At 50.8% G+C, this 59824-nt stretch overlaps 3 protein-coding genes across 6 annotated transcripts; all 3 read right to left on the bottom strand.

Annotated features, from left to right (window-relative positions):
• Positions 1–2066: 2066 nt before the first annotated feature.
• Positions 2067–15659, bottom strand: FECH (ferrochelatase). 2 transcript variants are annotated; one of them, XM_058823377.1, is made up of 11 exons: positions 15490–15659; positions 11607–11712; positions 10428–10547; positions 9964–10112; positions 7680–7814; positions 7351–7457; positions 6510–6608; positions 6295–6402; positions 5808–5972; positions 5346–5405; positions 2067–5087 (listed from the first exon to the last, which is right to left on the bottom strand). In XM_058823377.1, the coding sequence occupies exons 3-11, from the start codon at positions 10523–10525 to the stop codon at positions 4953–4955; spliced, it is 1056 nt and encodes a 351-aa protein (XP_058679360.1). In that variant the 5' UTR covers positions 10526–10547; positions 11607–11712; positions 15490–15659; the 3' UTR covers positions 2067–4952. The 2 variants fall into 2 exon arrangements, with proteins under 2 accessions (XP_058679360.1, XP_058679359.1); XM_058823376.1 differs by lacking the exon at positions 15490–15659 and adding an exon at positions 14052–14132.
• Positions 15660–16508: 849 nt separating this feature from the next.
• On the bottom strand, positions 16509–23080 carry NARS1 (asparaginyl-tRNA synthetase 1). 3 transcript variants are annotated; one of them, XM_058823490.1, is made up of 15 exons: positions 22999–23080; positions 22325–22407; positions 22077–22142; positions 21878–21970; positions 21615–21704; positions 21388–21466; positions 20980–21050; positions 20646–20732; positions 19556–19777; positions 19254–19453; positions 18961–19096; positions 18242–18355; positions 17696–17827; positions 17286–17417; positions 16509–17143 (listed from the first exon to the last, which is right to left on the bottom strand). In XM_058823490.1, the coding sequence occupies exons 1-15, from the start codon at positions 23039–23041 to the stop codon at positions 17012–17014; spliced, it is 1680 nt and encodes a 559-aa protein (XP_058679473.1). In that variant the 5' UTR covers positions 23042–23080; the 3' UTR covers positions 16509–17011. The 3 variants fall into 3 exon arrangements, with proteins under 3 accessions (XP_058679473.1, XP_058679474.1, XP_058679475.1); XM_058823491.1 differs by having other exon boundaries at positions 22325–22404; positions 22999–23052; XM_058823492.1 differs by lacking the exon at positions 20646–20732.
• Positions 23081–23343: 263 nt separating this feature from the next.
• On the bottom strand, positions 23344–45216 carry ATP8B1 (ATPase phospholipid transporting 8B1). The gene is made up of 30 exons (XM_058824018.1): positions 45137–45216; positions 44692–44864; positions 42856–42959; positions 36695–36887; positions 34256–34353; positions 33843–33956; positions 33259–33357; positions 33102–33163; positions 32612–32684; positions 32434–32504; positions 32006–32088; positions 31688–31846; positions 31433–31521; positions 30970–31160; positions 30675–30883; positions 30203–30246; positions 29923–30079; positions 29176–29364; positions 28842–28954; positions 28448–28612; positions 28241–28352; positions 27967–28042; positions 27727–27859; positions 27218–27503; positions 26413–26636; positions 25918–26001; positions 25402–25647; positions 25111–25249; positions 24899–25029; positions 23344–24382 (listed from the first exon to the last, which is right to left on the bottom strand). The coding sequence occupies exons 4-30, from the start codon at positions 36873–36875 to the stop codon at positions 24149–24151; spliced, it is 3762 nt and encodes a 1253-aa protein (XP_058680001.1). The 5' UTR covers positions 36876–36887; positions 42856–42959; positions 44692–44864; positions 45137–45216; the 3' UTR covers positions 23344–24148.
• Positions 45217–59824: the final 14608 nt, after the last annotated feature.

Here is a 59824-nt window from a genome sequence, read left to right on the forward strand (position 1 = left end):
GACAAAGAAACCACCTTGGAATAGGCAGCGTGGCAGGACAGCACAGCGGGATCATCAGGTGGGAACATCTGTCACCAGTGCCCACACACGGCGAGAGCAAGCCAAGGCCCGCTCTGCCTGCCAGAAAGTGCAGAAACCCACTGAAGGCTGCCTGCAGCCTCTGCACACAGCAAACCTCCAGGAGCGACTCCAGGGTCCGGCTCAGAAAGGGATAATGGCAGGAAGCCATAAGATATGAAACCAGCAGATTAAAACATACAAGACCACTTTGGGTCGTGTTACACCTCCCTCCCCTCCCGCCTGACAGCACGAGAACTCCAGGGCAGTAAAAGAGAACCCTAATGGCCCGATAACTCTGGGATAAAAGCGCTGGGGGAGCTGGCTGTGAGGAGCCCAATGACTCTGCTGGGGGAGCTGGCTGTGAGGAGCCCAATGAGTGCGGATAAAAGCGCTGGGGGAGCTGGCTGTGAGGAGCCCAATGAGTGCGGATAAAATCGCTGGGGGAGCTGGCTGTGAGGAGCCCAATGAGTGCGGATAAAAGCGCTGGGGGAGCTGGCTGTGAGGAGCCCAATGAGTGCGGATAAAAGCGCTGGGGGAGCTGGCTGTGAGGAGCCCAATGAGTGCGGATAAAAGCACTGGGGGAGCTGGCTGTGAGGAGCCCAATGAGTGCGGATAAAAGCGCTGGGGGAGCTGGCTGTGAGGAGCCCAGCCTGGGCACGGAGCCCCCCCAGAGTGCTCCCAGCATTATCCCTTAAGTGCTCGTTTAAGCTGCCTTGGAAATGCACCTGCTCGCTGGAGAAACGCAATTAGGCCTCAAGAGCGGGTGATGTTCACACGTTAGGGATCATCCTTAAAGATGACAGGAGACTGCAGCGCTCTGGATTCCCTCTGCGTCATTCCAGGAACTGCCAGGCCCCAGATCTGCATGCCTTTCCCTGCCAGTGAGCCATGGCAGCACAGCAGCACCTCCAGTGACTCACAGAACCCCAGGCTGGCTGGAACAGAGCCTACAGACATCCAGGGGCAGGGACAGCTCCCACCTGGGGAATGCTCCAAGCCTGCTCTGCACAGCTCTGGGGTGGGAAGGAGCAAATCCCTCCCTCCCCACGTGGTGGCCTGGTGGGGCCTTTGGGGCTCAGGTGTCACAGGAGCAACCTCTGAGCCCGGGGATCAAAGGCTGTGTGTGTGGAGATGATCCCTCTCTGGACAGACAATCCATCTCCAGAGTCATGGCAAGGATGCTCATCAGCCAGGCCAATGGACTCAGATTAAATAACCTCTTCCTGGCACTTAGTGCTGAGCACAAATTTAGCAGGAAGACAAAAGGCAGGTTTTAGACCTGGTCCAAATTTCCAAATTTCTGCCTGTAGAGCAAATCCCTGTGCTCTACAGGCAGAAGTAGGGCATGAAATGCTGAGTGACAGCCAAATCCCTCACCCAGGTTGTGCTGCTGGAGACAAGTACTTCCACAGTGCACGAGAGACACAGCACGGCCCATACATCCTCAGAAATTTGCTCCTGGAAACACAAAAAACCCATGGCCAAGCAGGAAAGCAGGTGGAGAGTGAGCCCTGCAGAAAGAGAGAGGGAAGGAAAAGTGCTTCCACAATGTCAGAGACTGTTGTGGATTCAAATATGACATTGCCCAAGTTCTGCCAGGCTCACACAGCCAATCCCCACTCAAAGGTAACCCAGCAAAGCCTGCACTGAGGTTCCAGAAGGGCAGAAGCACCATCACTGCTCTGCTCCACACTGCCCACCTTCCATTGGGCTGGGCTTGCATCCTGCTCTCCCCCATCACTAATGGATCAGCTCAAGTATCCAACATCTCCAATCCCTGCTCTAGAAGATAATCAATCCAGCACTTAATTAGCAACATCAGCAAGGAGCTGCCCAGAGACCGCTAACAGGGAACAGAATAAATTATCCATCAGGTGGGATCCCACACCAGGGCAAACCCCTCATTCAGTCCTTTCAGAGGGTGTCACTCACCCCAACCTGACACCAGAGGGGCAGAGACCTTCACACACCAGCATGAAGAGCTCTTACAAGGACACACAGCTCAGTTATTTCCTTAAAAGAACTTTAATTGGAATTCCATCCTTATGGCAAACGACACACAGAAGGAGTATCCAAATTTGCTGTGTTACATCAAATGGAAGTCCTTGGTCAATGTGAAATGCATATGTTGGGCCAAAAGCAAGGATCTGTACACGTGTGGCATTAACAGAACCAAAGGAGCTGCTCTGGCCTGCAGCTTGCACTCCAAGGTGATGGTGGTGGGAAGGGAGAACTCACTGAGCTTCCAGCTTCCACTGAGCTCAGCTGTGCCATCCTCCTCCCAGGGGACAGCAGGAGGCCAGCTCGGACACCACCCACACCCCTCTGGTGCCACAGCACCTTCTCTGAAATGCAGCGAGGACCCAGGGACAGGTTAAAAACAGACTCAAAAAGAAAAATTCACTCAACAATGAAAAAATAAGCTGAACTGCAGAGTGTTAAAGCAGGAAAACAAGCTCACCCCTTTCCCTCCCATTTCTTCCCTCAGGACACCATGGGCTGTTCCTAACTCCAATTTCCAGTTGACATCCTGAGGCCAGAGCTCCACAGTGCTGGGTGAGCTGCAAACTCAGAGGGACACAGCACTGACAGGGCTCAGGAAGGCACCTGCACCATGGATCCATCTCTCCTCAGGGCACACACTCACCCAACCTGCTGGCCATCGGCCTGGGAGATGAGGAACCCCTCAGAAACCTTGAGAAAACCACCCTCTGACAGCAAACAGCACCACCAGCTCTGTGAGACTGGCTCCATCTGATAAGAGCTGGAAAATTAAGTGATTTCCACATGATGCTGTAATAGCAGCAACAGAGTAATTATCCCGCTTGTGGTTAGAACACTCAAAAGTGAATTTTAAGTACCTTTTATTACAGGGGACAAATGTAATGCCTCAGAATCAGTGCCAGCTAGTACTGACAGGACTCTCCAGTATGAAAATGAAAAGCCAGCTGTATTTATAATACCACAAGGTTCATATGATGTTAACCTCTGCTTTCCACACTTGTAAATGTGGTGGTCACAGCCCAGACCACCTGAAGGTCCACGTTCCCCCCAGCTGTGAGGAAACAGGAGTGGGCAGGAAGATTTGACAGACCAGACTGCTTTGCACTGATCCCAAAGTCACACAGAGGAGTGAAACAGAGGAAGTTCTTTATCAAGGAGAGGTGTAAGGCCAGTGTTCCCAGACATCCTGGACATTTGTGCTCCTTTTCCCTGCCCAGGCAGCGAGCAGAGCCCAGGGGCAGGGAGAGGAGGGAGAAGAGAAGCTCCTGGCTCCCTGCCACTGAAACAGGCACAGGCATGAGGGGTCAAGGAAGACTTTCTGTGGGGAACAGGGTGCTGCAGGAGGTTCTGGCATTAGAGGAATCTCAGTCTGTCTCACCCTGGGAAGCAGGTATGGCAGTGGAGCAAGCAGCTCTTCAGAGGTATTTGGGATTTACAGCACTCCATGGGTGCTCAACACGGGATCCATCCGTTCCTTTGGTACCCCATCCTTGATTCCAACAATAAACCAGAAGGGGACAGACCCCTGATACACCACAGGAGGCCTCTTCTCTCTTTAAACACCCTGTGCCCAAAGGACCTGAGGTGCAAACTGCTGAGCAGATCAGCCGGGCTGAGCAGCACAGCATCTGCTTTCCCAGCCACCAGCAGTTCCAGGAACCAGCCTGCAGTGCCCAGGTCCTGGCATTTCAGTGCTAAGGACATCAAGTAAACGGGTGCCCAAGGAGGTGCCAGCAGGCTGCCCCACGAAGGGCTCAGTGCCACGGTCACAGCTTTGCTCCTGCCCCGCAGGCAGGCAGGCAGGCAGGCAGGCAGGAGGGGACCCTGTGCCCCGGGGGGCACACCCGGTGCCAGGGCCCTGCCAGCACGGCCCTGCTGGGGGCTGGCAGCCTCTGTGCTCAGGCATCTGCAGCGTGAAAGCCAAACCACTCCTGACCGATCGTCTCCGTCTGAACAACAGCAATCAAGCCAGGTCGATCCTACCTACGGCACTCCATAGGTACCCCACAAAACCACAGCACTGTGGCACAGTAGAAAGCACAGAGTGGATCTATACACCTCCTGGAGAACAAGCCTGACTTCCTACATTTACTTCACCAAACAGAAAAAAGCCCTTTTTAAATAAAAATAAAAAGAATTTAAAACCCCATTCTGCTTAACAGATAAGCCAACATGTTTCCACACATGCTCCTGCTAGACTTGAAACACGCAGTTTCGATGGAGCAAATTCTCCAGTATCACCCAAGCAGGCTAATTCCTTTCAATTTATCCTCTTCAAATACTTTTCTGCAGATAATGAAAATGTTTTTCCAGAAAATGTAAACAAGTTTTGTGTGTTCTACTATCCCAGCTAAGCTTTCACAGGAAGTTTCCGGCAGGAGAAAACCAAAACAAAACAAAGCCTTATCTTTATGCTCTAAAAAAAAAATTAAAAATTATAAATATACACATACACAGCTTATTAAAAAGCACTAGAAGTAACCTGATCTCCAAAGTCTCCAAAGCCAGCTGCAAAGTCCCTCTCAGAACAGACAACAGACTGTGCTGGTCACACTGCACCTCAAGCAAAACCAAAATCAGTGCACCTTCAACCTGGCCAAGTTAATGAGCTCCTGACCACCCTGCACACAATAAATCCCTGCATAGAAATAGAAGCTAACTGTAAAAAAGCTGTGTAGGATTTTCAGTGTGTCCTACTGGGCTCACAATAAGTCCCATCGGGGTCGGATGACAGGAGATCTCCTCACACCTGACAGGATAAATGCCCTGATCTCCCTACTTCCTACAACTCTCCTCAACCAAAGGAAACTCCAGAAGGTGCCCCCAGCCAGGCTGTGCGTGCTGCAGGGCCACAGCAGCCCTGGGCTGTCCCGAGGGCCGCTGGCTGCTCACAGGGGCTGGCTGCTGAAGAACGCCTTGGTCTCCCGGCACACGGGGTTGACGCACAGCGGGCAGCACAGCGTCAGCTGCCGGGAGCACACCTCGTTGGACTGCAGGTGGGAGCACACCAGGTCTGCCAGGGCCTGTGGGGAGGGGGGAGAGGTCAGAGGGAGCAAATCCAGCTGTGCAATCCCCCCAGCCCAACCCGGGCACCCCGCGTCCCCTCCTGACCAAACCGCACAAACTGCGGCACAAGGAACCCCTCCGTGCTGGGCACATCAGCTACACGGGGTTCCATTGCTGCTCTGAAACTCAAAATGCCTTAAAACCACCTGAAAACATCCACACCCAGCAGAAAACACAACTGCAAACCTGTACAGCCACTGCAACATAGCACATACCTTGGAGAACAGTGGATTTCCATTGAGAGACTCCGCTCTTCTGATGTTTTCAACTCCACACTGAATCAAAAACAAGAAGGAAAAAGTTAAACCTGTTCTGATCCTTCACTGAGTAGCCTCCAAAATCTTCCCACATCATTCAGAAGTCACCCCAAAATGAGTGGATTAAATGCAGCATCACAGCAAAAATTACTATGGGGCAACATTACATTGTGTTGTCATTCATTCACTGAATGAATGAAAATGACTCATTGTTTTTGAGCAATATTTGTAATGGTTTAAACACCTAAATCTAGAAAGACAAACTCCCACCTGTTTTGTGGTTAAGCCAGTTCTGGTTAATTTTTGATTTATGGGAAAATAAAGCTAACCCCAAATAATATTGCAAGAAGCAACTACAAAGCAAATTGGAACGCAGGAGTAATAATTTCAGAGCAGGGACCAAGCGCACAGAGCACTGACCTCATTGGCCAAAACCTGGGCATACTCGATGTCCAGCTCATACAGAGTCTCAATGTGGTCACTGGTAAATGCTATTGGGACCAGCAGCATGTTCTTCTTTCCTCTCTGGCACAGGCCCTTAATGGTCTCGTCTGTCTGGGGACCAAGCCAGGGCATTGGTCCAACCTGGAACAAAAAGGCAGAAATAAAGGGAAAACGCTCATTAAATCATTCTTACAAAGAGCACCCACATTTCCTCAGGCAGCATGACAGAGCAGGTTATGGATGGGATACAAACAGTTATTTTTTATTTCCCTGCTTCTGGTTGTACTTCTCACTCTCTCCATGGAATGTTTAATGAAGACACACTTCCCACCATTACATCTCAAAGGAACAGAACCTGGGCTGGCCTGAACAAGACTGAAGAAAATAATAAATAAGGTGTATTTTTTCCAGTCCAGTGAGACTCTGCACAGGCTTTACCTGCTCAGCTCCCCCGAGCACTTACCTTGGACTGCCACACCAGCCTGTAAGGGTTGGAGTAGTTGAGCTTCTCCATGACCCTCTGGACAGTAGCTCCCACTTCCTGAGGGTAGGGATCACCACGGTTCACCACCTGCACCCGAGCACAGCACACCTTTGGCACGGTGAACACCCTGGGAAGGACCAGGCCTGCCTGGCACTCCCACACTGTGTGCCCACACCCTGCCCTGGGTAACTCACAGACATGGGCAGCGAGTGGGCTGAGAAGAGGATGACCACCTCTTTCCTTTTGTCTGGTGGGAACAGGTTCAGCTCCTTCTGGATGTGATCGGCAAAGCACTGCTCAGGGAAACACAAACAAACCCTGAGTGGGGAACACTGCAGGCAGCTCCCATGTCCCTGCTGCCTCGAGCACTCCCAAATTCCCCCAGTGTGCACCACACTCAGTGTGTCAGGAAAGTCACCAGCACTCCCATGTCCCTGCAGCCTCGAGCACTCCCAAATTCCCCCAGTGTGCACCACACTCAGGCAGTGTGTCAGCAGAGTCACCAGCACAGGCAGCTCCCAGGTCCCTGCCTGCCCTCGGTGCTTTCTCACCTGCTTAGCACACCACAGAAACTGCAAACCCCCACGAAAGCTCCCTCATGAAGACCAAAGAGCCATTTTCTCTGGAAAGAGAGCAGCACGAAGGCTTCCCTTCACTGCTCCTGCCACAGCTAGGAATTACCCTGTGCTGCCAGAGGGGAATCTGACAAACCAACACAATCTCTGTGTGTGCTGGCCACAGAGGTGCTCTGAGCAGGAATTTGGACTAATGGCCTGCAGAGGTTCCTTCCAGCCACCACCATTAGGGTAACATCCCCAGCTTTTAAATCAGGAGGTGCACAGTGGTTGCTTTCACACATTATCCTGCCAAAGCATGGGGCATGAAATAACTCTCCTCCTGTAATTTCAGACATGGTAGACAAGACCCATTTCATCACACAGCTAAAATGTACCCTCAGATTGAAGCCTTCCTGTTATCCTCCCTCAGTATTTGTTTCTGTATTTCAAAGGAAAATGTATAACTTCAGATCCACACCTGAATGAGAAGGGGATGTGTGGGCCATCGGTCAATTATGCTCCACTTCATCTTGGGCTTCTCCCCTCTCTGGTTATAGTAGCGATAAATGGCATTTAAACTGCTTCCTGAAACAGAGGATTCGCAACACACGTTCAGCCAGGCCACCAGCAAGCTGTCAGACTGGAACAGCTCGGCAGCAAGCTATAATCATATTTTAAAATGCTGCCTAATTAAAACCCAGCCGTAAATCAGAGCTGAGTGTCTCCAGTGGGAACAATTACACCCCAGCTCACACAGCACTGCAGCCTGGCCAGAGCTCCCATGGCTCCCACAGGCCCAGGGCTCACCTGTGGTGGAGCAGCTGTACTGGGGGTACTGGGTGAAGGCGATGGCCCTCTGGATGCCGTCCCTCTCCATCTGCTCCACGGCCTCCTCGGTCAGCGGGTGCACGTAGCGGAACCCGATGTAGTACTTGTGAGGGGCTGCACACACACGGCAGGACAGGGACAGGGAGAAACACAGAAACACATTGTTACACGTCACACACACAGGAACAGCGGGCTGGACTGCTGAAATTAACCTGCTGGTATTTCCTGACATTAACCTGCTGGTATTTTCTGGCTGCTTTGGTAAAGCTCTGTCATGTAAGCACATTTCTGGTACCTCACTGGGCTGTGATTAGAATTTAAAAGTGATTTATAGTATGGTTTGCTTCTGCAGGAACATCACTAGCCTGCTTCTCCTGCACTTAGCAGAGGCACAGTTCCCAGCCTGGACAGAGCGCCGGTGTCTCACAGGGCAACTCCTGATTTTAAGGACATAAAGGTAAAACAGTGTCACTAGCAGAAGCTAAATGAAGACCCCGATGCCCTCACAGCTCCAGCTGCCCTCCCTGCCCTGCACGCCTGCTCTGATGGCACCCAAGCAGCAGAGCAGTGAATCAGGTACACGCACTCTCCCATCCTGAATTTGGAGGGCTTTCATAAAAAGCTGCATGGCTTTAACACCTAATTCTGGCAGCAATGTGATTCCCCCTGAGGAGATCTCAGGTTCCTCCATTTTTTATCTCCAATCTTTTGGGTGCCAGCTTTGGGAGCATGGCTTGGTTAGGGACGGGAAGCAGGCAGGGAAGGTTTGCTGGTTTGTTTTTTTAAGTGGAGGACAGAGGTTCTTATGAGAACAAAAGCAAAGTTTCTTTGTCAGGGTTTCCGGGTCAGTGGCTCTGAACTAACATTTATCAGGTTTCTGAAGGAAGCAGATGTCCCGTGCTTGGGCTCCACTCCGTACACTTGTGCAGGATTCAGAAACAGGTTTATTCAGCCCCAGCTCTCTGCAGGAGGCAGGGGAGCTCCCAGCTGGGAGCAGCAGCAAATAAAGACCCAACTTCAGGAGCCCTTGAGCCAGTAACCCCATTAACATCTCTCAGTGGCACTAAAGACAGCAGTTTGACCGACCACAGCAGGGACTGGAGGAGTTTAACCTGGCAAAGGACATTTTGGGAAGAACGCGGCCAGCCTGAAAGCAATGCCCTCCCAGTGCCAGGTTTTGTCCAGGGCATGGGCAGCAAAGAGAGGTGTTGGTGTCTGTGCACAGGCTGTTTAAATAATAGTGCTCTGCACATTCTATTGTTAAAGTGCAGCTGCTGTCAAGTCAAAAAGGAGCCTCCAGAGGACTTATCAGGTGGGAGAGGTGCCCAGAGAAGGGTGTGACTGCACAGAGAGTGGTCACCAAACAAAAGCAAGTGGGAGCGGGACACTGGGAAAAGCAGATAAACCTTCCAAGCCTTATCTGCAGAACCTGCTGCAAGGCTGACCCTTCAGGGCTCCTGCTCCAAGAGCACTCCTGCCTCGGATAACACAGCAGGCCTCAGGCTCTGACTGCACCTGCAGGGACCCCAGCTCAAACTGATGCTATCAGGCACAGTGGCACAGGCTATCCCATACCAGCCATCCCTGCTGGGAGGGATTCTGTGACACAGAGACAGGGAAAGGAGGCTGTACTCATCTTTGAAGGTTTTCCATCACGAAGGACTGGCAAAGAGAGCCTCTCCTTCCCTGCCAGCCAAGCTGCCCAGCCTTATCTCCTGCTGTGTCCCCGGGTGGGGCTCACTGCTATCGCTCAGCCTGCCCTCCAGTGCCCATCTACAAAGCCTTGTCTTTGCTCCAGCTGTGCTCCTCTCAGCCCTGCAGCAGCTGCTGGGAACCCCCTCCCACGCCCACCTTGGTGCTCACATGAAATACATTCCCCTTTCCTCCCCTCTAGGCCTCAGCCACTTGTCCTCAGTGCAGGCCTCCTCAGGCCCAAGCAGGGCTCACAGGGCAAGGCACGGTGCCTGGCAGTGCCACACACCGAGGAACACTCCTGGCACCTGAAAATAACACACTTAGTCTGCCACAGCCATCTTCTCATGGTCACAGGAGAGACAGAGGTGGCTCCCCGAGCCCAGCCTTCCTTCCATAACAACCTCACAATGAATGGAATCCCTCCTGCACTGTCTTTGCCATGGGATTTCCCAGCAGGGAGGGAACGCACACCGCCCCACAAGGAAACCAGGCAGCCAAAGCTGCTTTGCAGCAAACGGTCCCAAGCCAGAGAGCAGAAGCAGCCCGTGGGGGCTGAGCAGAGCAGTACCAGTGCCAGGAGACATGCTGTCCAGCAGCTTCACCATGCCCTCTCCCTGCAGCGCCGTCCACTTCTTGATGGGGGAGCCGCCGCCGATGCGGCTGTACTGCTCCTGGATCTTGGGCGTGCGGCGCCTGGCGATCAGCGGGGCCAGCTTGCTGCAGCGGGAGAGGGGCGTGTTAGCAGACAGCCCAAACCCCCTCCCGAGCTCTGCCCTGCAGCCTTGGCCTGGCAATCTCTGCCAAATGCAGCACGGCTTGTGTGGTGCTCTGCTCCACCCCCCTTCCCACACCTCGGCCTGCAGCTAACAGAGAACAGCCATGGCAGGCCCAATCCAGAGGGTCCCAGCACTGTCCCCTGCCCTGACTGCTCCCAGGAGGAAGCACTCTCGAGGAGTGCTGCCCTCCACAGAAGTAAATAGTTACAGCAACACCCAACACCGCCTGTACCACGGAGATCCCAGTGCTCCTCACTTCTGAACGGGAAGGGTCATCAGATCCCTGTCCAGGAAGAGACGCAGCAGGAAATCGTGGACATCGTCCAGCCGCTCTGGGCCTCCCATGTTCAACATCAAGATCCCTGTCTTAGGTTTCCTAGGAAAACAAGAGAGATTCCAAATCCTAGTGACCCACTGCTTGTATTTTTATTACAATGACAAAACAACCAGCTCATCCTCCCACATTTGCCTTTTGCAAAGGCAGCTCCTATCCCAAGGCTCCTCCTGCTTATGTAAACACTTGCACTAGAAACAGGAACGGCCAGACACAAGTATCTACATGATCTTTGCTTTTTTAAAAGGAAACCACTTTGTAACACAGACTTTAGCTGGAAACACACTAAGAAAGCTGTCTCACAGCTGCTGGCTCTAAGCGAGGTTATAAAACAGGGTCTCAGCTGTGCATTCCAGCCAAACCAAGCAGCAGCTTCCCCGGAAAGCAAATGAGCCACTCACACAAGTCTTTGTCTTTGTACTGTGGGGACACATCTCATCTCCTGCAGCACTGACAGCAGCAAGGAGCCTTTCTACACACCAACTCATTGCAGTTGTGTTTGAGTTGGGTTTTACCAGAATGGATTTTCTATCTGGGTGCAGGTCTGGCACACTGTCGTAAGGATCATGTCCCACAGGGCACAGCAGCACGGACGGTGGTATCAGCATTTACAGAATGGCTGCTGATCACAACTCTCGCCCAATTTCCCCATGGAATTGTTTGCCCTGCCCAAGGGAGCCCAGAGACCAGTCTCTCAGTTCCCCAGCAGATGGTTCAGGTTGCACAGGGAGCTTTGCCCTTTTGTTAAGGCCAAAGTCTCACAACAGGGCACTGAGAGGAGCCCAGACCTGCCCCAATGTTTCGGGACCTCAGCTTCCATTCCCTGTCTGCTACATATCAGAAGGAATGAGACCCAGGAAGCAGGATGACAATGAACAGTGACAATAATGAATGTCCCTGCACTGCTCAGGCCTGATGTGGGCCTGGCTCAGGGGCTGTGCAGGAGCAGGGCTGTCCCTGCCCAGCAGTGTGAGTGCAGGCAGGCAGATACACAATCACACACACACACACAGAGCAGCCCAGCCTGGCTATCGGGACAGGCAGGGCCCGCACACACACACAGGGCACCCACACCTCATACACACCCACACACAGACCCACCGCTCCTGGGGCTGCTCCTGCAGCCGGGCGCTCTCCGTCACCGCCGCCGCCGTGGCCTGGCCTCTCCATCGCAGCGGCACCCGCAGCTGGCTGCAGCTCCTCAGCACTGCGGAGACACAGCCCTGTCAGTGCTGATCCCCCCGGCACAGCACACAAACCCCCAGCACGGGCAGTGCTGATCCCCCCGGCACAGCACACAAACCCCCAGCACGGGCAGCTGCCCCAGGCACAGCACACAAACCCCCAGCACGGGCAGTGCTGATCCCCCAGGCACAGCACACAAACCCCCAGCACGGGCAGCTGCCCCAGGCACAGCACACAAACCCCCCAGCACACCAAAATCCAAAGCAAAGCCTTGCTCATCTGTGAGTTCCAATCATAACTCCAAAACACCCGGTGGAAACAAGGGGCTGACCCTGAGGAATAAGCGTCAGACTGTGTCACTCCTCCTGTGGGTCAGACACACCTGGGCTAATCCCAGACAGGACAGGATTTCCACACCATGTCTACAATGCAGGTTAGACATCTGCTCCTGTTTGAATGCTGAGCAGCAACTCCAGACTCCATGTACAAGTCTGCACACATCCCCCTCCCTCTCCAGCTCCCTGGAGCCCCTTTAGCTACCGGAAAAGGCTCTGAGGTCTCCCTGGATCCTTCTTTCCTCCACACTAAACACCCCCAGCTCTCCCAGGCTGGCTTCAGAGCAGAGGGGCTCCAGCCCTGGAGCATCTCCATGGCTTTCTCTGGACTCACTTCAGCATCTCCTTATTCAGCCCTGAAGCTAAACACAACAAGGTTATCCTTAAGGCTCCTTCCAACCCATATTCCATACAGCTCCATACAATTCCATGCTGCTTACAGCCTGCCTTTTCAAAGGCACACTTCGTTCTCCTCAGGAGTTCATCGTCATTACATGGTATTCTTTTAGCACAGAAATAGTGTGAATTGCTCATGGTGAAAAAAAAATAAGGCTAAATTCTGCATCCCCGTCTCTCCGGCAATTGTTCAGTGCGACATTTCCCCTGCCAGACCACGGGAGCTCAGCAGCAATTCAGCCCCAACAGCACAGAGCTCCTCAGCAGCCGACCCACCCGCTGGGAAGAGCATCTTACAGCTCACAGCTCTCTAATAACCTCCTGAACAGATGCTGAACGGCCTCAAAACCTGCTGAAATCAATGGCAACAAAACGCATCCTGCAAATCCAGCCTCTTACACGGGATCACGAGTGCCTAGCCATGGATGCCTGCATCTGCACTGATACAAAAGGCTGCAAACTAAAGAACTTCAAGCATTGCTGATGCCTGAAAGGTCCTTTTCAAATAATCATTTTTTACTTCCAGTTCTGGGGTTATTGCTTTCTGACACGCTGGCACTATATGCCAGTTACAGAGAACAATAAAAAGGGAAGTTTCAATGGCTGCATTGATACTTCTGCCCTGTAAGAACTCTTGTTCCTGGTCCAGAGGGTGGCTGGGCACCGATCAGGCTCCCCAGGGCATGGTCACAGCCCCGAGGCTGCCAGAGCTCCAGGAGCGCTTGGATAACGCTCTCAGGCACAGGGTGGCATTGCTGGGTGTCCGGTGCAGGGCCAGGAGCTGAATCAATGACCAGGAGTCCCTTCCAACCCAGGACACCTTGCAAGCGTCTGACTTAGGCTGAGGTTTAGGCACGTTTCCATCTGCATCGTGAAGGACAGCGCAGAGTGAGACGTGCAACGAGTACGATCCCAGCTTGATGGAGCATCGATAAAAGTGCTCTTTCACATGTTTTAAAAGCGGCACTACGGTATCAAAGTCGAAAGCGAGCAGCGGGGTGGGTAAGCCCAAAGTGCCTCCGGGCAGGGACACAGCGAGAGCTGCGCGGCCGGAGGGCAGCGCTGAGTCCGGGCTCACAGCCCGCACCGGCCGGCAGCGACCGGCACCGGCAGCATCCCCGCACCAACCCCTTCAGACAGACGGGAGAGCGGCTGTTTCAGAGCGCGGGTCCGCGGCAGGCACCAGATAGAACCGCACAAAAAAGCGGCTGTTTCGGAGCGCGGTTCCGCGGCGGGCAGCAGACAGAGCCGCACAGAAAAGCCGCACGGGAGAGCGGCGGGGCTGCGGCCGGGGCCGGGGCGCGCTGGCCTCGGCCGGACAGAGCCCTGCGGGCTGCCCGCGGAGACCCCGCGCCCGCGGCCCCCTCAGTGCAGTGGGGGGACGCCGCCATCACCGCGCGCAGCCCCGCGAAGCCCTCCCGCAGCCCCGGTAAGCCCGCCGGCCCCGCGGCCCCGCCGGCCCCAGCGCCGTCAGCGTTATGAAAGGCGCCTCTCGGGCGTTGTGTAACGCGGTGCCGCCGGTGCCGCGGCGCTCCCGCCCGTGCAGCGCCCGCGGTGTCCGGCCGACCCTCAGGCCACCCGCCGCCCCCGGCCCCCATTCCCGCCATCGCGGCGGCGCCCTCACACTCACGGTGACGCGCGGCAGCGGCGGCAGCGGCAGCCATCTTGGCCGCTCGCATTCCCTCAGACAGCCCCGCCGCCGCCCCTCGCCTCACACCGCCCCCGGCACCGCCCCGGCCCCGCCTCGGCACGCCCCGGCACCGCCCCGGCACCCGCACGGCCCAGGGGGCGGGCCGGGGACTGCAGGCCGCGGGCCCGGGGCGGGTGTCCCGCAGGGGGCGCTGCCCCGGCTCCCCTCAGTAGCCCCTGTGGAGTCTTACGGAATAAAGGCGAGTGAGCCCCGGTTTGAAGTGACACCCTAAACTGCAAAACGTTTTAAAACTGCAAAATCTTCTAAAAAGAGATTTAAAATGTTATTGTAAAAAGTGCAGGGGGCTTTCTCAGTGGGCGCCGCATGAGAGACGAGAGTTCGGCTCTGCACCCCTCAGACACAAGTGTGCAGGAGCACGGAGCTCAGCTGGTAAACTCCATTCCCAGTAGAAACTGAGGCACTGGAATTCAGGCACTGGAAAAGGCTGCCCAGGGAGATGGTGGAGTCACCATCCCTGGAGGTGTTTAAAAAGCATCTGGATCTGGCACTGGATGATGCGGTTTAGTGGTTTAGGAATTCCAGAGGTAGTGCTAAGTTGGTGGTTGGACTTGATGATTCTATGATAAGGATACTGCAATTGAAACACAGAGGAACAAACACCACAGCACTTATCCTGCACATGTGGGTGGCCTGCATCCCACGTCTCAGGAGGCCGAGGGCAGAGCCAGCTCTCGGTGCCAAAGGCTGGCAGCACCACGTGCTCCTCAAAAGTGCCCTACAAAGCAGGGCCAGGTAAACTTTAACACAAGTAAATATAAAATAGTGCATGTCAGGAGTGGTAATCTAATCAAAGCTAAAGCACAGTCACCCCAAAGCTGCCAGGGACATGGCTGAAAGGTCCTGAAACCAGTGCTGCCAGCCCAGTATACCAGTTCCTAATCCAATTACCAATCTCACTTTCTGGAGATACTGTGAAGGAAAATGAAAGTGAGGATGAGATCCAAGTTCTGATTACACATTTTTTCTCTTCTGCAGGCTTGTTTTCCCTGTCTAATAAAAATAAATGCAGGTTCTCCTGTGTTCCTAAGAGCTGAGCATCTTTCCCAGATCCCAGCCCACCTCTCTCCACCAGCTATGAGGGAATTGCACAGCAGTCTCTGGTAAGTTCCACAGCATCTTTCATCTGGTCACCTTTTAAGCTCCTTATCTGATCTGCCTCTTCCATGAGCACTTCTTAAGTCCTCAGGCCTTCCTCTAGCAGCTCCCCTGATAAGAAGGCCTTTAACCTTTATAAAGCAGCTCAGCCCTGTCAGGTTTAAGGACTGAGAACTCATCCCAAACAAGGGATGTTTTCCTGACACTCCTGCCTTCCCATCACTTCAGACAATAAAAGCAAAGTATTTTATAAAGTCTTTACCTGGTGCCAGAAGTCCAGGCTGCTCCCCCCAGCACTGCTGCCTTAGTCAGCACCACATTGATTGTCTCCAGCACATTTCACTGGGCAGCTGAGATGGTCCCTCCAAATTAGAAAAAAATCATGCTTTTAAGTTAATTAGTGGGGATTTTGTTTACAAAGGGAAAAAAAGCTCATGCCAGTTCTTGGGGTACGTTTACTGCACTTGGGTAAGCGGGGTTTTGTCCACACTGTATCAAGCAGCAAGCTCCACAGACTCAGTAAAACGAACAGGCATTCAAATACTGTCTTGCACACCAGCTTGTGTTGCCATAATTTATTGGTTGCTGATTTAGACCAGTTTATATAACATGCAAGATGAAGAAAACCGATCACTTATTACAAAAATGTGGGTATCCACAGCTCAACAATTCCAGGAGTGAATGGCAAATGCAGCCCAAGTCTCAGTGCAGGTGGCAAACGGTGCACCTACCTTTTTCATCTCTCTGGTAAAGGAATTGCTTTATGACTAGAAACAATACCAATGACTGAACACATGAAGTATTTCATTATCCCTATCTGATAAGTTCATTACAGCCAGGAGAGCTGCTCAGCTGTAGTAGCACAAGGGAATAGGGAGCTGCTCTATGAACACATCTCAGCACGACATGGGAAAGCCCTGCTGGCACTACAGTCTGAAAACCCAACGTGTTTCAGTTGCTATTCCTCGGGGTCTCAGTCAGTCACTCCTGGCTGCACACAGGGAACAAAAGGCACCACAACCCCCCCGTGCCCAGGAGCCACCAGACACGTGCAGCTGGGCGTGCATGGACCCATGGCAGCTCCACCCACAGCCTGGGGAAAGGGAGCAAAGCCTGCCTCGCCAGCCTCAGCACCGCTGAGCAACTATAAATAATCTGAAAGAACCCCAAAGGCCCAGCCCCAGCCCGCCCCCTCACAGTGGAGTCCAGTGCACTGTACTCACACCCTGCTACCGAATCAACTCAGAGAACCCCCATTTAAATCAGCAGGAACTAAAAATGTGCAGTGCCCAAGGAACTTATTCCTGTTTTTATCCTTTGTTCATGCCTCTCCATACTGGTCTCAGAGGGCACTCTTAGGGAATTCCAGGAGCTTGAACTCCTGACTTCCCCAACAAGAAACCCCAAGAGAAAAGAGATTAAAATGAAAGCAAATTTAAAAATAAAATGATCAAATGCCCAGCATATTTTAAGTCACAGAAATTAAAAGCAGAAGTGTATCTTGTTTTCTAAATCACAACTTATCAGGATCTTTGTTTTTTGATTACTCAAGAGCATAAATGCACCTAAACAATTTTTCTAAGGCTTTTTCCAGTTAATTACTAGTATATTGTTTTAAAAAAGAGGTTTTGTTTTTTTTTTCCTTTTCATATCCTAAACTGGTATTTGGATTAGCAACAGGTTTCAGGAAGTCTTGTTGTCAGACAGGCTGTAGTACAGCAGCGTGTATCATTCTTTCCCAAGCATCGGCTGCTCAGTTTTCCAGGAGTTCTTCCCAAGGATGGCTAAGGTTTGCAGCGCTGCACAAAGCGTGGATAGAGACAGACATCTCGGATATGGTGTCTGTTCAGGATCCAGGTCAGGAACCGCTCCAATCCCAAACCGTATCCTCCGTGAGGGCACGTACCATATTTTCTCTGTGAAATCCAGGGAGGGATATTACACATTTTCGAGTAAGTTGCAGCTGCAGTAACACCACCAGAAACAAAGCAGCCAAGCCCTGTAGAAGGGGAGAAGCCCCAAGTGCCGTCTGAGCCCAGCACAGGGTGCTGTACTGACCTGATCTGTGTACCAGTAGTAGGGCGTGGGATCGATGCCCTCTCTCTTGTAGCCCTCGAGCAGCTCCTCGCTGTCCCAGATGCGCATGGACCCGCCCACGATCTCACCCACGTTGGGCATCAGCACATCCACCTGCAGGGCACCACAGCACGGCCCACTTACAGCTAAGCCACCGCAGAGGGCACCAGACAGCCGTGCCAAGGCACCCACAACAAAACCCGGCAGGGATTCCCCAAGGGGTTCCTGCAGCACTCGTGCCCTCACACATCCCCATGCTCCAAGCTACCCCAGACAGCCGTGCCAAGGCACCTGCAGAAAAACCCGGCAGGGATTCCCCAAGGGGTTCCTGCAGCACTCGTGCCCTCACACCAAGCATGCTCCAAGCTACCCCAGCAGGTTAAAGGACTCACAGACTCGGTGAGGCGCGAGTCGTCGCTGCAGCGCTGCATGTAGAAGGACTTGATCTCTGCAGGGAAGCGGCACAGCAGGATGGGCTCGTTAATGGTGTCTGTCATCAGCCTCTCGGGAGCTTCGGGAATGTCCTAGGGTCAGAACAGGCTGTATTCTTATTCAGCACCACAACTACACCCATACACAAGTCCCACGTGAAGCGGGCGTGAAACGAGAGTTTCACACTGCACATGTCCATGCTTTCATCCTAATGTACCTAAACTCTTAAAACTTATTTTAGAAGAAATAAAAACCCACATGTCTGGGAAAAGAAAAATCTGTTCCATTAAAATCTAAGTCTCTCCAATATATGGGACAGAAAACCAAGGGGAAGAAAAATCCTGGCTATGCTGTCAAGTTCTCCTGAGCTCCTTCAAACAACTGTCTCACATGCTGGAGAAGTGTGGCCAGCGAATTGATGGCAGGTGACAACACAGGTTTCTATCCCAGTGCTGAAGGACATCAGATCAAAGCCCAACCCACAGCTGCATCCCTAGATGACATACCTCCCCAAACTCATAGTAAGTGCCATCTTCCTTCTTCACATCGTGCTCCTTGAGCCACTCGATGGCTTCAGCATAGTTCATGCGTCGGAAGGGACGCTTGGGGGGCTGGAAACCCTGGGGATAAGAGCAAACACAGGTGCAGGAGCACCATTTTAAAAGGGATACTTTTCTAGCTGATCAGCATGTCCATAACCTTTCCCAGCTCACAGGCCATCAAATCATCACTTAAATGAACAAATTAAGCTCAGTATTACAGAGTTAGAACCAAACACAACCATCTCAAGCCCAGTAAATCTCATAGATCACATGGGAGGAAAGATAAGGAAGTATTTCCAGAGCTTTAGGCTCATATTCCAGGGGAGGAACTGAAAGACTACTTGTTTCATCACTCCCTCATGCTCCATCAGCAAGCACCAGCCAGTCAATATCCAATCTCTGGGATGGAGGGTTTTATTCCACTGGCACAGCACACGCTTCCACAGATCCTGGCACGCTGCTGGCTTCTGGAGCACGCTAGCAGGGAACATCTTCCCTCACAGTTCCCTGCTTTGGTCTTTACCAGCCTTGCAGTTTTTTCATTCTTATTATGTTTAATATTCTTCTTGGCCTTACAAATAGCAAGTAAGCTCACTGCCATGCCCTGCATTTCCCAAAGGAATGTGCTGAGTAGGAAAGGCTTAAGGTCCTATTTTCTTGGCTGTTCCCATTGCTGTGCCTACCGGGTTGAGGTCGTACAGTAAGCTTGCTGCAGGTGATTTCAAGACTCTGTCTACGACATCACACACCAAGTTCTCCAGACGGTCCAACAAATCCTCAAAACTTATGAAAGGACATTCAGCTTCGATGTGAGTGTACCTGGAACAAAGCCACACCACTGCAAAGTCACATACCAGCAACACATCTTCAGCTACGAAACAAACTCATCTAAAAAACCCACAATCCAAACCCTTTTACTCCCACACCATAAAGGAAATCTAGTTGTTTAAAAAGAAACAAGGACAACTGTCCATACTCTGCCAAGTGCCTGCGGGTCCTGGACTGCTCAGCTCTGTAGGACTGAGCAATGCAGAAGACATCTCCCAGAGCTGGCAGGCAGGTCTCCAGGTAGAGCTGGGATGACTGGGTCAGGTATGCCTCTTCACCAAAGTAATCCAGCTTGAACAGGGTGGAGCCTCCCTCCACCTGCGTCTGCACCAAGGTAGGTGGTGTGACCTGCAGGAGAAGAGGGCTGTCACTGCTTGAGTGAAGAACTGAGCACACGGATGGGTCAGGGCACCAGAGCAGTCACCTGCTGACCAGGGAACACACACTTACTTCATAGTATCCGTTGGCAAAGAAGTGATCCCTGAAGGCCTGCACGACCATGGAGCGCACCTTGAAGATTTTGGACATGTTCTCACCTCGAATCATCATGTGCCTGTTGTTGAGCTGCACGTCCACCTCGGAGTCCTCGTTGAGCAGATTGTCAGCCCCTCCTGCCGGGGCCAGGCCGATGAGCTCCCAGTAATCACAGCTCAGCTCGTGGCCTCCTGGAGCCTGCCAGTGGGAGAGAAACCAACACTGGGGAAAAAGTCCCCTGCTTGCCCCTTTTCACAAGGGCTTGGAGTGATGGCACAAGGGGAAATGGTTTCCCACAGACTGAGGGCAGGGCAGATGGGATATCAGGAATTCTTCCCTGTGAGGGTGGGCCGGCCCTGGCACAGGGTGCCCCGAGCAGCTGTGGCTGCCTCACCCCTGGCAGTGTCCAAGGCCAGGCTGGATGTGGTTTGGAACACTCTGGGATGGTGTGAGGTGTCACTGCCACGGCAGCGGTGGCACTGGATGGGCCGTAAGGTCCCTCCACCCAAACAGGGTGACCGCGTTCTGCTCTCACTGGCGCCCCCGTGTGGTCACAGCCGCCTTCCACCCCGACAAGTGGCATTTGCAGCTCAACCTCTAAATTGAACTAAAATTATTTTATTCACTAAAATTTTCAGGGCATAAATGCAGATTTTCAAAGGTTAACCCACAGAATTTTACCAAAATGTGATTGAGGAGGCTCACATTACCTAACCTTGGGTCGAGCCTACAAACACACCTCAGTAAAAGAGATGTGAAAAAATTCTTAGCCTCACAAAATAAAAACTGAATAAACCTGTTAAGGAAAGTGAAACCATGCCATTTACTTAACACAGCTCTCCATGTTATAGTCTAGGAGTTGTCTATCAGTGGAAAATCGGTTCAGCAGAACAGTCCCACAGTTCACCTGTCTCACACTGGACAGCACAGCTTTGGGAGCTTTGTTCTTTCTCTAGCCCTAATTCCCTCTGGAATAATGCAATGATTCCTCCCACCTCTGCCTGTGCCTCCCTCAGGACACCAGGGACCTGTGAGGGAGGAGGAGAAGCCCGAGGAGCTCCTGTACCTGCTTGCCCTGGGGCAGGAGGTTCAGCGTGCCGTACACCACCACGCTGCTCTCCGTGGACAGCACCAGCCCGTTGTAGCACTGGCACTGCAGCGAGACAGAGGCACAGGTGAGCAAGATTTTATTCCTCACTTTGCTACAGCATCCACTGGAGTCACACATTAGCCCACAGTCACTTCTGAACAGCTCTCACACTGACAAACTGCAGTGACATACAATTTAACAGTAACACAACTGAGTCAGTAGGTTGAGGAGAAATAACATTTACATAAGAGAACACCAGATGAGGTACGAACTATTAAATTCATGACACAACATAATCATCACAACTTACCAGCTCATCAGAAAGGACACACTGAAGATACCCTGTGCCATCTCTCAAGACAATAAACATCAGATTTTTTCCTAGTTAAAAAGAGAAGGGATTTGGTTTCACTATGAGCAGTTGCTGGTTAGTTCCTCATTTGGCAGGACTAGCTTAAAACACAGAAGTTAAAGAAATTCTGCAGGACTAGCCTCCAAACTGAAAATCCCATCAGATTTGAACTAAGAAATGTGTGTATGTCCACACATTAGGGGCAACTGTCAGTGTTGCGGTGACCATGGAGATCAACCAAAGAAGGCACCTGACTGGTTTAAAATTTGAGGCCAGGTGCTGTCAGACTCATTCTGTGTCCAAATTTTGAAGGCCACTGTCCTTGTTCTAGCTCCCTGCACAGGCTAAACCATGCTTGTGCTTTACCTTGCCTCCGTAACCTGTGGATCCAGCCAAAAATCTTCACTCTCTGCCCCCTGTAAGCTTCCAGAGCATTGATCTTCACCTGCGAGGCAAGGAATAAAAGCCATTAAACAGGGGAGTGGTTCACCACCTCCTGGAGTTTATCCAGACCCCCACCAGAGCGGCACAGTCTCTGTGCTGGCCAGATGCCCTAGCACAGACCACGTGCCAAGGCACGGGATCATACTCACACACTTGGGCTCTGGAAGACTGGGATCATTCTTGATAACAACCTTCTTGGCTTCCTCCAGGTTCTTCTCTCTTCTCAGGAGATCTTCTGCCTGGTTGGAATAAAATTACTTATTAAATAGCTGTAACCAGGCCAGTTGTAAATAACATGTGAAACAGCAGCACCAGTAAGGAACAACATGCCACTTTTTTGGAGGGGCAGGAATGATGATGACACTGTAATGTTTTTGGAAAACAAAGGTGCTCTGCTCCTTTTGAAACCTACCTCCTTCTTCTCCTTAGCTTCATTTTTCATCTGCTCCCTGTGCCACAGCTTTTTGACATTCTTCATCTGTGATTTGGAAATGATGGCCCATCTCTAAAGAATTCAAGGAGAGAGCAAGAGACAGCAGATTACACTGTGTCCCTTCACACCAAGGTGCAGAAAACAATTCCCACTAGGAAACCCTTCAATGCCACAGCACCTCATTTTCTTTTTGGGAATCCACATAAATTGTAGGAAATGGCTCTTTTCCTGCTGTCATCAATGCCTAAAAAGGGGGAAAAATAACCAAAATGAGCCAAAATCATCCTTGTAGAGCCTGAGCAGGCACCTTGCTCCTGCTCAGGTTGCAAAAACAGGTATGAAACATTTAAAAATACAAGGGCCATCACTTGCCCCAGAACATACTCCACCCTGCCAAACAAAGCACAAAGTGTTTTCCACACTCACCTTCAACACGGTCTTGAATGGTTTCTTTTGTGTTCCATCACCAGTGGAGTCATTGCCCTCTCGTTCAGACACATACAGCTCTTCTGGGATACAGGACAAATACGGGCAATTACTCAAAAAAAAATTATGAGAAAGAAAATGGACACACACGGAGGTGTCCCTGCTCACTGCAGGGGGCCGGAAGAAGTGATCGTTAAAGGCCTCTTCCAACCCAACCGTTTCTAATATACCAAATCTTGCTGGTTATCAGCAGTAATAAACCTTCAAATGCACCACCTGGTCAGTCAAGATAACAATTAGATCCTATATTAATTTAAAAAACCAATCGATGCAGTGCGTTCGCTAAAATCTCTAGGGTTCCCGAGGTCCCGAACCCTCGGGAGCCACTGGCTGCACACGGGGACCCAGAAGGAGCAGCCCTTCCTTCCCAAAGGGCACAGCTTTGCGCAGGTAAGCAGGGCACGGGGCCTGGGGACCAGCCAGGACCCGAAGCGAGAAGCGCAGCGACCCCTCCCGTGCCCGGGGAGGGCCCGGCCCGGCCCGGCGCTGCGGCCGCTCCCGGTGCGCCCCCAGCGCAGCGCTGCGGGCCCGGCCCGCCGGGGCCCGGCACGGGCCGGGCTGCGAGGGATGGGAATGGGAACCGGGGTGCGGGGCCGAGCGCCCCGGGCTCTCACCGAGGGCCAGCGCCGCCGTCCTGCCCAGCACGTCCCCCGCCATGGCCGCGGCGCAGGAACTGCATCACGGGCGGGCTGAGCCAACGCGCCGCCGCCTTGCGTCAGCCAGCGCCGCCCTTCCGCCCCTCGCCTTCCGCGCTCGGGCGGGACAGAAGCGCCGCTCCTCCTCCCCGCCCGCGGCTGACACGTCGGCACGGGCCGGGCTAACCCCCGGACTCATGGCAAGGAAGCGCGCTATCGCATATTTATTTGCGTTACACTTTTGAAATGTACATTCCATTGAATGAGAGCTGTAGGGCATAACTGTTACTATAGAACCATTTCAATAATTAGCTTTTAGTGCGGGAGGGGGAAGTAGGTAAAAGTGAAACATTCAAACACCTCGACAAAACCATTTCAATAATTAGCTTTTAGTTCGGGAGAGGGAAGTAGATAAAAGTGAAACATTCAAACACCTCAACTCCAGTAAAGAATGTGCAAATGTAAAGAGACTGATAAAACCACTTTTTACACTGTAAGAACTGAGGCACCAGCAACTGAAATACATTCCAATGAAAGTGACCGATTTCTAGTTATCCATCACTGACTGTCCAGAACTGAAATGAATAGCTTGTGCCAGCTCCAGGGGCAGCTTCCTGAGCTGAGATCTATCCTGATTCCCAATCCAATCTGACACGGGCAGGAGTTCATCACCAAAGACATCCCAGCTCAGCTGTGACGGCTCCGATGGGAACGTCCAGAGCCCTCTCCAGAGCCGAGCACCCCATGTCTGAGCAGTTAATGAAATGGAGCACACAAGCAAAATTGCTTTCAATGACAACGATGAAATGTGGATACAGTTTTATACCAGCCTAGTATTCAAAAGTGAAAAGTCTGCAATTCCAGGCATCACTAAAACCAGACACTGCCGGGTTTCCATTCCCAGCACGTGTATCCTTCACTGTCATATAGAGCACTCACACAAGGATCAGTAGTTCCACAGAGAACTCTTGGCCTTTCTGTGCTCCCAGGAGTCCAAACCCAGAAACTTCTGAGACATAAAAATCTTCACATCCTCATGCCAGGTGGTTGAACAAGCTGCTGAGTTCGTGCGGAACAGTTCTGTGCAGTCGCTGTGACCAACAGCCCCGGGCAGCAGGCGGGCAGTCCCTCAGCTGGTGTCCCCCGTGTCCGCGGTGTCCCCGGCGGCCGGCGCGGCCAGCACGGCGTCCAGCGGGGCGCGCCGCTTGCGGATGCTGCGCCCCGAGGCGATCAGGTCGGCGTAGCCGCGCTGGTGCGAGAAGGCGTAGGCGGAGCGGCGGGCGGACACGCCGCGGCGGAACGCGCTCTGCCGCCGCTTCCACTGCTGCTCCTCCAGCAGGTACTTCCGACGGTTCCTCTGGATCTGCGCGCACGCAAACACACCGCGGGCCGTGCATTAGGCAGCATCGCCACAGCTGATCTGTTCTCATAGCTGTGCGCTGGCTCAAGGCAGGGCAGGTAGCCAAATCCATCCCCTACACTCTTGACATGTAGCCCTAGCACTCCAGGCCAGCCTAAATTAAACCCAAACTGGGGCCCTCAGCAGCCTCATGGGGTCTCAGTGGCACCACCAGATCTCAGCCAGGCACACGAGGAAACAGCCCCCACTCAGCTGCTGCCTCTGGCCAGCCCTGCAGCCACTCTGCTCACGGGACCCAAGCCAGGCTTGTGTCACTCTCTGAAGGACACCATCACTTACTTGTCTCTAACATTGTCACAAAATCCCAAAATGGCTTGGGTTGGAAGGGACCTTAATGCCCATCTCGTCCCACCCCTGCCATGTGCAGGGACACCCTCCACTAGCCCACACCTTAGCACTGACACCAGCCCCTGTAAATAAACACCTGCCACATTCACCCAAATACCAGATTTCACTCACTTTATCGCTCTCTGAAGGCCAGATTGTCATGGACAGAAAGCGCTGTGCCACTACAGGCAGTAAGCAAATGGCAATGGTTAAAATCATGGTAAGCCAAAGGTATGGCTGCCGCAGAGCATTCGGAGCAGCTCCTGGGAATAAAAGGAGCAAAAGTTAATTTATGATAATGTTACATCAGACAGGACTGAGAACCACAAAGCACCAGGACTCACCTGTGAACTGAAAGACAGAAGGGAAGAGAACATGGATTCCAGCACTGTGAAAGTCAAATGTGAGCCCAAAGTAAAGTGCAATACTCCCAAATACTGAAAAAGCATTAACAAAAGTCCAGTAAGATGTATCCAGGCCAATCTAAAAGCAAACAAAAGTGCCAAATGAGTTTCTTAATTCCAAATAATGTCAATTACTTCTTACATGTTGTTACCTTTCTAGTAGAGAAATTTAGAACAGTGAGCAGAAAGTGTTCTCAGAACACCAGAGCTCAGGGAACCAAGCTTACTTGCCTGAAAATTGACCACAAATATCAAAGAGGATGCTGCTGTGACAGCAAAGGACTGATAATCTGCAGGGCCTTCTCCATCTTGTCCCATAGATATAAGGTAGGCTCCATACGGGATGAAGAAGATGATCAGTGAAGTTACAGCTCCATGGAGCAAACTTATAAAGAACTTCTTGTAGTTGAAAAGTAAATCTCTCTGACCCAAAACATAAAGTCTGGGGAACCGAAGGCTCAGTTTGTCGCTCACATCCTTAATAAAGAGGAAAAAGAAAAAAGAAAGTTGTGAATTGTTGTTCTTAGCCTGAGGTTTGGAAAGTGAGAAGCTGAACTATACAGTGTCCCAAAGGGAATGGCAGATCCCTTTCTCTTTCCAATAGCAGGGATTTGCACAGAGTAATGCAAAAGGAAGATGTTCTTAAAAGCCACAAAACCAAACCCCTCTTGTTTCATGGACAACCAGCGTAACTTAGACCTGGTGACAGGTGCCTTTGGATTCATTGCTGTAACAACATGGGGATACCTGGTCGAACAAGCCGACGAGCAGGACTGGGAGGCTGGAGTACAGCACGTTGTACACTGTGATGAACCAGTCCTCGTAGGCTGTCTGCAACAGAGTGGGAATTGCAGGACTTGGTGATTTCATTTGATTACACCCTTCCCCTCCAGTTCCTGAGAAAACTCACATGTGCTCTACTACAGCTTTAAGTTCCCTGTCTTGGTGTTCACCCAAAGGCAGCAGCACCTTGGCTCAAGGCTCTGCTGAAGCTCCTTAGGCTGTGTTAAGCTGCCTCACTCCTCCCAAATGTTCCTCCCTGTACAGCAATGATCCTGACTTCAGTGCTCTGGAATCATACCTAACTGCTTGTAACTAACTCACTCAGTACTCATCACATCCTCTTGCAGAAATCGCTGGTGACAACTTCACACTCCTGACACTTCCCAGGTTAAGCCTTTGCTGTTCCACACTGACAGAAGCACCTGCCTGTTGCTATCCCACATGAGCACAGCTTCCTACCTGGGCAGAGAAGCCATTGAAGAATGAGTACCAGATGTGGACCAGTGTGAAAGCGAAGTTTTTGTAGAAGAAGTATCTCAGGAACTTGCACATCCTGATGTAGGACCAGCGCCCGTGGACCAGCAGCAGCCGCTGGAGGTAGCGGAACTGCCCGAAGGAGTAGTCACTCGACATGACAGCCTGCATGCCCTCCTGGCCACTGATCCCAACTCCAATGTGGGCAGCTGGGTGAGGGACAAACACCACACACGAGGTTGGACAGAGGGACACGAACACGACCAGGGCCATTTCTACTGTCACCTGCACTGTCTCTCAGTGCTTGTTCTGGCAGAATGCACCGGGAAATTTGACCAAAGGAGAACCAAGCGATGGGACAGAGGGAGTAAAGTGCTGAACAAACTGGCCAGGCAGTTTACAAACACCCTTGGGACATAAACACTATCCTAGACATTTTTTCCTCACTTGCATCTCTTGGGAAGCAGAGCAGGTACAATGTGGGATGGCTAATGCCACCAGGCAAGAGGCAGCCAAGCTACTGCTTTGGTCTTTATATTACACTCGGTAACACACAGCATGAGAACAGATTCCTGCTCAGGGAATGTCTACAGAAAAAAAAATAGATCAGGAAAAATCACTAACCATTTTCTAAAGTGCTTCCTCAGAAAGGGAAACAGGCACAGAAGCTAAAGGGCCCACGGCAGCAAAGCAGATGGAAGAGTCTTCTGACAGAGAGGGACAGTGGAGAGACCGCAGGAGCAGGCCAGAGGAGATCTGTCCTAGCGGGAGAGCTTGACAGCTGCCTTACTTTTGATCATGTTCACATCATTGGCCCCGTCCCCGATGGCCAGGGTGATGGCCTTCTTGTACTTCTTCACCAGCTCCACCACCATGGCCTTCTGCTTGGGTGTCACACGGCAGCAAATCACAGCCCTGCACTCGCAGGCCAGATCAACAAAGTTCTTCTGCTGCTGCTCCTTGTAGGCCTCTGCCCTTCTCCTTTTCTCAGTTTGTTTTTTCTTCTCTTCTGCTGTTCTGGGGAATTTCAGTTTAAGTTTCTTTTTCTTCTTTTTCTTCTCCAGCAGGATTTCATTCTGTGAAAAAAATAAAACTTACTGTATTCTCTTCTGCACCATTTCCAGTCCTACTCCAGGCACTGCCTAACAACACCTGAGGTCATGATGCTCCCAGCATCCACTTCTGGCATTTTAATGAACTGCTCATGCAGACAACGGAACAGAGTCCTCAGTGAAAGACACGGCAGGCTGGTGGTGCCCCAAAACCCCAAACACTTGGGAGAGCAGCCTTTGTACATACCAGCCAGGAGCCAGTGATGATCAGAGCCCGGTCTCTGCTGCCCTGGAAGAACGGCTCGTTCATTCTGAGAGAGGAATGTGGACTGGAGCCAGCCCTGTTCCTCTGGTTTTCCAGCCTCGTTTGAAGGAGAGCACTGCAAAGAGAGGGGGAAACTGTACTGAAAAGTCAAGGATAAACTTTAAACTAGGTCAGTCCCAGACTGAAAATCCTGAAAACTAACTCCTCTGTACTTTTACTTGCCTGGTATCTTCTCCATAGCAGATGGCTGTGTCCTCTGTTAGGAGTTCACAAGAAAATCCAATATTTTCAGCAGTTTCTACAAAAAAAATTAAGAGAGGGAAGTATTTACTGAAAGTTCTGCCACAAACAATTGTTAGGAGCAGCCCAGAAGCACCTCAAGTGCTCTTAAGTAATTTCTGATTTACGTTTCAGTATGAGAATTCCCTTTCAATGCCACAGCGCAGATGAACAGGAAAACATCCTCCTGTTTTTAGCTGTTTGGCTGTAACCCCACCTTTTTTGTCACCAGTAAGCACCCAGATTTTAATGTCTGCTTTGGAGAGTCTGGAGATAGTTTCTGGAACTCCATCCTGTAGTTTATCTTCAATAGCTGTTGCACCAAGCAGCTGGAAGGCATTTGAAATACAGGTGGTTAGTAGCACTGAAACATGTTTCTTTTAATATAAGAATTGAAATGTACTAAAAATGTGCAGCTCCTTACAATCAAGTTTTTTTCTATTTCCTCATACACTTTGTCCAGAGCTTCATCCCGGTGACTTGTAGCTAAACTGGCCTCCAGAAACTTTTTATTCCACACTTCAAATTCATCCTGGCTTATGTCTCTATAGCACAGGCAGAGTGTCCTGAGAGTTTCATTTGCAAAGACCTGAAAAACAATTAAAACCACACATATCACAAAAGAAAACTCTTCATTTTCAATCCAAACATAGGGGAAGAACATGAGCATTTGACAAGTTTGACAGAACAAGTCCAACTTTCAGAACCAATTGCAGGTTTCCATTTGTCTTAATAGCTTAGGAAAAGGAAATGAATAACACTATTGTCAGAAAGAAACAATTTTTGTTTTAAAAAGTGCATACAAAATACAAACATACATCAAGGGCCTCTTCTGTGGCTTCTCTCTTGACATTGCAGGGGTGCAGCCGCTCGTAAATCACCGTATCAGCCCCTTTGCAATACAGCCTGATATTGCCACCGGACTCTCTTACTGCGGAGGGAAACAGCACAGCTGGCACCCTTACATCAAGGAATCACTTCAGATTGGATTTCTCAGCCTACTGCCAAGTACCAAAGTGCAAGATGGCGTTTCTCCTTCAGTGGGCTCAAACATGCCCCAGGACTGGTAATTCTTGACCCCAGCTCCCTCTGCACATCTCTTTTCACCCCTAAACAAGAGACCTCCACGCAGGCTGGTGGCAGTCAGCTTACCAATGACAGACATCCTCTTCCTGTCACTGTTGAAATCCAGGATGGCCAGGACATCGTAGGTCCTCTGGACGCCCATCTCACTGATGGTGATGGTGTTCTGCGTCCGGGACAGGAACACGTACCCGAAGTTGCGCGCGGCCGTCACCAGGGCCCCCTCGTCCGGGGACGCTGCCTGGTAGTGGAGCTGACCTGCAGGACGGCAGCCAGCACACAGCTGAGGGTGCACTGGACGCTGCTGCGGCACCCGCCAGCAGGGCACACCGAGAGCAGGGAGCACAGCCCCAGTCTGTGACACCTGCTGCCCAAACAGGATCGGTCCTCAGACTGCAAAACTCCACGTTTGCTACCTCAACATCCTAATTTCTCAATCCAGTCATTTAAACATTTTCAAAAGAAGCTCCAAAACACACATCCTTGGCCAGAGACACCAATACAGTGAGTGGAAACAACCCCAAAAACAGTAGGAACAAGAAAGGACAGGACACTGTTGGTTTCATGGAGATTTCACAAGGATGGGAGTAAAGCAATATTCATATTCCATGTTGTAATTGAATCTTCCAACCCATGAATTCATGAATTCAAAAACTGATCCCCTCTACATTTAGTTTTGTTTAATTTAAAAGGGCAGCCGAACACTCCTTCCTTATGGTATCAGCATTAGTTGCAGATGTCTCCCTCGTGGAACTGAATTTGAATTATTGTTTTCTGCTACACAAGGAAAACAAACTAAGCAAAAGCCACACTCACCATCAGAAGTGTCAGCCATGACTGTGTGACAAATAGCAAGCAGAAAAAAGAACTTCTGGATTTCTGGCTCCTTTCCAGCCTTTATTTGCTCTATCAGGTAGTGATCGTAGAATAAGAACTTTCCATCTGCGTACGCATTCCAGCTGAAATCAACTTGCTGCTTAGACAACAGGGGAAGAGAGGCTGAGTCACCGAGGTGCCGCTGCTTTGTGCCCACCCGCACCTCTCTGTCCCACGGATGGGCCAGGCAGTGGCTGGCATGGAGCTGGCATGGACCTACCTCTGCGTGGCTCTGGAGCTGCCCTGCTGCATCCCGGCAGTCCCCTGCAAGGCAAGCACCCACACTCAGGGCACCGGGCACAGCACAGCTTTTACAGCCCACCACAAATAAAACATATCCACAACATGTACTGCCCTGCCACTGGACGGGAAGGGAAAGGACAAACTGCTGCTCACACTAAAATGTCCCTGTCTGTTTCTTGACTTTGTCCTCAGAGCATTTCTAGCAAAAGCAAATATGTACAAAAAATGGTGCAAATTACCAATTTTCAGTTTTTCTGAAAGCTGAGAAGTTCCCACTAAAGTTCCATTATTTCCACCTTGTAAGTGAGAAAATCCCAACAACTCAACCCTATGCTTTACCCAGTGCCAGGTCTAAATTGTGGAAGTTCAGCTGGAGCTAAGAGAACTTGTATGTACCTGACCTCCAGCAAGCATTAAAATTCTTCCTCCTCCTCCTTTGCACAGCTTACCATATCTTTGCCCGTTTATGCAGCACTTTTTAAAGGTCATGATGTTCTGTGTGAGGGTTCCAGTCTTGTCAGAGAAGATGTACTGGATTTGGCCCAGCTGCTCGTTCAGCGTGGTGGTCCTGGCCTTGGCAGCCGTGTCCTTCTCGGGGTAGTACATCTGCAGGTCCCAGTTGATGAAATAGCTCTGGCCAAAGCGAATCACTTCCACACTGAACGAAAGAGAAGGGAGGTTCTCACTCCAGCTGCAGCTCCCATTTTCACCCAGTGACAGCTCCTCAGGGACTGCCCTACCTACCTCACGTAGAGGGAGATGGGCACCATGGTGTTGAGGACAATGATGTATCCCCAGAAGGTGAGGAAGCCCCGGTAGGCAGGGCTGGAGTCCTGAGCATCGTACAGGTACCAGGAGGAGTTGCCAATCTGCTGCTCCCAGTAGGTGTGGCCGATGGCCAGCCCCGCCGACAGCAGGATAAGGACCACAATGATCTGCAGGGCACAGAGAGCCCTCTCACACTTCAGGAACATCTGCTCGACTTAAATCCCAAATCCCCATGCTCCTAACAGAATGTGACAGATACTTGTGAGGAGAAATGGAGCCATCATTTCCCACAAAGGCACATTTCAGATTTCCTCCTACTCCATCCCAGCTCAGCAGGCCAGAAAAAGTCAAAACATATTTATTACATATACACAGGAAGAAGCTGCCCAACTTCACATACACTATTCACTTAAGATCAGAATTTTAAAAAAAAGCTTACAGTATAAACCATGTAGTTCATAAGGGAGTCAATTTTTGTCCTTTTAAATCTTGTCTTTCCACTATTTCTCATTATTTTTGTGTCAGCACCTAAAAATAAAGAGTGAAAAAATTAAAAAAGGGAAAGATAGGATAAGCAAACACATGCTAGTATTACAATTTTACCAAACTGGGACATGAAATACAGTTGGTGTCTATAGGATGAAGATTCTTTTTCACTCTACAGGTGTGCTTTTAGTGGGGAAGTATTACACACCTGCAAATATGACCATTCCATGGCAGAAGTCTGTGTTCCTGATCTTACAGCCACGCAACAAAATCTTATCTGCATCCAGGGGATAAACTGAGTCTCTCCAGGATAACATTCCTGTAAACTTATCCAGCCGGTTATTGGGTTCTTCACATTCAACCAGACCTAGAAAATGTGGAGGAGAATGTGTTTAATGTACAAGTTAAATCCAAATGCATTGACTTGTACCCACCATCAACATCAAAGTAGCTTTGCTTTACTTTTATTGACTTGCAAACAATTTGAGCTAGGTTCTAACAGCATTAGGTGTAGAACTGTACCAACCATCAAAGTCTGCCAGGGCACTTTCTTCCTGAAGGTGTCTGTGTGTCACCTCTAGGGCCATTTTGAATTTTAAGTTAGTCTCACTAAGAAGAAAAAATAAAAAGGTGATTTTATTAAAACCATGGGTACAGGAGAGAAGTTTAAACACAATTAAATTAAGGTACCACCACTTCTCTGGGCAACCTATACTAAAGTAAAAAATAAATCCATGTCCTTCTCCCTTTCTTCCTATGTCACATTCTCCAACACTTTTGATGTGCCTGTAGCACTCCAGTGGACAAGTTTTAATGATTCTTGAATTGTGGGAATCAGCAGCTGGATGCAGTTCCCCATGTGTGGCTTAACAAGCAGACTCTAACATACACAATCCTTGCTCTTTTCCTACTCAGCCCAAATTAACTCCAAGGCATCCTCAAGTAGAGCCTTACCCATCCAGTTCAGCTGTCTCCACATAGCACAGACTGTTTGGTTCTGAGCTGGACAGCAGCAAAATATCAGCCTAGAAAACAAATAAATAGACATCAAATAAAGCCAGGTAAAAACTCCTACAGAGCTCTCTTGAAACATCAAACAAATGTATCTGAAGCAGGAGCAAAAGGAACTTACAGGAACAAAAGTATTTTTCTTCAGACGAACAACATCACCAACTTTAATATCTTTCCATTTAGTGGCTTTGAACCTGAAACCAAAGATAGTTTAATAATTGTTACTTTTAATGTAGAAAAAATCCACTCTATAAATCTTATAATATTGAACTTTCCTTAGGAAAAAAATGACCTTTTGGTGTGCTGTGGGTTTGCTTCTCAGAAACTGCAATTTAGCTGAGGGTCTACAGCTCAGAAGCCAACCTACCTCTTCTCTTCCCACTTCACCTAGTTGGGAATTCCTGTCCTGCTCTCCAAAGAAGTTGCTCTTAGCACAGATTTAGTCCCGGAGAATTAACTTTAAATTACTCCTTCAAGCAATTCTCTTCCAGCTTCAGTTAGGTTTTCAGACAGAGAACAGAGCTGAGCCTTTCCTACCATCTACAGCTTCAGATCTGTGGCAAAGCTTAGCAACAGGGACAGGATCAGAGCTCAGAGGGGAACACACAAACCTTCCATCCTTGATGACATCACATGTCCTGTTATTGACCTCGTTGTCCATCCTGTGACGAGCCTGAAACCACAGCAAACAATGCCCTGTGTCACAACAGGAGACATGAGCTGCACTGGGAGGGTTTTGCTTTTGTATTTACAGAACATGGTTCTTACAATGTCATCCACCAGGTCTTTGACTGCAGTTATTCCCAGCACCAGGAGCAAGGGCACCAGAGTTGTGTACCATGACAGGGTACTTATTTCAGGAATCGCCTGCAAAAGACCAATAAAATCAGGTCAGCACGGGATCATCAATCAAATTGAAATCAGAGATATTTCACAGTGACCTGACTAGAGAAAAAACCAACACATCAGAGAGAATTTTAAGTCAGGTTGTGAAAATGAACAAAAGAAGAGTTTGGCTGTTACACTACTTAGGAATCAGCTTCCCTTTAACAATTGCACTGGCTCGTATAGTCTGGTGGTGCTTCTGATTTATGAGATGAACTCAAGAAATATCTTTTCCTCATGAAATTCATGAGCTCTGCAACGAGTTCATTCAAATTCTGTGCAACTAGCTCATCCCAGAAGCCTGCCATAGCTCATCTGGATTTGTTGCAGGTTTCTGTTATGATGGGCTTGGTCTCTGCAGCAGTTCATATAGTGCCCCTCAATTCCCTGGCAGGACAGCACTGAACTGTGTCAAATATTATTGAGCCCAGATTCCCTTCACAGTGAGTACTCTCCATCTTGCTTACCTGCAAAATGAGAAGAACCAGGAAATAGAAGTTGGCTGCTCTCTTGAACTGTTCAAACAGATTCAGAGGTAGAAAAGTGATGGGGTTGTACTTGTATGTCTTAATTGCATTTCCCTGTGGGAGAAACCCAAACATCATCAGTGACACAGCAGAGTTTCTCCTTCCAACACAAATGTACAGTGCATAGGTTTAAGTTCCCAATTCTCTATCTCACCTTAAACACGTCTCTTGATAGACTCTTCATTTTCCATTCCAAAACCCCAACCCAGTTATTCTTCCCCTCCTGTGCTGGAAACACTGAGGAATTGTGAACGGTGGCTTTTACACCACTCACCAGCCGTTCCAAAGATCTTACCCAGATTAAGGAAGCATTCTCCCGACAATTAGCACCTCATTGGGATAAAACAACTTACCGCATATTTGCTTTTCTGGAAGCACAGGAAGATTGTTCTCTTGAAGCCCGGCTGGTCATAGAAACGCTGGTCGTTTGCTTTAACTTGCCAGCTGCAGTCTGCAAGGGACAAAAGGAGTTGAAAAGTGTTACAAACAATGAGGGAACAAATCTGCCACTTTCAGGTTTTCTCTCTAATCCCTATTTTAAAGGAACTTTCGGCTGAAGAAAGGCTGGTACCTGCTTTACAATACATATCCTTAAAGAAACCTTTCCAAGGCATTTCCAGGCTGTTTGTCTTTATTAGCAATTCAAGTACATCCAGAGGAAGGGAGGAGCTTGCTTAACATTTGAAAGTTCTGTGGGACACCTGCAGAGTAACATTTACTCAGGGTGAATTCCCTTCTCTCCCCTCTTTTGGTTGCCTCCGTGAGGCCCGCGAAGCGCTAAGCGCTCCAACCCAGGTATGTGTCTTGCTGGAAATGAAGAGGTCAGTTCACCTTTTGAAGGCAATTAATTGATTCAACCATGCTGTGCCATGCTCTTCACTCACACCCATGAAAAAATATAAAATGAGTGCTTCAGATTTGTATCTTCAGCCACCAGTTTTGTTCCATTGCGAGAAAACTCAGGAACAGGAACTGCATCCATCACAATTTTCTGTGCCTGCTCTTTCACAGGCTTTCCCTCCCAGCCCCATCAGCTCCGGTTTAGCACAGACACCCGGGCCCTGCCCACATCCCAGGAGCTCCTGCCCAGGTCTGGAAGCTGCACCCGGGCCCTGCCCACATCCCAGGAGCTCCTGCCCAGGTCTGGAAGCCGGCTCCCGGGCCCTGCCCACATCCCAGGAGCTCCTGCCCAGGTCTGGAAGCTGCACCCGGGCCCTGCCCACATCCCAGGAGCTCCTGCCCAGGTCTGGAAGCCGGCTCCCGGGCCCTGCCCACATCCCAGGAGCTCCTGCCCAGGTCTGGAAGCTGCACCCGGGCCCTGCCCACATCCCAGGAGCTCCTGCCCAGGTCTGGAAGCCGGCTCCCGCAGCTCTGCCTGCCTGGGAAGGATGACTGACGCAGGCAGGGTTTGGAAACGCAGCTCTCCTGACTCAGCGGCCAGGCATCTCCCCACTCGTGCAGCCCACAGGGATTGTCCCCAGTGCTGCTCTTCCTGGTTTCATGAGATCCTCCTCACCACGGACGGACAGACGGGGTGAAACTGCCGGCAGCAGAGGCGTGGGCACGGCTGTGACTAACGCTTCAAAACCCAAAGCCAACTGCAAAGGTGGTTTTGTTTTTCCCGCCCACCACAGAGCAAATTCCACACGGACTTATCTGGACTTTTCCTGGGACTATACAACTTTCATTTCCAGCACCTTGGTTACAAGCCCGGAAGATAATAGAGAAATATTTATCTAGAGGAAACATGTTTTGAGTTAAATATTATATGCATAAGTTTAGAAAGTTACTAAGTTTGTCAAAATGACAGGGCATAAAGAAAAACAAAGTCTACATAAACATTTCTTTAACACATACCAAAAACATTGCAGTGTTGATAAAACTGATCGAAAGCTGACAAATTAGGTCCGAGGCAAAACCTGCAGGAAGGAAGCTCCTCGAAATTGAAGTGTGGTACTAACACCTAATATTTGGCAAGCTGCTTTGGTAATTCATCAACTTTAAAGGATGTCATCATAAAAAAACTCTTAAACTAAACATGTGATGGGTGCTTGTAAAATGACAGCACGCAACAGTTGGTTATGAAATGAGAGCTGATCAGCTGTTCCCACACAAACAGGAAAAAATCTGTATAAATTACACAGGCTCTGGTTACATTGAAAATACTGTCATTGCAGCATAAGAAAATGGAATTCAGGGGAGCTACAGATGTTTCCTGGGCAGAGGTTCAGAGCAGGGATGGCAGAAAGGCTCCTCCCACTGAGGTTCTTATGCTGGCAGCAGCCACAGGCTGTACCTGCCGGTTCCTTTGAACTCCTCCTACTCACCTTTTACCTTTTAGGAAATTCATGAGGCTATAAAGTGAGCAGTGAGGTGGGAATCTGCTCTGCACAAGCAGAAATCCAGGGAAAACACTGAGCACAGCAAAATGCTTATGCTGGAGCCCATTTCCAGAGGGCTGGGAAACCAAGTACCTGAAGGTCTATCTGAAAGGTTCCCAGAGCACAGGCCATGCACATCCAGGGCCTGCCTTAATTAACAGGAGGTCACCATGCAGCTCATTATCTTTGCGCAAGGAGTGGTGGCACAGAACTGGGCTGCAGCTTGGAATGAAGCTGAGTCTCATTCTGACATTTGTTAAACTGAACTGCCATCAATTTACTCCTCCAGAGTCAAATAAGCCATTCCAAACCTTACCTGACACATAAATACAAAAGTCCAATCGGTCCCTGAGGCTCAGCCTCTGCATCCAGCATCGTGCGCTGCCCAAAGCAGGGCCAGGGTGCTGTTACCTTTTTTGCCAGGCTCTCTGCTCTCCTTGGGGTCCCTGCTGGTTGGGTTGGGTCCCAGTTCAGCCCCAGGCTGCCGGCTGTCCAGCTCGTCCTCCGTTTCGTCGTCGCTGTACGGCACCACCTCATCGTTGGGCTGGGAATCCTCCTCGAAGGTGGTCTCCGAGTCCCTTTCTGAGATCATGCTGCTAGCACCCTGTGGGACAAGTTAGGGACAAGAGCTCACCTAGCAAGTGCTGCAAATCACATCTGCAGTTTTACTGTGCTGGTGTTGCTCACCAAACCCCACATGTGAAACCCCAGAACAGCGCAGGGCACGGGCTTGGTTTCCCAGCACTGAGCAGGATCAGGGGGCAACTCCTGCCCCAGGCAGCCCTTCATTACTGTTCTGCTATGTGTAATTACACCCTGCAGCCCAAGAACACCGTGTGCTCCCAACACAAGATGTAGGAACTGGGGAGCACACAAACACGTCTCCCAGGGGCCATTACATCATGCCCTGAGGAGCCACAGGAGCTGGAGCCCTGCTTGGCCACAGTGGGACACAGAACTGGGCACGGAGTGCCAGGACAGACATCCAGGGTTCAGTCACACAGCTGATCCTCCATGCCAGCCTGCCCAGCCTCACCCAACCCAGCCTTGCTTCCTCTCTCTTCCCACGGCTGAACATCAGTGTTTGTCACTGCAAGATCCCACATCTCGCTGCCCAAACACCCGAGGACACCAGGGGAGGCATTCTGGCTCAGCCCTGAGCTGTATCAGAGGAGGATGAGCTGAGATGTGGCCATGCCCATGTGCCCTTCAGCTGTGCCTCAAATGGACATCTCCAGCCACCGCTGGGTGTGATCCTAATCCTGAACCACACACCAATTCCCAGCTTGCCCCCTGACCTGCCTCACCACCGTGGCATTGCCTTTGCTTACAAACTCAGCAACCAGCAGGGCTGGCACCAAACCTGCTGACGTCCCCCTCAGCTTCTGGTTTTGCAAAGCTGAATCGTCTCCCCTCCCCAATATCTGCTATAAGAGCGAGATAAATATTCCATGAGCACAGACTGTGCTACTCGAGTGGCAGGCTGCTGGCAGGGAGCCAAGGCAGGCCATGTTCCTGAGCCACAGCGCTGCAGGGCCCGCCCAGCACAGACTGACAGCCCAAAAATACAACAAATCCACCAGGCTGAGTGCACAGGAGTCCACACAGCTTCTCCAAGACCCACTCAAGCTGCTGGAGGCTTCTCCCTCATGGAATTACCCAGCTGGTCACTAACACAGGTGTAGAACCTGCGACGTCTGTGACAGATCACATTTTCCTAAATAGCCTTGGAGTTAGGAAATACACTTCAAGCTCCAATTCAGGCCCCTGAATACCTTACAGTGATATTCTAGGTTTATTTCTCCTTTTTTTCTGTGCTTTAATTCTTTCTGTCCTGCTAACACCTCTTATGGGGACTGCTGGGGGGAACAAGCTCCTCCCACACACAGTGCCTAGAACACAAAATGCCACCAGATCTTTGACTGGCTCTCAGTCTACAACAACTGAAACAATCTCATATCCCCGGCACACAGAGATTCAGCTGTTAGTCTATTAAATTTTACTGATTACCTGCTTAATGATTAATGAAGCAATTAGTCATGCAAAGGGTAGATGAGATGTCAAAAACTGCTGCTTTTGTTCTCCATTGCAGATGTGTGCCTGCATGGCAGTTCCTACAATGCCACCAGCAGCAGCCTGATGCTCCCTGAACAGAGCCCGCCAAGTGACCTGGGGTAAGGTTAAATTAATTGCAGTCACTTTCCCTCCTCAGAGAACTAAACCGCTCTGGAAAACCTCGTTAGGAGAGGAGATCTCATTAAGTGTTACCCCGCAGGCAGCACCAGCGCTCTGTGCTTCGGGCACACCATTAGCATGCTGCAGGAGGCAATGGAATTGTGCCCGGGGCTGGCCGGGAGCCTGAGGAAAAGCTCCCGCAGGTGGGAGAGAGATGAGCGCTGCTGTGGGACCCGGGGCAAAGGGTCCTCCCCTGGCAGGCCGACAAACTGCTTTAGAGCTCAGTTTCTTGACACCTGGTCTGGAAGAAGTTCCGAGAAAGGCAGGGAGGGATCATGATGGGAAAGGGGAGACGGGAGAAACCACAGCATGGAGCAGCAGAGATGCCAGCGAAGCCCGAGGGAGCAGGTAAGAGAGGGAGCACACACCCAGCAGAGCCTGGATGCAGGAAGCACCCAGCAGAAGCTCCAGGGGAACACACATGGCAAGAACAGAGGGGCCACTACTGCTTCTGGTCACTACTCTGAGGACTGTGGAAACAGGTCATGGAGGGCCTGAGGTGGAACAACACGGCTGTTAAATACTGTGTGATCAAATACTCAGAGAACACTTTAAAAAGCTGGTTCTTGGCTGCACAGCCCTCATTTTCTAGTTCCTGACTTGACACCCAGGGCTATCACACTGTTTCAGACCAGAAAACCTTCCATTAACCACTTCAGTCTAGAGAAGCACCAGCTTCCACTGCCTGGGTGGGTGGGGAGCAGTGCCCAGCTCCCAGCTCTGCCTTCCAGCCTGGAAAATCCTGCTGATCCAACAGCAGGATGGATACATGGGGAGATAAAGGGGATCAAAACAGTAGTAAGCACAGGTTTAAGTATACCTGATCCACTTTATTTACTAAAAGGGCAAGAGGGCTTCAGTAACTCAGGTTTTGTGTCTACTTCTGCCTCAGGGCAAGCACCAGATAATTGGGAATAAATTAAACCTTGTAAAAACTCCACTTACTGCATTTGTTTCAAGGCAGTAAACAACAACGCAAAGCAATCTTATTCTAAATTTTTCTCTGGAGAGTCACTGCACATGACACTGCTGCAAGAACCTGGGGTGACTTCTTGCAAATTGGGTCACCACTCAAAATGCCCTGAAAGTTCAGGAATCCACCTAGAACAAGGGACATGAATAGTAGAAGGATTAAAATGCCACTAGACCGGTTATTTTGTGTTTATTATGGATATAAAGACCTACAAGGCTCACCATTACACACCTGCTGGCCACCACAGCCTGTGCACAGCCCACACCCTGCATGTTCCTGTCCTTGGCACCACATTCTGCACTACCTCACACACTGGGGCAGTGCCAAGCTCAACAGCTGCTCAAACCTGGCCACGCACTGCTCTTCCTGAACACAACAAGATCAGTATTTTATGCAAGAATCATAAAGCAAACTCAGATAGTACAAAAAGTAACTCAGAGACCCTTCTGAACTGCTTCAGGTCTCTGGAGCTTAAATAGGACAAAAGAGCTACAGCAAGAAGTTTCACTGATTTAACCTGGCATTTTAAAAAGCACTTAAATGCAAAGCCTGAGCCTCAGAGATATAAGATTTATTTCTTTACCAGGTGTTGCTGGAGCATCCAGCATTGCAAAACAAAACCTGCTTGCAGGAGGGCTGAATACAAACTCCCAAACTGCAGCAGAAAGCCATGTGTGACACCAGCCTCTGGGGAGGTTCCCACAGGGACCTGCTGGCAGTGCATGATCACTCCAATTACATTTCCCCTCAGAGACAGCAGTAATTACTGTGCCATCCTCAGCTGTCCCACACTGCTCACCTCAGCAGGAACAGGGAATCGGAGCCAAAATGGGAACATGGACAAAGAGAGCCTGGTGGGGCACTCAGGGCTGCCACCCTGGAGAGCACCAGAGGAGAAATGAGAGCCCACAGAGCACCTGCATGGCTCCACCACAGCAGACACCTGTACTCAAGGAGCTCGAGTCCATATCATACCCCGAGGTTTCAGGCTCATTGTTCATCCATGGGCACAGGACTAAGGGATGGCTGTAACAGCACTTGAGACCTGAAATTTGGAATTGCAAAGACAGTCCAGAGCCCACTCTCAGGTCATGATCCACCCTCAGCCCAATAATGACCCAACTGGTACCAGTTAATGCTTCTGGAGTTATTTTTAACACCTCCAAAGCACAGCCAAGGCTTCAAACAGAGGATATTGCATTTCTGCTCTCCCCTCAGCGATCCCAGCCTGAGACTTTGGCAGAGTATGGGCCTTCATTAAAAATGTGTTCAGCAGCTCATCTCCCTGGAACCAGAGCTGCTGCAGGGAAACCAGCAAATCACAAACTGGATTTGCTTCCAATAGATGAGATGGATCACTGATTACTCACAGCAGATGTGAAATGTGACTGGTAACAAGTGCTTGGACAGGCTGATAGACAGGTCTTCTGAACAGCTAAAACCTTCCAGGTAATCTTTACAACATTTTGAGAGTAAAAGAAAACAGCAGCTCGAATAGCATGAATCAGCACAAATGGGCCAAGGAAATAACCTTCACTCCAAACAGTACTAAGCTTCAGGTAGATAGCCATGCAAATTACATGCTTAGAGCTAATTAATTTATTGATCTATTTCACACACAACAGCTCCAGATACTTCCTTGAATGACTGCTTTACAGTAATTGAACACACAAAAGTTATATCTTGAAGGGAATGATTTCCCTTAGTCATCAGTTCGCAAACACACTGGCTGCCACATGCACCCTAGGAAAGGAAAAGCCCAGCTGCTGGGACGGCCCAGAGAAGGTGAGCTCAGGAGCTGAGGGATGTACTTTGAGCCTGGAGAGTGTAGGGTCATGGAACCCCACTGCTGACCCTGCACACCTTCCCTGCCCTGTGACCCTGGGAGCAGCTCCCACTGGAACCTGCCAACACGGGGTGACTCACCACCACCCCAAAAGGATAAAACCTGAGGGATGCCAGTACGGCTGCAGATAAAGCGCTTGTGGGGAAGTGATGCACCCTCACAACTCAGGAGAGCACAACATGTGCTGAGACACAACGTGTCATACCCCACACAACAGAAGCACCAAGGACTGAGCTCTCCCTGCAAGCTGAGAGGTCCCTGGGGCTCCTGTTCTGCCAGTGGCAGGTCCCAGAGCAGGCAGCCTGGCTGCACCATCGAGTGCTGCTGTGCACCCAGCCCCTCATCTTACACACGTTTTACACACACCATTTTTAAATACAAAGTGTACCTATTTGATTCACAATAGGGCCTTAACACAGGCACCTACTACTGCTCTGGAGGCTGGACCAACTCTAAAGATTAAGGACTAATTCCAGTTAAAAGAGACTTTTAAATTGCTATTGTATGCAGCCAACCTTGCAATGCTATGCAAGGAACCAAGCCTGTCCCTCCTCCAATGCCCTAACAACCCGGATTACCTGCACCATCAGGAGGCAAACACCACAGTAAAACTGTAACCCTGGCACCACCAAGCTCTGAAAATCTAACTTTAAAAAGCTGTTCGTGCCAACCAGGCTGCAGGGAGGTGACAGTTCCTCCCCTGAACACACTGCAGACCTGCTCAAGCAAGCTGAGACACCAAGACCCTGAAACCCTCTAGAGGGAGGAGAGAGGGTTCAGTTCTGTGCTGCTGACAAATGTTCAAGTCCCATCTTGGGGAAAAAAATTGAAATAGAAAGCAGAGGCTATTACGTACTCCCCGGTGTAGCTACTTACTAAAACTTGTATGAAAATAAGAATGAAGGACTTTCCAATATAACTCCTTTATCCTGATGAGCCAACAGGATTTGAGGCAGGGAAGAGATTAACTAGACACCAAGAATTTAACAGAAAATCGCTCCAAGAAAGAGACCCACAGCTGCCTGAGGTTACACAAAAAGGGCTGAAGATGGGCCATTGCAGAAACCAAATCATCATTTCCCCGTTATCTGCCCTAGGATTTCTCATTAACAGATCTGCAGAGTTCTGTCATTTAAAGTCCAAGGCAAGGCAAGCTATCTTTGCAGAAGATAAAAGGGTTGGTAACCTTTGCTCAAGCTGCCCTCTCTGAAGGGGTTTCAGCCTGCCTTTTAGAGGGTGTTACCTTGGTCTCGAGGTTCATGTTACACAACAGCACATATTGAAGATAATAGAGGGAAAAATAATTATTGTTGTACACATCTAAACTGCATTGTTTGGGGTAAAAGATTTTTGGAACTTTATAGAGAGATTTTTCCTAGTAATCACCATCAAAACCAGCAGGTATTTTTAACTGGACTAAATAAAGGTTACTTCCTGCTACCAAGATTGGAGATGCCATTAACACACCTCTTCTGGCAGCACCTACAATAGAAACTGAAGCCATTTTCCTCAACTGACCTTTATCCAGTGGAGTGTGTGACTGAAGCCCAGACTGCATCACAGACGCAGGCACTGGCCACTCACAGAGGATCCCCTGTGTTCATCTTCAAATCAGGCTCCATCTGCAATGAAACAATGTAGAAAATGGTTCATTGGCTGATTCCACCTTGTGTGCGCACAATAACAAAAACTATTCTGTAGAAAAATCGTGACATTTATTTGCCTTGCAAAAATTTCTTAGTCTTTGTGTGGAACTGTTTGTCCTATGACCCTAAGGTGTCTGGGCTCTGTGATAAACCTGAGGTTGGTAGAGACCTTTTAAAGATATTAACATCCACACCCTGTTTGTGAAGTCATTAGTACATCTTTCCTATCACCAGAGATTGTCAAATTGTCAAATGAAAATCACATTTCAAGTTTCTATCAGAACACACGGGGAAAACCCAGCAGACGTTGCAGAGGGATTGTGTAAGCTTGCCAAAAAGCAGCAGTGCTGTCACAGAGCTGGGCACCTGCCGAGGGGGGCTCAGAGAATCCGGAATGGGAATGTGCCCTTCACCTTCACCGCGACAAGCACAGAAACAGAGAGGTTAAGTGATTTGCCCAAGGCCATTGGGTAAGTCACTGACAGAGCCAGGGCTGGGTTTCAGGAGCTCCTGGCCAACGTCCTGCATTCAATTACAGCTGCACAAAGCATCTCATTTAAAAGAGGCCCGACAAAGCCCACGGCCAGGAAGAACATCAAAACCCCTCGGATCTGAAACAACAACAACCAGCCCCCTTTCCACATTTGAGAGCAGCCAGCACTTCAAGCTTTCAGCCCTCAAACAACAGCCACACCAACAAGAGAGCAGAGAAATAAATTCCAGTTCATTTTAAAATAACTTCAGTGCAAGTGCCTCTTGAAACTCACCATCCCAAACTCTAAAGCAAAGGTCCAGAACACTCACATGCTGTCTTTATGGCAGAATTAAGTGAGAATAGTTTAGAAATTACTGAAAATAATCTCTACAATAGCTACAAGTTAACAAATAGACAAACAGAGGCCCGGGACAGGTACGAAAGCAACCAGATTCTACGGTGGCCACCAGTGCAGAAGCTGACAAGGAAAGCTTCAAAAATGGCCAGATACTACTCATTTTCTAAACCAGGCTTTGAAAACGAAGACAAATCAAAACCCTCGACCAAACAGAAACCTGAGCAGCCTGATGGAGCACAGACACTGACAGGGAGTTAATCCAGGGACTCGCTCCAGCAGCAGCCACCCAGGCGGGGATTGCTCAAGGGCCAGGCTGCCACCCCAAACACCCCAAACCCCAGCGGCCCCGCTCTCCAGAGCCAAAGCCCCTCGGCCCGGAGACCAAACACCCACCCGGCTGTTGTTCATCACCAGCACGCTCCCTGCCAGAGCTCCCGGGCTCTTCGGCCTCTTGGGTTTCAGAGCGCTCCTGCTGACACCCGAGCCGAGGAAATGCTCCATTCCCTGCTCCATTCAGCACAGCTCCATCCCGGCTCCGAGCAAGGGATGCTCTTTGAGCTACAGGCACGAAGCACCAGCTAACAGGACCAAGACACCGGATAGGTTTTGTTTAGTTTTCCAAGCAAGTCACTGACCTCACAAGTAACTCGCCCAGTATTTTCTATTGCAGAATTACTGCTCCTTACCGCAGAAACCTATTGCTGCTCTGATGACTGTATAAACACTGACTAATGAGTCAGCCCTGAAGGCTGCTCTCGTTGTATACACGTATGGGGGGGAAAGCCGGGAGCAAGGCAACCAGCCCAGGGCCACGAGCTGGAGTCAGTGCCCGGGGGCTCGGGGAGACCGGAGACAGCCGAGCTGCCTTAGCTCACCTTCCAGCAAACTCCTGCGCTTTCTCTACACTTCACACCGGAGGGACTCTGCGCTAAGCTGGACCGTCACCGGCCGCACATCCCGCGGGTGGGAGCGAGGGGGACGCCGATTCCCGCGGGGTTAAACCCTCCAAAACAACGCGTCGGGGTCCTCGCTCCGAGCGGGGGATGTTCTGGGAAGGAAGGAGAAAAGAAGGGAAGGCGTTCCGGGTGCGCCCGGGCTCAGCTCCGGCCCCACCTGTGCGGCGGGGCGGGCCGGGACAGAGCCCGCCCCGACCCCCGGCCCGCAGCGAGCGCGGCACCTGCGGAGCTGGCGCTGCACGGCCCTGGCGGGGATGGATGCACCGCGGCCCCCGGGTCACGGCCCCGCGGCTGCGGCCGGCACCGGCACCGGCCCCGAGCCCCGCTCCGGCAGCTGGGCAGGAGCCCCCGGCCGCGGCCTCACCTGCCCCGCGGGTTCCCGCTCGCCCAGCGCCCGCCGGCCCCGCGCCCGCCCGGCTCCCCGGGAGCCGCCGCCAGACCGGCCCGACGGGTTGGCCCGGTTCTGCGGGCGGGTGTAGGGCAGCAGGGAGGGGCAGCGGGGAGGGGCCGGGGGCAGCGGGGAGGGGCCGGGGGCCGGCCCGGCACAGCGCGGCCACTCCCACCGCCCCTCCCCGCTGGGGCTCGGGGGCAGCGGGACCCCCCGGCCGCTGCCGGCACCCGCGGGAGGTGCCGAGGTGCGGGCCGGGGTGATCCCACCCGCGGGAGGTGCCGAGGTGCGGGCCGGGGTGATCCCACCCGCGGGAGGTGCCGAGGTGCGGGCCGGGGTGATCCCACCCGCGGGAGGTGCCGAGGTGCGGGCCGGGGTGATCCCACCCGCGGGAGGTGCCGAGGTGCGGGCCGGGGTGATCCCACCCGCCGGAGGTGCCGAGGTGCGGGTCCAGCCCTGCCCTGGTGACAGCCAGGACCTGCCTCCTGGCAGGGTTGCTTTATCGCTCCTTATTCACTGGGCTGCACAGCATTAGAGAGCTTTGGAAGGGCTACAGGATTTGAGCCTTTTGGTCTTTTAAATGCTCCGAATGGACTCCTGGTTCCCAAATCATTCTGAGGAAGGACTGGGGAGTTGGGGGATGCTCAGGAGTGATATTATTAACTGATGGTTCTGCTCATTAATAAGCAGATAAATTAATTAATAGATAAAGTGGTCATATTTAGGGGTAACAGTAGTGCTGTTCTGCCATATGCACATTTGTTCACAAATAATGCAATTTAGGGCAAGTGGAATGCAGATATGGTTACTGATCTGATTAAGTATAAAAATCTGGAAAATTCTGTCCCTTAAAGTGATGATGGGCTGCTGTTCTGTACTAAAAGTGATCTTTGTTTTGGACTGGCAGGTATTGCAGAGATCACTTGGTTTCTTTTTCAGCAGCAACAATACTCAATTTTCCTGTGCCAGAAAAGTCTTGTTCAAACAGATTTGGTTTTCCTAAACCAAAAATGTGATGCTGAGTTCCACAGCTGTGTACTTCAACACTTTTCTGTTTTTCTGCCTGCCTCAAATTCCTCACACCAGAATAAAACCAAAGTTAATTAAAATCAGGAACATTTTTGCTGAACAAAGCAGCAGAGGTTACTCATGCTTTTGACAATTCCGGCTCTGGGCAGGACATTAATTCCTGTCCAGGGCTGAACATTTGGCTTCCACTTCAGTATTCACAAGGCTGCTGCATGCACAGCCTGGTCTGTGGAACACACTGTCAGGAAGGAGATCACTGCAGATAAAAGGGCCCCTTAACAGTGACTAATGGCCCGGCCCAAATATTAGTTTTACGCTTAGTACAGATCCGTGTCTGAGGGAAACAGCAGCTGTTCCCCACACTGGGGCCATGAGGAGGAGCATCCAGCTCAGACCCTGCTCAGACCCTGCTCTTGGTCCCTTCCAGCAGGTATTTCCAGTTCTGCCTCGGGACTTCTCTCCTCCATCCTCTTCTTTATTCCTCACTCTCATCTTTCACGTGTGCCCCTTCACCCCAAAATAGCAACATTCCTTTCTGTCCCACTGCTGCTTCTCTCCTTCCCAGCCTCTATTCCTGTTTGTCTTGTTTTGTCAGGGTTTGGGACACAACTGTGTAGAAAGGGTTATACATATCAGTAATTCTGTATTTAATCAGCTCTGAACACACCTATTTATTCCCATTCTTATTTGAGTCATTTCCTAATATGCAGAAACAAGGGTATAATGCAGATTGTCTTTCTAAGCAATCCTCTCCCTGTTTTTTTTCTCTATCAATTAATCCAAATGGGGGGAAAGAGTTTAATTCTCTATACCTTTCAGCTAACCTGGAATCAAAAGTAATTTAGATGGCAATTTTGAAAATTACTAATTTGAGGAAAGGGCAGATGCTGCAGCTTGTATAGTTTGTAGGCAGAAAATAAATGGTGGCAATTCTGCATGCCGAAAGAATTGTGCCTTTCTATATTAAAATGTGGAGGGTTTCTGCTTTTTCCTTTTTTCCTCCCCATTTAAATTAAAAATTTGCAGATAAAATTGATAGATTAGGGGCCTTCCTAGGCTAAAGCCCTGTTTCAGTGTCAAGAAGGCTGAGCCGAGATCTTTGGGAAGTTTCAGTTTGCTAACATCAATATCTAAGAGAGAAGGAACCAACAGATCAATAGCAGCCACAGCTCCGGAGATACCCCTTGGCAGAGGGATCCCTGTGCCCGAGTGCCTCCTCACGCAGCAGGGTGGGAACATTTCGGATGGAATATGGTCCCTGGATCAGTTAAAGGCGGGTGCATGTTGTGCCAGACCTTAGAAGTTCTTCTAGGAACAGGAACGTTAGAACGACACTCGTGTGTTTGGGTACAGGTTTCTCCAGGGAGCTTTTCTGTGCCCCGGTACTTTCTGCTGCACGCCTGGCACTTGCTGGAGAGAGCTCAGCTTTAAATCAGGCTCCATTCTGAGTGAATTGTTAATTACCACAGCTGGGGTTAGTGCAGCCCAGCAGAGAATTCCACAAAGACAGAGCAGCGGCTGCACTTGGAGTGTGCCTCGTTATGCCCTGGATAAGGGATCCTCTCGTGCTTACAGACACACAGAAACCCTAACACAAACTTCATGGCAAGCACATGCAGGTGTGGAGATTTTTCCTACTCCAGCTATTCAAAAGATGTTTCCTGTGCATTCCTCTTTCTGGCTGTGACCCATCAAATCCATGGATTTTATACAAGCCCATGTTTCTGTAAAACCTCTCTTCCAAGCACGGCAGGGATGTTTCCCATGTGGAGAATAGCCCTTTTCCCAAGCTGTGAAATCAGGGGCTGACACAGAATGGGGCCCTTGACTCCATCTGGATCCAAATGTGTGTTCCTGAGGAGCTCCAGTGTTACTCCTGGCTTTGCCAACAGATGGGGAACCACACCGCTGAATCCGGCCGTGAGCTCTGTGGGACAGCACGGACCGAGCTGCTGCTGCTGCTCCAGCTTCGCTGCGCTCCTGACAGCACATTTGGCTCCAAAACAATGCTGTAAAAGCGCTAGGTCTACATGCTGTCACTCAGGAGTAGGCTGGCAGGGAATGCAGTCCCTGGGATCTGGGAAATGACAAATGCTGCCGGCACGATGATGCGTCAGAGTAGTACAATGTACTCGCGGTCTTGCAGGGTATTTGGAAATGAGGGATAAGACTGAGGAACTGAAAGTCACTGACCCGAGTTCTGTGCCTCTTTCCATCCTATTTCCTTTCTGAATTTCCTTTCCCCAGAAGAGCTGAGGGACTGATTTAGTCCTGAAGCCTTGCGCTGCTCACACACTTCATTCCTTCTCAGGTTCTCACTTGGAATTTCAGTGGGAAGGTGAGTTTTGCTCACAGAATGGTCTCTGAACCCTTTTGAACATGGAAATGTTCCCACCAGAGTACACTTAGGAAGTTCTCATTTTCTTGTTTGGTTGTTTTTTTTGTTTGTTTTGGACTTTTTTGTTTGTTTTTTTTTATAGTGGTGGGTTTTGTTTTGGTTTTGGTTTGGTTTTGGTTTGTTTTAGGGGTTTGTTTGTTTGTCTTTTTACAGTAGAATGTTTATTTTCTTTTCCTTTTTTCTCTTCCTATGAGTCTGTGTTGCCACAAATCAAAATTCTGGCTTTTCTGGCTGTCACTCTTCCTTGCTGCATCCTGTCTTCTGTGATTTGTGAGGAGTCTTTCCTTAAGGGAGCATTATTTCTACTTAGCTTTCACCCAGTGGATCCCATTGTTCAGCTCTGGGCGATTGTTTTGGGATATTATTGATTTTATGACTTGCATTGTTGTCTGCACAAAACCAGGCCCATTTGGGGCAATTTGCTGCTTTCATACTTTCTGAGAGAAGGGAATGTGTGTTGGCTTGACTAGAGCAGCAACAAAACCCTGCTATTATTTTATGTGGTTTGAAGAGAGAATCCATCTCATGTTTCCCTGGAGGCACTTCTGTGATCAGGAATTACTACAACATTACTCAGAGCCCTTTGTGAGGGCGTTTACTTTGGGATGTTATCCCAGATAGTGCACATTGCTGTTCTCCTGACTGGCTGGCATGCAAAAAAAGAGGGGAGAAACCAGTCTGCCAGACAATTCTAGCTGTAATTCCATGAACATCCTCAGCAGTAGGGGAATCCTCCAGGAGACAGCAAGGTGCATTGCAATAATATTACTTATGAATTCAAAGCATTGTGCAAAGATTAAATCATCTTTGAAGCAACTCCAAGCGATATGTCCTAGTGAAGTGATTCCACTGAAATGCTGCTCACACAGCAGCAGGCAAGGAATACAATTAAGGAGAAGAAAATAAGAACACCAAAGACAGATTGTGGCTGCAGGGTATGCATCCAGATGCTCCTAATGGATTATTCTGCCCTACAATTGCTCTCTCAGCACATGGGCAGCGTGTCTGGGCAGGGAAGCAGCGGCCTGAGACACAAAAGGAACACCAGGTTATGTGGATTGTTATTGCGACGCTGTGGCAGGAGCAGTGTGCAGGGAGAACACCCAGCTCTGTGCATACATTTCCAGCAAAGGCTCCCTGCACACAGGAACAGGTGAGGAGCCTCTGGAGAGCAGCCACGTCCTGCCAGGGACCCCACAGCTCTGCTGGCACTGGCAAGGCAGCTGTCCCCAGGACCCACCGCGTTTATCCGTCATGAGCAGCATCCCTCTGCTTTACCAGGGACATGTGAAAGTGAGTCAGTTTGTTTGTTTTTGAGGGAAGTGGCTGCTTTTAGCCACCTCACAATGTCATTTTATGTAATGTGTTCATGACTGGGCTTGTACCAATAGCTATGGATGTGTATATACATATATATATATATTTATATATACATGTATGTGTGTATATATATAATAGAGGCATTACAATAAAGTGGCCACACTGTATGTATATATATACACACACATATATATATATATATATACATATTTATAACTTGCCAAAGCATCCTTTTATCCTTTTCCTCTTTTCCTGGCTTAGAGCTCCCATGGTTTTTTCGCAGGCTCTGTATACACAGGAAAAAAAATCCCTTTGGTCTTTGCACCAAGGAAGGTGCCTTGTGGAACTTGAAATGCTGTTCCCTAGAGACGTGGCTTGAGGCCTGAAATTAAAGGGAAAGTATTCCAGAAAAGGAATCACTGGGCAGAGCTCATGTGGAGCTGTGGCAAAGATTGATTTGAAACAGAACGAGGGCAAGGAGAGGTCACCCTCTCCTTGGACTTTGGGAGTTGGACTTTGCTGATCCCTGTGGATCCCTTCCAACTCAGGATATTTTATGATTCTATTCAAGACTTAAAATTAATATGCAGAGAAGCATGTGCTAACTAGAAATTCACTCACTCATCCTACTTTAAGCCCCCATTACTGCTTTAAATGGCTGATTAATGATGTTAGATGGTGACAGCATTCATTTGATTAAACTCCCAAAGTAAGCAGAGTGGAAATGCCTAGCACTGGATTGCTGGTAAATGTGATTTATGCTTTGTGTGTGTTGGTCTATAAAAGTGCCAGCGATCTTGATGTAGGCACATCTGCGTTAAATGGATGCAGCCCCTCCAGAAGCGCTGCTGTTTGGAGCAAACAAGCGCACGGTGTGTTTGTGCTGCAGGTGTGTGCCCGCAGGAGGAGCCCCCAGCTCTGGCTGATGGGAGGGCAGCAGCGCCCGCCGCAGTCCGCGGGGACTCCCGAGGATGTGCAGCCACCCACGCAGCCACACGTGCTGCAGCTTCTGGCAACACACAGCACCTTCCCCGTGCCTGTCTTCTCCCTCCACTAATCCTCCTCCCACTCCGCAAGAAAAGTCGCTGCACAGGCTCAGACAGATGCCAGCTACCAGCCTTACTCTGGAGTAGTTTAACACATCCCTGGAGAACTGTTCCTGGCTCTTGTTTAGGGAGGCTGGGCATCGGGCTCCCTGCAGTGTTCACCTTGTACCCTCAGATAAACAACACATTTAGGTTCTGGTTGATTACTGTTTCCTATTCTTGCTCTCAGAACTCCTGCAAATTGTTGTCTTGCCAGAGAAGATCCAAGGAGCCTCACTCGGGTGGATGGAGCTGTGCTGTCCCCAGCTTCCCTCTGCCATGTGTTACCATCCCTGTGAGCGTCAGCAGAAATGACTGTGCTCAGAATTTATGAAGAGAAATGCAAAACATGTTTGTCTGGCACAGAAATGCCAATCTTCTGAACCTCAGGTAGCCTCAGATGGTGTTTTTGACAGATCTGTACGTCTTCCTTGCTGATGAAGATTCATCTCTGGATCTTTCTGTGCCAGAGAAGGAGTTTGCTCCTTTGAGTACATGAGGTATGTGATCCCATCCCTGGAGAGCATGTTCTGCTACCTGGAGGTTCTTCTGGCAAGAGGAGGCATCACTCACTGCATCCTTCTGGCTCCTCTTCCCAGCGTACCAGATGGAGATGAGCATGGCAGCACCAGGAGAACAGTGTCCACATGATGTTCAGCCAGTTCAGCACTGAGTTTCATCCAGGGCTGCCAGAAATTTAGAGGGTGCTATCAAGTGTACCCTTACAGGAATAAATAGTAAGGCAGATAAGGTTTTACAGCAAGAGGAAACATCACAGTTTTGTGTAATCTGGCACTGGGCATTTTTAGTTTGCCAGGGTGTCTCTGCTGTCTATGTGGTTGATTGAGGAACAATGTCCATGAGTGTAAGTCAGAGGCAGGGTGGATTGAACTGATTCCTCTTCAGAGCCTAAGCTGGCTCTGTAAGTATAAACCATACCAATTCCTCATTTTTCAGGGTGAGTAATTACTTTCAAAGTAATCTCAATTTTTACATTTTTGCACAATTCTTAATCCCATTCTATTATTCCCTTGTATTTTGGGCCCATTTGGAACCTGTGCCACCACTTGACCCCAGAGGTGTGCATCAGCTCCATGACTCACCTTGGAGCACTACTCACTGCACATGATGAATAATGGGTTTGTGTAACAGGCCTCTGGCTGAGGGGTTATTTCCCCAAGTTTTTGTGTGAATTAGAAGAGCCTGGGATACCCTTTGGAGATTTGTTTCACGCTTTAGTGCTTGACTCACGACTCTAATCTGGTGCCATCTTCATGGCTTTATGTACCTCTTCCCCGCCTACAGCTCCAATTGATTTTCCTCCTACTCACCCTTTTGCTCACTACTCTCCTCCCAGTTCTCCTCTAACTAATCCCTCTTGTTTCCCTCTGCTTGGTGTAGTTTGTTCCCTCCTCTCCTTCCCTGTTCTGCTTAAAAACCAACACAAACCCGAATGGAACCAAGCAGCTCATTGAATAGGAGTATCCAAATGCCTCAGTGCGAGCTGATGGGATGGGTGCCACAGCCTGGCAAGCATTTCATGGGCTTGGAGCCAAATCTTCCACCCCATTAACAGGGATGCTGTTGCTTTCTGTGCCTAAGGACCTTCCAGGGTCTCCAGGTTATTATTATCCTTCTTCTAATGAGCATGTTTAATTAAAGAGCAGGTATTTCCTAAAAGATTTTATTTGATCTGGGGACATCACATGAAGGAAACCACAAAAAGACACTTTTGCCCCACATCTTTATAGCCCTGTATGGAAATGGTTGAAAGCTTCTTACAGCAGTTTTCAGGTGTCAGTTTTGTCTGAATTCACACAACTGAGATGAAGGCACAGAAATGGTAAAGCTCGTGGCTGCTTTTGAGAGAGGGATACCAAACCTCTCTCTTTTGAACAGGAACAAAGATGGGGGCTAACATCTCTTGCCAAACCCCACTGAAGCAGTTTGGCTGTTAACTAATTGTATGCTTGTCACACACTCTAAAGGTCATGTCTTGGGGATAACTCCTATTTCTCCTTCAGGCATGGCTAGGTGGGACTGTGAGTTTGATCTGCCTTCAATTCTACAAGAAGCAAAAATCCTGAGGCTGTCTGGGTTTGAGGTAAGGGAACAAATTCTCCTTTAAAAAGATGACATTAAAAGTAGGGACAGCCCATTGTGAGAATATCTATCCTCATGCTTCCAAAACCTCCCCGAGGAGGAGGACTTGTCCTAACTTGGGTAAACCTCCAGGAAGCTGCTGTGAGGCACCTGGCATTTGGAATGGGAGAAGCCATTCCGTGCCCTGCAGACACAGGAGAAATGATTGTCAGCTGCAACCCAAACACTGGGGTTACGAAACCCAAAGTGCAGGAGAAATCTCCACCCTGAAAGGAGATATGCATGCTGATTTGGGATTCCAGTGGGATAGGTGGGGTGGCTGTGCTGATTACAGTTTGGGGCAGGAATGATAGAGGATTTACAAAAGCTGGGCTCCTTCCCAGAGCTCTCCAGTTTGTCTGCAGAGAGGGGTTCTAGTGCAAATTCCCATTGATAATCCTGCATAGAATGAGCAATACAGGCAACCGTGGCCTGTGTTGGGGTGGTGACAGCTCTTCAGGTGGCACACCAGCTTCAGCAGGATGTGAGCTAAGAAAAGCCATGTTGGGGGGGGTAGTCCAGTGCTGCAAGCACCAAATCCACAGCCAAAAAGTGCTTTACAGGAAGGTGCAGGTCTGTTGTCTCTGGGTGGTGTTTGTCATGGCTCTAGCTCCCAAAGTGCCACCCTGTAACGGGCTGGGAGGGCAGGAAAAGGGGATGAGGATTGCAAAGGCAATGCTTGGAACTGAAATGGATTGTTTGAAAGCTCTCACAGGTTAGGGAAAGCTGGGGATCTTGGAGGGACTGGATGTGCTGCAGATTTGCAGCAGGAAAGGGCCTGTAAAAGCACAAATCCCTGGAGAACATGGACAGCTGATACTTACTCCTTATGTACCATAAGAACCGGGGGAAATCAAATGACAGAATTCTAGAGAGGCCAACAGAAGGAGGTAATTTTCCACTCTGGCCAGTTCCAGAGACAAGAGACCAGGCATGGCGAGCCTGAGTGTTAATTGCAGCAGTGTTTTAGGTCTGGGGTTTTTCCTCCCTCAGGGGAGCAGCCCCGGGAGCACTAGGGAGAGCTCCTGTGCCTGCAGAGGTTTGTGTGTGGTGGAACAGGAGGGACAGCATTGCTCGGGAGATGCCCCAAAGATTAGAGGCTCTGGCCTGACTCAGGCCCCCGTGACTCACCTGAGCACCCATATTGCCATGGCAGCTGTGGAAAGCTCCTGAGGCTGACTCCAGCCCCAGCAATCAGCCCTGGGTCTGCTGGATGCTCTCCCTCCTGCCACCCACCCAGACGGTGAGTGTCACTCGCAGCTGGGTGAACCTCAGCAACTTTACTTTCATACACGCTTCAGGTTTCATGTTTCCTCTTTGTCTCTTTTGCTGTCCTCCCCAGGGATGCCTGCCTGTGACCCTCAGTACCACACACATCCCCACGAACACAGACAGAATGTGAAATCCAAGTGAAAGGAAGAGTCCACAGAACAAATCTCGTGGCATTTGGATTGCTCATGGGCTAAACAAGGTAAAACATCGCCAGGTTAAGCACTGAGCCGGAAGAAAAACCCCTGCCCTGTGACAGCACCGCTCCCTGGGCACCTGGCCCCTCCACTCCCACACTATCCAGAACACTTCCATGCTGTGGGACACTGAGCTGGAAGGAATTGTCGGGAAAACAGGCCCCTGCCTATATCAAAGGCCTTCCAGAACAATTAGCAGCCCTGTCCAAAGCCTTGTGGCACCACACCTCGTGCAATTCTATTATTACTCTTTAAATAGCCCCAAAATGTTGGGTTTTTCCTTTCCTGTAAACTGCCAAGTACTGACAGAAACACAGGGCTTCTCTCGACATCTCCAGGGTTAATCTTTCTTTCCTTGCTCATGCCTGCAGTGTTATATTGTCTCTGGGAACTGAGCAACAATTAACAATTTATGTTTGGTGGGAGCTTGATTCAACTTGGCTTATAGCTTTTTTTCTATGACATTCTCAATAATACATTATGAAATACTGACATATTTTTAAATAGTTAATCTTTTACTAGTTTTCTGTGTTCTGAACCATGCTCAGCCCCCAGCCATTTCAATAATGCTTCAAGGAAGGTATATACTGAGAACACAGAGGCAATTATGTTAGTCCAACAGCAACCTGATAAAATATTAACATTTCTTATGAAATTTTTCCAGAAGGAAGGAAAAAAATCATCACTAGCGAGAAGCTTTGCAGTGGGAAAAGCCTTTTTTCAGCAAAAAATTGTTAAGTAACACCATTAAATATTGAACGATGCTGAGGTGTGTCTGTACACAGCCTCATTTCAGCCCAGTGTGATGCAGATTTTATTTCCTCCTCTGCAGAAATCACAAAATCCTGTTTTAAACCACGACGGAAGAGCCAATCAGATAAAATCTGTACCTTTCCACTATACTTTTATGATTTGTTAAGTTCACTGGAATGAGTAATACAGTGTGAATAGAACATTTTAAATACCCCTTGGCAGTCACTGAAGTGCAGTAATAATTTAAAAGATACAGGAATCACCAAACTCCATGTGCAGCTGGTGCCACATCGAACCAAAGGGAACCTTGTCTGGGTGATTTTCACCTCTGCACTCCCATTTTGTATTTCACCAGAGCTGTTGAGAATAAATAAATGATAAATTGAACAGCAAAAAGCAAGTCATTCTGGGCAGCCTCTGGCAGCAGTTTGCTCTCATAATGCTGTTTGGTGAGCTGGAAGCATCCAGCTCATTTCCTAAAGAGCATTTTCTGCTTAGGTCAGGGCTCTATTAATCTGTTCAAGCCAATTCTCTAAAATCCAAACCATCTGTATTTGGGAAGATCATGGTTTATTTGGATTCTCTTTGTGTCTGCTGTCAGTAGATGATTAAAAGTACGAGGGATTTAGAGTGTAAAGTCTCCCTACTGGCATGTTACAGTGACCTTCTAAGTAGCATCTCTCAGTGTTTGGGTAACAGCTGGTACAGCTAAGTCCAGCAGGGAACAAGGAGCAGCCACGAATGCTGGGGATGGCTGAGCTTTGGCAGGGCAGAGTGGCTGCGAGGCTGGGGAAGGCTGAGCTCTCAGCGTTCCACCGGGGTTTCACTGGAGCTCCCAAAGGAACACACGGCAATGCTCAGGTAACACCACCTCTGTCTCAGGGTGCCTGGAGTTTCCAGGGAGGCAGTGGAGCAGTCCCTGCAGATGTGGCCCAGGGAGCCTTCGCCCCACACTGTCCCCATGTCCCCATGGCCATCCAGCCCTGCTGAGCGGGGGCAGCTGCTGCATCCCCACTGCCACTGCTCCCCTCCTGCACAGGTGGATGGAGAACCGCCAGCCCCAAGACACACCAAATCTATTTGTCTCAGAAAATTGTAAATAATTCATGGGGCTTGGGTCTATAAAGAGGCCAGTTATAAATCATCCGAGCTGCACCTGGAGATTTCTGATGTCGGCATTATCACATGAATTACGTCTCTCCAGGGCCATCTATCACTGTAAACACAATTCCAAAGAGGAATTATGCATGTGACATGCACCGGCAAACAAACAAGCAATCTTCAGCCTGGGTTTGATACTAAAGCTTTGCAACCCAAGTGAGCTGTTAGTGGTGCTAATTTTCTGCTCTGGCCTCAGAGATCCTTCCATCCTGCTCCTGCACAGGTGTACTTTTCCCTGGGGAGCAGCTGTTGGTGGGAATGCTGGCTGAATGTGCACCACAGCAGCCCAGTGCTGAGAGGTGCAAGGGAAAAGCCATGGACGTGATTTCAGAGGGACATGAACATGTGCTGCAGAAAAGATCTGGATTCTGAGATTTCCATGTATCACCATCTTTACTGTGCCGGGATTACAGTCCAGTTACAGATGTTGAATTACAACAACTGTTTCTTTTTCATTCTGCCCTTCAGAAACCAACATTCTTGGATAGGAACATGCAGGTTCCTGATGGTTTCCACCTCCTGGTGTCAGCCCAGACAGATATGAGAGGCAAAGAACGGAGGTGTGTTTGTGGACTGAATGAGAGGACTCCTGAAATCCTTGGCATCCAGGGGATGAGAGGTGGCAGAGATGCTTCTGCTAAGGCAACCGAGTAGGTGAGTGTAAAGCAGGGGGGCAAAGCTACATCCAGAGCTGGCAATGATCTGCTGAGCTTGGAACAAAGAGGAACCAAAGGGAATGTATCTTGGAGAGAGAATGTGGAGTGAGCCCGGTGCCAGGTGCTCCTGTGGGCTCCACCATCCCAGGGCTGGCCTTGGCCAGGCAAACAGGAGCAGCCTGGCCGTGCTGCTGGGGAAGCCCCTGCCCTGCCCTGCCCTGCCCAGCCCAGCCTGCACCACGTGTGCTTTATGGCCAGCAGGGACGGGGCAGTGCAAAGGCTGATGTCTCCCCAGGCTGGACTTTATCAGCTCCGAGGCACTGCTGCCTGGGCAGAGGTCACATCCTTCCTGCCCCACAAAGGGCTTTGGAAAGGCTGGGAAAACACTTTCTGGCCTACAGACTGCCGTGGGATCTCTCCTTTTTCCCGTTCTGCTCAGCTCTGTGGAACAGAAAGAGGCTCAAAGCACCTGAGCACACAGAGGCGGGCTGCTGAAGCCAGTGGCACTTGTCTGAAGTGCCCAGAACCGCCCTGTGCTGGGCTGTGGTGACAGATCTGTCCCGTGCCAGTAGCCCCACGTGCCTTTGGTGACACATTGTGCACGTCAAGGTAAATGTGGCAGAGCATAAACGTGTCCGGGCACCGCTGCCATGGAACTCCCTCAACAGCCTCCACTTAAGCACCACGTACTGGCAGGAGACAGTGAGAGATCATAAATGGGCGATTAGCACAGGGAGGGCACGGCTGGGGCAGAGCCAGCTCAGGGGCACGAGGCAAATCAAAACCTCATGCAGAGCTAAAGCGAGACCTGATTTCGCCCAGAAGTGCCCTCACTCCAAGTGCCCACGGTGCTTTGTTTCCCTAAAACTTGTGATGGGGAGGGAAGAAATGCCACAGTGAGCGACCACCTCTGACTGCTCTGGAGAGCCGCCAGCAGCGGGGGCTTCGCTCCTGCGCATCCCGGTCCCGCACGGGGACACGGCCCGGGACAGGGGCTACGGCCCGCCCGGGGACAGGTCCCGGGACGCGGCCCGGTGCCACCCGGGGACAGGTCCCGGGACGCGGCCCGGTGCCGCCCGGGGACAGGTCCCGGGACGCGGCCCGGTGCCGCCCGGGGACAGGTCCCGGGACGCGGCCCGGTGCCGCCCGGGGACAGGTCCCGGGACGCGGCCCGGTGCCGCCCGGGGACAGGTCCCGGGACGCGGCCCGGTGCCGCCCGGGGAGCGCTCTCGCAGTCCGGGCCCAGCGGCGCCGCTCCCGCCCACTGGGGGGCGCCACCCACACGCGCCCGCTGCCCCCGCGCGCCAGCTCCGCGCGCATCCCTCGCGCGCGCATCCCTCGCGCCCCCCTTTCTTCCCCCCCACCGCCGCGCGCATCCCTCGCGCCCCCTCACGCGCCCCCTCACAGCCCCTCGCGCCCCCTCACGCGCCCCCTCACAGCCCCTCGCGCCCCCTCTCGCGCGCCCTCACGGCTCCTCGCGCCCCCTCCTCACGGCCCCTCGCGCCCCCTCACGGCCCTCACGCCCATCCCTCAGGGCGGTGCGGGAGCGGAGCGGGGCCCCTCCCGCGCTTTGTGCCGCGCCCCGCCCGCCGCTGTTGGGCCGGCCCGGCGCTCTCCCCGCCCCGCCGGCGCTCCCCGTGCCTGCGGCCGCGCTCAGCCCCGGCCCGCGGCGGCGGCGGCGGCAGCGCGGGCGGCCCCCGGCGGCCCCGCCCCCGGCCCCTTTCCGCCGGGCTCGGCTCCCGGCGTCTTCCGCCGCCCGCGGGCCAGCGGCAGCAGCAGGAGAAGGCGGCGGCAGCGCGGGCGGCTCGGCGGGCCCGGGAGCGGCTCCATGGCGACCGCGGCGACGGAACCGGTGTACGGGCTCTCGGAGGACGAGGTGGGTCGGCGCGGACGGGCTGAGTTGGGGTGTGCCGGGGCCCCGTCGGCGGGAGCCATGGCTGAGGTTCGGAAGCTGGGCGAAGGTCGATGGTCGGTCCGGGAGGGCAAGCGTTACCCGCCCCTCAGGGCTTCGCGCCCCTCCCGCAGCGGCCACTTGCCCGGGGGCGGCCCGGGTCGGGCAGCGCTGCCCGCACCCCAGGCAGGTGCGGCCGCCCAGAGCCCGCGGGTGCATCGGTGGGGCCGGCGGCGAACAAAGAGCCGCGGCCGGCCGTGCTGCGGGCGGGGGCGGCCGCCCCTCTCCGCCTCCTCCCCGCAGCGCTGCCGGTGTCCCCAGGGGAGCGGCCGCGGGGCCCGAGCGGAGCAGCCGCCGGGCCGGTGCGCCGGGTACTGTGTCAGACACAGCCTGGCCCCAATGCAGATGGAGCTGATAAGCGGGGTAGGACCCGCGATAACTAATCACCGTGTGCCGGCTTTATCAGCCGATGTCTTCTGCAGAATCAAACAAATCATACAGGCATTAGGAGAATAGTCCAGTTTACTTTAGGTGAATGTTAAAAATCTTACTTAATGCCCTTTTTGTTTCATTGCCTTGGTCAGGTGCTCCTTTTCTTAGGAGCCAGTGTCATAGAGCATCAGCAATGGACAAGGCTGCATTATGGGCTGTGGTTTCGGGGTATCGGCTGTTAGGAACGCATGTATATCTTTTATTTTTACAGGCGTGAATAGTAATTATAACAGCATTGCTTCCGGTTTTGTGGGGCTGAACACAACGGCTG

The sequence above is a fragment of the Ammospiza caudacuta genome, chromosome Z (genome assembly GCF_027887145.1).
Source record: "Ammospiza caudacuta isolate bAmmCau1 chromosome Z, bAmmCau1.pri, whole genome shotgun sequence".
NCBI classification, from domain to species: Eukaryota; Metazoa; Chordata; class Aves; order Passeriformes; family Passerellidae; genus Ammospiza; species Ammospiza caudacuta.

Coding starts and splice junctions, on each gene's coding strand:
- FECH (XM_058823376.1), bottom strand. CDS start 14,100: ATGCGAGCGGCCAAGATGGCTGCCGCTGCCGCCGCTGCCGCGCGTCAC. Junction 10,548..11,606: donor CAGGAGCAGCCCCAGGAGCG/GTGGGTCTGTGT, acceptor TTGTTTTCCTAG/GAAACCTAAGACAGGGATCT. Junction 6,609..7,350: donor CACATCCCCTTCTCATTCAG/GTGTGGATCTGA, acceptor TTCCCTGAGCAG/TGCTTTGCCGATCACATCCA.
- NARS1 (XM_058823490.1), bottom strand. CDS start 23,041: ATGGCGGGGGACGTGCTGGGCAGGACGGCGGCGCTGGCCCTCG. Junction 21,467..21,614: donor GTCTTCCAGAGCCCAAGTGT/GTGAGTATGATC, acceptor CTTGCCTCGCAG/GTGAAGATCAATGCTCTGGA. Junction 20,733..20,979: donor GTGTCCTTTCTGATGAGCTG/GTAAGTTGTGAT, acceptor GTCTCGCTGCAG/TGCCAGTGCTACAACGGGCT.
- ATP8B1 (XM_058824018.1), bottom strand. CDS start 36,875: ATGATCTCAGAAAGGGACTCGGAGACCACCTTCGAGGAGGATTCCCAG. Junction 28,043..28,240: donor GCTTACTGGTGACAAAAAAG/GTGGGGTTACAG, acceptor TTTTTTTTGTAG/AAACTGCTGAAAATATTGGA. Junction 27,504..27,726: donor TCATCACTGGCTCCTGGCTG/GTATGTACAAAG, acceptor TTTTTTTCACAG/AATGAAATCCTGCTGGAGAA.